At 35.4% G+C, this 72,089-nt stretch overlaps 1 long non-coding RNA gene across 4 annotated transcripts; it reads right to left on the reverse strand.

Moving 5' to 3' along the window:
* Positions 1-24,545: 24,545 nt before the first annotated feature.
* LOC141372504 (uncharacterized) lies at positions 24,546-56,901 on the reverse strand. 4 transcript variants are annotated; one of them, XR_012377770.1, is made up of 7 exons: positions 56,779-56,901; positions 53,685-53,858; positions 53,194-53,272; positions 42,901-42,934; positions 39,943-40,017; positions 29,262-29,359; positions 24,546-25,028 (listed from the first exon to the last, which is right to left on the reverse strand). It is a non-coding gene; the product is annotated as an uncharacterized lncRNA (long non-coding RNA). The 4 variants fall into 4 exon arrangements; XR_012377769.1 differs by having other exon boundaries at positions 53,175-53,272; XR_012377771.1 differs by lacking the exons at positions 24,546-25,028; positions 29,262-29,359; positions 39,943-40,017; positions 42,901-42,934 and having other exon boundaries at positions 52,960-53,272; positions 53,685-53,840.
* Positions 56,902-72,089: the final 15,188 nt, after the last annotated feature.

Raw genomic sequence — 72,089 nt, forward strand, 5'->3', positions numbered from 1 at the left:
TTTGCCTCAGAGGGAGAGATTATCTTTATTATCCTGGACAGCAGTCAGATCTGCTCTCTGCCCCACATGGAGAAACTATCCCTAATTCCAGCCTTGAAAATGTAGTTCGGAAAAATGTAGCAGAATAATGTCCCTGCTTACAAGATGTGAGGAAACACGACAGATTAATGGATATCATTTCCCAACAGATTTCCCAAGCTTTAATCTGATAAATGATTTTCAGAAACCATCATTCTCCAGATATGCTTTATTTTGATAGCATTTATAACCTTCCTTTTGTTTTCATTTGTTTGTTTTGAGCGGAATAATAATATGGTACATGGAAAAAAGAACAGAGCTATAACGTAAGTTTGGGTCCTCCAAAAACAGATACCAAGTCAGAATTAGACATGCCAGATATCTGTTGAGAAAAAAGGCTTTTGTAGACAAAGGGAAAAGGAAACAGGGTTAGGCAGAGAGAGCCTTCAGAAAACAACGTGCATCTGGCACCTGTGAAAGAGCAGCAGGGAAGAGGGCTGCATGGGAAGAGACGTAGATTGCAGTTGAAATCCTGAGAAACACTCATCCAATTCTAGGAGGAGCCTCAGAGCAAAGATGGTCGGCTCGAGGAGGCCAACTCTAGTACCCAGGCGAATTTGGACATTGACTGGGAGCAGTCTGCGGAGAGCATGGGCTTGGTTTATATGTTGTGTTGGCCCCTGAACCTGATAGTGTGTTAGCTAAAAATCCCCCTAGACAAGTTCTTTCTTGAGAGATGCCATCAGAGCATGCTGTAGCAAGGACAGTGAAACTCGCAAGGATAGTTAAATAGCCACAATTTACTTCTGTCTTGGAATAGCCTCTGTTTCACAAAGGTTTCAAAGGTTTCCATCCTGGGAAGACATTATTAAAGATAAATGATCTGGGGCACCTGGGTGGCTCAGTTGGTTAAGCGACTGCCTTCGGCTCAGGTCATGATCCTGCAGTCCCGGGATCGAGTCCCGCATCGGGCTCCCTGCTCAGCAGGCAGTCTGCTTCTCCCTCTGACCCTCTCCCCTCTCATGCTCTCTCTCTATCTCATTCTCTCAAATAAATAAAATCTTAAAAAAAAAAGAAAGATAAATGATCTGATGTTTTGCGATTGGAGAATAAGATACAAATCCACAGCTCCCTGTGATAAACCTAAAATTGAACATGTAGAAACAGAATGAATAAAAAACACTTCGCAGTTGTAGACATAGGTCAGGAAACTTTTTTTTAAGTCTGGATATTGAATATTTTGAGCTTTTATGCCACATAGTCTGTGTGGCAACGACCCAGCTCTGCTTTTGCTGTGTGAAAGCAGCCACAGACAATGTATAAACAAATGAGTGTGGTTGTGATCAAATAAAACTTTTTCCAAAAATAGTGCTAGGCCAGATTTGGTCCATAGATCATAGTTCGTCAACAACCAGTGTAGAATAATGTGCTATGTGCTCTGTACATGTTTGCCATCTCTGTACATGACCAGTAGTACAAATTGACCAGAGATGACAAGTCCCATCTAAGATGTACAGAAGCCATACATTGGAAGTGTATGTTTTCTTTGAAAAGTTATAATGTTGCCTATTGAAGAAAACATATTTAGAAAATCAGACACCTCTACCAGTGTATGGAGTTCTTCTGTGTTTTAGGGGTACAGAAGTTTCATCTAAAGGCCATGTAGCCATTTATGCTGCAATAAAACGAGAACCATATGAATGGCTGGCACAGGGGGAGAAATGAAGAAGTCACAGATGTATCCCAATGTTTTCTGTTTTTTCATGCCATGTATTAAAATAAAGATATTTAGTAGAAAAATAACTCATACGTATTTACTGGTATAAGAATTTGAGATAAAAACAAGAAAATAGAATAAGTGTCAATAAAGTATAAAGATTTTCATTTTATTCTTAGGCAAAAAAAAAAAAAGAGTCACTGCTTACTCAAGTGAATATACAATCCTCTGATTTAGTTTGTGTTCTCCTAAGGCAGCACCCAGCTCAAACGGAGGTATGGTAAGTGATCCCGAGAAGTACGAATAGAGTGAAACAAAAAAGGAGAAGAACTGCATACCTGTGTACAGTTGTCAATGTTGCCGTGGTAGGTAATTGTTCATCTTGTGGATTGTAATCACCTCTCTTTTCTCAGGGCTCAGGGCTCCCACATGAGATAATGGGATTCAGATATAGTGGGACTCTGAGTGGGACTCAGAAAAGTCTGACTGAGAACGTGAAAAGACCCACAACTGTAATGATGCTAGAAGCAGGATGCTAGCTCAGAGTGACACATCTGAATTCAGAGGACTTCGTCTGTAGTAGCTGAGCTATGAGAGATGCGCTGAGGGTACATAGTACAGGGCACCAAAGGCATTTGTCTACACCCTTGTATTTGACTACTGTGTATCCTGTCTCTTCAAAGAATCATATACGTTTTCTTTTAATTTGGGAAGTGTTTATACTGCTTTCATATATATAAAAGGGGTACCTGTGCTAGTAATCTTGGTTCACCTGAGATCATTAGGATAAGTTGAAATGGTATTCTTTTTTTTTTTAAGATTAAGGTTTATTCACTACTACAGAGAGCAGATCATACATTACTGTAATGTTACAGGATTGCTGAGCACCAATCTTTTCACAGATTTATTCCTATACTCCAAATACCAAATTTATGCTATTACATATGCTAATACAAGTACACTGTACTGTTTTTAGAGAATGGAGTTAAATAAGAAAAAACAGGATGTAAGAATTGTTTTTAATGGTATCCCTGACACTTTTACTACTATATCTGCAATTGTTCCTCACTCTAATTTTATAATATTAGACTTTTTTTGTTGTTACGTGTGGTCTTTTTTTTTCAAGTTTTCATTAAATTCCAGTCAGTTAACTTACAGGGTAATATTAGTTTCAGGTGTGGAATTTACTGATTCACCACTTACATCAAAAACCGGGGACTCATCACGACAAGTGCCCTCCTTAATCCCCATCACCTATTTCACTCATCCCCCTACCCAACTCCCTTCCAGTAACCATCAGTCTTTTATTTATAGTTAAGAGTCTGTTTCTTGGTTTTCTTCTCTTTCACCCCCCCATATGTTCATTTGTTTGGTTTCTTAAATTCCACATATGAGTGAAATCATGTGGTATTTGTCTTTCTCTGGCTGACTTATTTCGCTTAGCATAATACTCTCTAGCTCCATCCAAATCTTTGTAACTGGCAAGATTCCATTCTTTTTATTGGCAGAATAATATACCATTATATATACATATATAGACATATTATATGCATATATAATATTGATATATAATATATAATGGTATATATATAGTGGAATATATATATGTGTATATATATATATATAATGGAATCCCTGACATCTGGTGTGTGTATATATATATACATATATGTACATACACCATATCTTCTTTATCTAGTCATCAATCAATGGACACTTGGGCTGCTTCCATATCTTGACATTGTTGATAATGCTGCTGTAAACACCAGGATACAGGTACCCCTTCAGATCACTATGATTGTATCCTTCGGGTAAATACCTAGTAGTACAGTTGTTGAATCATAGGGTAGTTCTATTTTTAACTTTTTGAGGAAACTCCATACTGCTTTCCAGAGTGGTTGGACCAGTTTGCATTCCCACCAACAGTGTAAAAGGGTTTCCCTTTCTCTGCATCCTTGCCGACACCTGTTGTTTCTTGTGTTGTTGATTTTAGCCATTCTGACAGGTGTGAAGTGATATCTCATTGTAGTTTTGATTTGTATTTCCCTGATTATGAGTCATGTTGAGCATCTTTTCATGTTAATATAGACACTTTTTGATGGACTTACTTTGGTTTCCCCTTTGGTCTTCTAATTGTCTGAAAACAAGTCTCATTTTCTGGAAATAGACATCATTGACTTACTCAGGTTTTCCTCCAGTCCTTTTAACTAACAGAGATAATTCCATGAATAATCCATTGTTTTAAAATTATTTCAGTCTTTTTTTTTTTTCCCCACAAGAAACCTTCCTAACCCAAAAGTGATGGTGGGGTACATAAGCTCCACCTAAAAGCAAGGACTAGAAAGCATTAATTTAAAATATGGGAAGCACTGCTCCTGCTGTCCTTATCTGTAGCCAAATTGATTCTTTTATTACTTCACATGCAGTTTGATTATAAAATCCCACCTGAAACTAGACCAAATGCAGAGTATGAATGGGATTGGCTGGAGCTACTGGAGTTATACAATAGTGCTCGTTAACAGAATTAGATCCTTTTAGAGCCAGATGATAAACATTTTCCAGTTGAATACAAACTCTGATTAATTGTTAGTGGCTGCTTTCAAGTCTGTGCTGAGAAGACTTCCACTTGTGGGCTAAATGAATAAGCACTCCCTTGCTAATTATTGACATAGGCGAGGGCACACTGTAGGGTAGTGGCTGTTTCTGAGCTAAATATCCACACACCTTGCCCTGGAGAAACTTTAATGAGGGTATCAGGGAACCCAGTTCCACCAGGAACTAGCTGTGTAAACTTGGCCAATTAACTCCCTTGTGCCTTTTTCTTTATTTATTATATAGAACTAATACTAGTATCTCTCAAAGGATTTTTGTTTGTTTGTTTGTTTTTGAAGGGAAGGGGTGGTAAATCAATGAAAAAACTTGAGAAATTGCTTAACACAATACCTAACAAAAATAAGGAATTGTAATGCTAATTGTTATAACAACCATAGCCATGCAAGCCTGATGCTTTGCCTGTGCTAAGAACTTTACATCTTTTATGGGTTTTTTTGTTTTCTCTTTCCTTGCAACAATAACAGAAAATAGTTATTTTTACAAATAGATAAATGAAGACAACTATTGAGAGTGTTTTGTTGCCTTACATATGGTCAAAGAGTTAAATTTGGCAGGAGAAGTAAAACCAGATATGTGATTTACTGAGTATAGTTATATCTGTTATTCTGAGCATGTGTATATTCATTATTGTAATAATATGTTTCTGTGGCATAAATGCAATTGATACATGTTTGTTTGAACAAGATACTTCTTAAAGCTCTATTTGTAATTATCTGAACTTGAGATCAGTTAAATGAATATAGATATTGCCCTATGAGTGGAAATTTTCTTAGAAAAACTTTACAGATTATTTCTTTTAGGAAAAAAGGTAACAAAATCATTTTAACCATTGAGAAAGATAGATGTTAAGTATGTTCACATTAAAATTTGTTAGAATATTAGTCAGAAATATTTTTTACTGTAGCATAGGCAACAATAAAAATTACAACAATTAAGCAAATGTTTTCCTCCATAAAAGTAAGTAGATAGATAGATAGATAGATAGATAGATAGATAGATAGATAGATATCTCTCACCTATCTGAATGGGTCTTGGGAGTAAATAAGCTAATGATAAGGGACTCCTCCTAAAATTTCAACCTTTAGGGACACACAAAGTAAAATATACCAATAAAATGTAATGGCTATGCACTGTTAAAAATCCCCATACCCACATTCTACTTGAAGGTAGATGAGGACCCCTTTGCACCACCTTTGCAACAACATTGAAGGAATGTTCTTTCCCACAGCACTGTTACCTGGCTTGACCTGGTGGTTTGCTTTGGTCAATGATCTGCTGGCAGAAGTGGCAGTTTCTGTATTCTTGTGATATTAAAATAAATATGTTTTCTTTTTTTTTAATATTTTATTTATCCATTTCTTTGAGAGAGATAGATAGTGACAGAGATAGTGAGAGAGAGCACAAGTGGGGAGGAGAGGGAGCCTGACGTGGGGCTCTATCCCAGGACCCTGGGATCATGACCTGAACTGAAGCAGGCGCCTAACTGACTGAGCCACCCAGGTGTCCCACTATGTGTTTTCTCAAGGAAAAAAAATAAAAGCGGTCTCATGACAATGGAGATAATTAAAAAAGTGAAACTGTGTAATAATTTTAAGCCTAGAGAATATTTATAGTTAAGAGAACTGTAACTAGTGATGATTTTAAATAGTAAAGAGATGTCTATGAGGTCATGGTTACCCCAGCTATAGGGTTTGCCTGATTTGGAATTTATTCCCTTTGTTTTCTCAACCTGTTTCATTTGGGCTGTGTCCAGAGGTGGGAAGTTCCTCCCAGTTGTACTAATTTATTCCATTCTCTTTTTCTTTCTTTACCCAATGTCAAACATGTTCTGAAATTTCCTGTACATACCCCAAATATTTTTAAAGAGCTTGACTAAATTCTACCTATCTACTTATCATCATAAGAACTTTATTAGTAATACAAAAACGGCAGAAACTTTAAAATAAATGTCCTTCTCTTAGCAAATAGCAAGTTTGAAGACTTGCTTCTTTCCCTATCATTCTTTATAAGAATAAGAGAGCACTTTATAGATTGATTTTGCCTGTTACAAGCTACCCTTTTATTCCGTTTTTTGAAAGCAGAGGTGCCCACAGGAAGGTTTGGCTTATTTATTAATACTGAAATTTGCTTTTCTTTTCCTTTAATTTCAGGTTTGCAAGGGACCTTTGAGAGTGTCTAAAATAATGCCCTTCTCTCTTTCCCAAAACAACATTGCCAGGCCTTGCAGTGGATGATAAATTTCAGAACTTTGGACTGTTCAGTTATCTCACATTCTGACCTAACAATGTTTAACTATTATCCATTTTAATGGATGTTTTAATTATATTTTTGGATTTTAGTTATATGCATAAGTGGCCTTCATTTATGCTTCTAAAGCTAAAAACAAGAGTAAACTAAACACAACACAGCTTTATTTCAGAAGTTATAAAAATTTAATTTGAATCCTATAACTTTTTAGTAGAAAAGCAATAGTTATATATGTAGAGTAGGTGAAAATAATCAAGGGAGAGAAGAATGTGTATGTGTAGTGTAAAATTACAATGAACACTGATGAAGATATAAATAAATAAGCAGTATTCAGAAATGGTGTGAGTTGATTGGCAAAGATATATTATAGTAGGATTAGTCACAGATGCAAACAATTTACAGGATAATTAGAAATACTCTTTGGCATATTGACTGACCATTAAAAACTAAATTCATTTTAATAAAACTATAATTATGATTCTGTGTATGATGGATTTGTTTATGAGCCTCCTTCTCTTTCATCTCCATACTCGTGCATGCATGTCCTTCATAAATAGAAAAGCACAGAGATGCTTCAATTTTAGTGGTTTCTTGTTGTTGATGATGTTGCTATTGTGATGGTTGATGTTCTAATCATAATGAGAAAAACTGAGTGGTGATTCAAATTAACAAGTGTATTGACCAACATATTTTGGAAACAAGTAAAACTGCCTACATTTGTCCTTAGACCATTTAAAACTCACTTCCATTTAACATTTTTGCATAAGGCATGTTCCAATGATATAAAAGTCATGAAAAATTTGTCAAAAATTGTCTAATATGTAGAGGTTTTTGAAATCTTAATCTTATGATTTATTGGTTGACGTTTCTGGTCTCGTTACAGTGATATTTTTCTCTGCTTTAAGATCTAGCATTAGTATTACATTAGTGTTTACCAGAAGACAGTCTTTCTTCCATCTTTTGGTTACACTATACTTTATGAAATTCAAAAGAATTGGTTGACCAGTTGACTATGTGATGAATCTAGTATCAATTCAGCATAACATTCAATTGTATTCAATTTCTAACTCTTCATGACGTGTGAATTTGTTGGATTGGTATATCAGGGAAATTTTGAAACTTCATCTAAAAATGATTTGACACTGGCTTTAGAAAGCAGTATTAGTACTTTTTTTGAGAAATATTCTGATATGGAGACACATACTTGAAACTTAAGACAATTTACATTTTTAACTAGAAGTTTTAATTATTTTATCTAAATCTGATAAATCTGCTCTCTGAATATGAAATATCAACTAGTTATTATACATTCTTGGCACTCAGAAATATATATGTATATTTAAGTATTTATTTGACATATTTGAAAATAGAATTATACTTGGAGAGACATTGAGAAAATTACTAATTGATACTGATATAAAAATTCTAGCACATGCGGTGCCTGGGTGGCTCAGTTGGTTAAGTGTCTGTCTTTGGCTCAGGTCATGATCTCAGGGTCCTGGGAGAGAGAGCCCTGCATGGGGCTCTCTGCTCAGCAGGGAGCTTGCTTCTCCCTCTCCCTCTATTGCTCTCCCTGCTTATTCTCTCTCTCTCTGTCAAATAAATAAATAAAATCTTAAAAAAAAAAAAATCCAGCACATGCTTCAGTAAAGATTTCTTTCAGAAGTAAACACATTTTTATAAATCCCCTTAAGAGGAATTTTTTAGATACATATTGTATGTTTATATATCCTATGTATGGTAGTTTCTAATTAAATGCAATATTAACATAGATGATAATTTTTAAGTATATAATAAGTAACCTTATTTTTAATGACAAAATTTTGTATGTTGAAAAAGATGGCTGAATGATGAAAATATGAAAATTAGTAATAAAATTGGCTATCACTCAGAAATAAACACTATGTGTTTTGTGTGTATACTGTTTTCATTTCTAAATAATTTTTTCCAAAAAAAATTTTTCAAATATTAAAACACTGATGCCAAAATGCTATCCAGATGTAGTAAACAAAAATTTAGAGGACTTAATCAGTGTTAAATTAGATAAAAGAATACAAAAGAAATTGAAAAGAAGACAATTTTGTTTAAAGTGATTGCACTAAATTATAAGGTAACTGGTTTAGGAAATATTTTGGAAAAATACATTAATAAAACATTCTTGCTGGTAAGTTTTTTCTAAAAACGAAACAAAACAAACTCATTATTTGGTTGGAGGGACCTCTTATATCCACTGAAAATATTTTATCACAGTGATCTTAATTGTAAACTGCAAATGTTGGATATGAAAATTCTTAATTATAAGCATTTGATAGTTAAATTCAAAATGTTAAAATTTTGTAGCTGGAAGAAATCTTAGCAGTCTTTTAAAAAAAAACATGTACATTCACATCAGTATTACTAAACAGAAGCCTGAAGTAGGGCACATCTATTCAAGAGCTTCCTTTTCCTCCCCCTCTCTTCATAGCAATCCAACTGTGTTAAATCATGCAAAGAGAAAACGTAACAAATAATTCACTCCAAGGCTGGAAATCAATGTTGCAGAATACCTGAGAGATAGAGGCCACTCATCAGCAAGCCCAACCAGGCATTAAGAAATTAATGCTGAATAACCAAGAGGATAGGAACCCGCTGTGGTTGTTTGGTTCAACGCTTCATGGGGTTTGGCTCACACAGAGCACACATACTTCAGAAATGTGAGGTGGATGGTGCTTTCTTACTTAAGTCTTCGTTGTGTCTTTGAAGCAGTAATTGGTTGTTGAAATGAGTTGTTCACAATACACTTAGAATTTAATATCCCAAAGTGTAGGCTAGAGAGGACTGGCTATTATTTTTGCTTTAAAATTGGTGGTTTAGTTTCTGTTGTTGACATTTAAAGCACTCCTGGAAAAACAGAAAATTCTGGGACTGGAACAAAGAATTACAATTCCCCTAGAACATATTTGGGGTGGGGGAAAAGAGATCTAAAACTTGAAACTTGAAAAGGGTTAAAGCAGACAGCTTATCTGAAAAAGCTCAGAAGACTTCTTTTATTCTCTTTCCAAAACATCCCTTTCGTTTTGTTTGAGTTAACAGTCCCAGATGGAAAGAAGAACAGCATCAACTCAAAAGAAACCGCAGCTCTATTTATTTTTCAATCACTACGCAGATGCTTTTAGATTTCTTCTGAGTATGGGCATCTTTCCACAGAATTTAGAAATATTTTTAGTAAGATGCTACACAAGGTAAGTATCTAGAAAGAAATCCAAAACTATTAATATTTGCAAATTGTGTGTTCTTACTTATTTCAGTATACCTAAACTAATTCAACATTTGTTTATGCAACTTCATTGCACAGAGCGATAGATGAATATTATTAATCTGCAGAAAATTTGCTCTCAAATACCAAATGGAATAGGAATATATAAATGCCAGTCAATGTGCAGTATTTTTTTTCATCTATGTTTATTTTATCTAGCTATATCTGGTTTCAAAAATGGCAACCTTAGTGATGGCAAATGTTCGACTGTGACAGTGTTTGAGTTACGGAATACAGAAAAAAAATAAACAGAATAATTTCTTTTCTCGTGTTCTAGGATGTTAGAAATGCCAATTTGGATCAACACATAATCAACATAATTGATTGTGGGTGATATTTAAATTGCATCCAAATATTTATTGAATACCTTTTGGACACACGGATTTCTTTGATGATACACAAACATCTAAACATGCTTCTCTCTTAAAGAAGACATTTGTGTCCTCTGCCTAGAATTCTCTTTCCAGATATGTGCATGTCTTTCTCCCTGAACTCCTTCATATCTTTACCACAGCACTACTTATAGCTGCATAGCTTGTGGCCTGCACACTCAGAGGCATTGTTCACATAGATTACAGTGTGAATGATGCTCTCTGAAGAAGTTGATGCTGCAACTCTTATAACATGTATAGATATATAGCATCTTATGAAAGAGAAAGAGACCTACCCTAAGTACTATTTAAAACTGAGACTCCCCTCTCCAATATTCCCTTTCCCCTTCCCTTCTTAGGATAAATCTCCATAGTACATGCAACATATTTACCTTAATGCTTTTGCCTGTCTCCCCTTTTAGAATATAAACTCCATGAAGGTATGGGTTATTTCCTATTTTCCTACAGATACATTTTTAGCATCTATAACAGTGGTATTTATTGAATAAGCAAACTATTCGTGCCATATCTTATACTGAGTATTTAATTGATGGAGAAGTAGGGTAAGAGAGACAGAAATAGAGACAGAAGATAGAAGGAACGAGAGAATGAGATTTAACTTAAAAGACCTTATGGTGCAGATGAGAAAATAGACAAGAACAAACTTCAGGGGTTCCTGGGTGGTTCTGTTGGTTAAGCATCTGCCTTCGGCTCAGGTCATGATCCCAGGGTCCTAAGATCAAACCCCATGTTGGGCTCCCTGCTCAGTGGGCAGCCTGATTCTCCCTCTCCCCCCTGCTTGTGCTCTCTCTCCCTATCTCTCTCTCTCTTTCTCTCTCAAATAAATAAATAAAATATTTTTTTAAAAAAGTAGCAGAATGTCTTTCAAAGAAATATAGACTCAGAGAATAATCTGATACTTCAGTAAAAATGTTTATTAGCTCTAAAATGATGTTAGTATTTTAATTAATTCTTGATTTATATGCAGAGTATATAAAAATACTCTGTTATCAGAAAAAAATGGTCTTAGATGATTTCAATATGCCATTCTGGTTATTATTGTTTGTAATAGACCAAAACAGTAAAAAAAAAAAATGGTTTTTGTAAGACAAAGGATCAAAATAGGGTCTTATAAAAACTTCTGTTTACACAAAATGATTAGCAAGATTTTGTAATAATTTTCTGGAGTAATTAGCTCTATAATAAAAAGTTAACCTGACTATAATCATTTTACTTTTGCATTTTTCTGGCTACTAGGAGACTTAGCTAGGGACACATAATCGTGGTTACTACAGATGGTCCATAATAATTCTTTAAAGGACTCTAAAAATATAAAGCGATGGCTTGATATTGATGTTTACATGAGATTTCATTTCAAAAAATTTTAAGCATGTTTTTCCTACTTTTCTGTGCCTTTTCCTAATTGCTTCTTCTTTTAATTTTCTAATATTTTCCTTTAATATCAAAAGAAATCTGTGACTTCCAACTGAAGCACAGGATTTTGCCTAGAAAAATAGTACAATTGTACCAAGATGATTCTAAATAAATAATCTCCTTATGCATTTTAATATGGACACATTTTGCATGTTCTTATTTGATTGCAAAATTAATCTTCCTTTAATCACAAAAATTCCCATTGTGTAATTTTTTGAGTTTCATTTTGACAAAAGCTTCTTTCTACAAATGCATTCAAATGGAAACCATATCATATATTTGATTGTGGGTTAGTCTTTTGAATCTATTTAAATTATACAAAAGTCCCATTTACCTATTACCATTAATTACTTATTTAATGACCCATGTCAGACAGCCCACAAACATATCCACTTTTAAAATGTTTTTTTGAGGGGCGCCTGGGTAGCTCAGTCGGTTAAGCGTTTGCCTTCCGCTCAGGTCATGATACAAGGGCCCTGGAATCGAGCTCCACATCGGGCTCCCTGCTCAGCAGGAAGCCTGCTTCTCCCTCTCCCGCTCCCCCTGGTTATGTTCCCTCTCTCGCTGTCTCTCTGTCAAATAAATAAAATTTTTTAAAAAAAAGTGTTTTTTTTTAAGATTTTGTATGCATCTGATTCTCTGAGAGATATATTTTTTAAAGATTTTTATTTATTTATTTGACACAGAGAGAGACAGCGAGCAAGAGAGGGAACACAAGCAGGGGAGTGGGAGAGGGAGAAGCAGGCTCCTGGCTGAGCAGGGAGCCAGATGCAGAGCTCAATCCCAGGACCCTGGGATCTTGACCTGAGCCGAAGGCAGGCACTTAATGACTGAGCCACCCAAGTGCCCTTCTCTGAGAGATTTTATGAAGTGAAAATGTATGTGTGATGTGCCTGTAGATGTAATTGTAGGTGTTTGAAGCACAAAATCTAGGATCAGTCCCTAGATTGTGGATTTGGGTCATAAGCAGCAGATTGATTCTGTGGATTCTGAGGCTCACGGTTTAGGGACACATTTTGAGAAATACTGAATAACAGAATCATTATTGTCACCTGTTGGGTTATAGCATCAATACGTTCATAATCTATCAACTACACTTAGAGCATTTCTCCTTCTTTACCACCTTAATAAGACTTATGTATTCCTGGGGCGCCTGGGTGGCTCAATCATTAAGCGTCTGCCTTCAGCTCAGGTCATGATTCCAGCTCTGTCAAATAAATAAATAAAATCTTTAATAAAAAAAAGACTTATATATTCCTGGGGGCTTCAAAAGATGTTTGCTATCAGATTATTGATTTTGTACTTAATAAATATTTTAGTGCTGAATTAAGGCATTTTGTAGGCCTTCAACTTTTGAAAATGTTTAATATGAAAGAGCACAGGGAGAAAAAGAAACAAAATAGAAATAAACAGGTCTAATAAAACACAAAAGAAGTTTAAAGTAAGACGTAGTCAACACATTATTTGCAGTAGATATTTTTTCCAACAAATTTGAGACTTTATATATAATAGCTATGTCAGCGAAGATTCAAGGAAATCTATACTTTATAAAATTTTGGTGGAACTTAAACTTTATATTTTCTGCTGGACAGTAAACCAATATAAATTAAGGACTTTACAAATTCCAAACCCTTTATCAAAGTAATTTTATGCCTTGGTGTGACTCCTGAAGAAATAACACAATGTCGTCTACTGATATATTATTTAAAATAGTAATATTTCAGAAGTAACTTAATAAAAACATAGAGAATAATTATACAAATTTTAGTAAAGGTATATGATATAATGATTTAAATATTGTTTTCAAAGAATATTTAATATCAAGGGAAATAGTCTTAAAGAATTCCAAAGAAAAAATAAGAAAAATGTATAAAGTATGATTATCTTTTTAAAAACAGCAATATATACACACCTGTGTGTGTGCAATGTGCAGGAATACATTGTTTTTATAGGAGATATTGCTTAGAACTGTAATTTAAATGAGTGATTTTCAATATCTTTTTGTATTTCTCATTGTTTTGTGTGGTTTAGACATTCCAGAAATTATAAAAATAAGTGTTTAATAAATTGCCCCATTATTGCAAAACAGTAGTTTATTTCACTAAACATTCTCCTAAATCCCAGTAAGTATTTCTCTTAAGTAGGATTTAAGACTTTCAGTTAGAGAATTAAGTCACAAATGCTTCAGAATTAATGCTATGAAGAATTATAAACTAGAGCAAAATGTCTAAAATTGCAATATGAAAGCCACTTTTATCTCTAATTTCATATATTTCAAATTTATGCTAATTTTACATGCTTGAAATTATCAATCTCTTCATAATTTTAAATAATAATATTGATCAGTCAGTTAAAACTTAGTATATATTAGGCCACATCATAAGTGATTTACATATTTTAACTTATCTAAATTTTAGGACAATCTTAGGAGACAGATCCAGAATTAAAGTCAAACTAGTGAGGCCTCAAATTGGTGCTAAATGGTGACCAAAATAATCAGTAATTAAGTAACATTTTTGCAATATTAAAAAATAAAAATCAATGCAACAAAAGTCAAGATGAACAAATTATCAACATTTGAATAAAGGCAGGATCAATATTACTGATTTTTCCTTTTGCCTCGGACTCCAATATTACTCAACATGGCACTATTAAGTATGTACTTAAATTATTATTGGCATTTTTTTCTCATTTAAAGAAACAGAAATAGTAAAGATGAGGTGACTTGCTGTGATCATACATCCAAGTAAGAGTTGGATTGAGAGGGGTGCTTGGGTGGCTCAGTTATTAAGCATCTGCCTTTGGCTCAGGTCATGATCCCATGGTCTGGGGATTGAGCCCTGCATTGGGCTCCCTCTTCAGCCAGGAGCCAGCTTCTCCCTCTCTCGCTCCCCCTGCTTTTGTTCCCACTCTCTGTCTCTTTCTGTCAAATAAAGAAATAAAATCTTAAAAAAAAAAAAAGTTGGATTGAGGACAATAAACTCAGTTTAACCTGAGTCCTTGCACTTAATCACTACATTAAAGGTTACACCTTTTTAACTCTTTACTTTTAATGGACGTATTTTGCCTTACCCCTCTCCCCACCTCCCTGACTGTATTATTTCTTTCTTCATTTTATGGTGCTATTACCTTCTTTGTATTGGAAGGTGGTGGGTGACATAATCGAAGAGTATTATCTCCCACACAGGATTACATATTAAAGACCTTAAAAAAAAGTACAAACTTTTTATATGCCTATTCTCCTGGTAAACAAAAAGAAAAGAGAGATTGATCATTCCCTTACTTCTAGAAAGGAGATATAGAATTCACTCTAGGGGAATATAGCAAAATAGAAATAATGTGTCTCAAAGCATAGTCAATTAATAATATCAGAAGTTTAGACTTTAAAACTTTGAGCATATGCTAGATCTACAATTATAAATATCTTCATTATGTAAGTAAAACAACTTCAGTATGTATTTGTACATTATTTGCTAAGATCCAAAATAAGATACAAAAAATAATAGTTAAACTCGGTCAAATCATTATATATGTTTTGCAAAAATACAAATATCTTATTTTCACTGCTCTCAGAGTTATTTACATTTATCTATTTGACATACAAGATCAATATCAACTTTATATATGTTGGAGAAATGCATATAGAGAAAAGCATAAGTGACTAAAAATAATTACGATCAGTCCAGGTTTTCAGATATCTAGTTTTCCTTGTCGGTTAATTTATATGATACCTAACTAGATCCTTTCTAGTTAGTACATATATTTGAAGAATTATTTTATTATTTTAGCAGGTCAACTTAAAGCACTCAAAAATTCCCATCACTGTTGTAATATAATTAAGAAGAGAACCAAAATAAACTATAATTTTATTGTGTTGGGTCTAGTTATCCCAATGTTTCTTTTTCTTCCTCATTTCAGAAAAAGACCCAACCTTTGCGATGCAGCAAAGGAGCTCATAAGAAGGAAGTATATAGCAATACAGGCCTACCTCAAGAAGCAAGAAATGTCTTAAATATACATCCTAACCTTACACCTAAAGGGAATTAAAAAGAACAGCAAATAAAGTCCAAAGCCAATAGAAGAAGGAAAATAATAAAGATTAGAGCAGAAATAAATCATATAGAAACAAACAACAATAACAAAAACAGTAGAACAGATCCAATGAAATGAAGAACTGTTCTTTGAAAGAATTAATAAAATTGATAAACCCCTAGCCAGACTTACCAAAAAAAAAAAAAGAAAAGAAAGAAAAAGGGAGAGAGAGAGAGAGAAAAGAACCAAATAAATAAAATCATGAATGAAAGAGGAGAGATCACAACCAACACCACAGAAATACAAACAATTACAAGAGAATATTATGAAAAATTATATGCCAACAGATTGGGCAATCTGGAAGAAATGGATGAATTCAAAAAAACATATAAACCAAAACTGAAACAGGAAGAAATAGAAAACTTGAATAGACTTATAACCAGCAAAGAAATTGAATCAGTAATCAAAAACCTCCCAACAGACAAAAGTCCAGGGCCAGATTGTTTTCCAAGTGAATTCTAGCAGAAAGAAGAGTTAATACCTATTCTTCTGAAGCTGTCCCATAAAGTAAAAATGGAAAGACACTCCAAACTCATTCTATGAGGCCAACATTACCTTAATTCCAAAACCAAAGACCCCACTAGAAAAGAGAATTACAGGCCAATATTCGTAATGAACATGGATGTAAAAATTGTCAGTAATATACAACAAATCCAACAGTATATTAAAATAATTATTCACCATGATCAGGTAGGATTCATTCCTGGGCTTCAGGAGTGGTCCAATAACGGCAAATCGATCAACGTGTTACACCACATCAATAAGAGAAAGGATAAGAACCATATGATCCTCTCAATAGATACAGAAAAAGCATTTAACAAAATACAACAGCCATTCTTGAATAAAACTCCTCAACAATTAGGGATAGAGGGAACATACCTCAATATCATAAAGGCCAAATACAAAAGACCCACAACTAATATCATCTTCAATGGGGAAAAACTGAGAGCTTTTCCTCTATATTCAGGAACAAGACAGGGATGTTCACTCTCACCCTTATTACTTAACATAATATGGAAACTCTTAGCCTCAGGAATCAGACAACAAAAAGAAATAAAAAGTATTCAAATCATCAAGGAAGAAGTCTAAATTTCACTCTTCACAGACAACATGATACTCTACATAGAAAACCCAAAGGACTTCACCAAAAAACTGTAAAACTGATACAAAAATTCAGCAAAGTCACAGGATACAAAATGAACATACAGAAATCTGTTGCATTTCTATACACCAATAATGAAGCGGCTGAAAGAGAAATCAAGGAATTGATTCCATTTACATTTGTACCAAAAGCCATGAGATACCTAGGAATAAACCTAACCAAAGAAATAAAATATCTGTACTCTAAAAGCCTAAATAGAACACTTATGAAAGAACGTGAAGATGACATAAAAAATAGAAAAACAGGGGTATTGGGTACTCAGTTGTTTAAGCATCCAACTCTTGATCTCAGCTCAGATCTTGAGCTAGGGTTCCTGAATCCAAGCCCTGCATTGGACTCCATGTGGAGGCTACTTAAAGAAAAGAAAGAAGGAAAAAAAAAGAAAGAAGAAAAAGAAAGAAAGAAAGAAAGAAAGAAAGAAAGAAAGAAAGAAAGAAAGAAAGAAAGAAAGAAAGAAAGAAAGAAAGAAAAAGGAAAAGAAAAATATTTCATAAGTATGGATTGGAAGAAAAAATACTGTTGAAATGTTTATATTACCCCACGCAATCTTCACATTTAATGCAATTCCTATCAAAATATCATCAGCATTTTTTTCAGAGATAGCAAAAACAATCCTAAAATTTGTATGGAACCACAAAAGACCACGAATAACCAAAGCAATCTTGAAAAAGAAAAACAAAATGGGAAGCATCAAAATTCTGGACTTCAAGCTATATTACAAAGCTGTAGTCATCAAGACACCTATGGTACTGACAAAAATAGACACATAGATCAATAGAACAGAATAGAAAACCCAGAAATGGACCACAACTATATGGTCAACTAATCTTCAACAAAGCAGGAAAGAATATCCACTGGGAAAAAAGATAGTATCTTGAACAAATGTGTTGAGTAAACTGGACAGCAACAAGTAGAAGAATGACACTGTACCACTTTCTTATACCCTACACAAAAATAAAATCCCTCTTTCCCTCCATGCCCCCCAATAAATAAATAAATAAATAAATAAATAAATAAATTCAAAATGGATGAAAGACTTAATTATGAGAAAAGAAACCATCAAAATCCTAGAGGAGAACACAGGCAGTAACCTCTATAATGTTGGCCATAGCAACTTCTTACTAAACAGATCTCTGGAGGCAAGGGAAACAAAAGCAAAAATGAACTATTAGGACTTCATCAAGATAAAAACTTCTGCATAGTGAAGGAAACAATCAACAAAACTATAAAGTAGCTTATGGAATGGGAGAAGATATTTGCAAACTGCATATCTGATAAAGGGTTACTATCCAAAATCTATACAGAACTTATTTAATTCAACAACCCAAAAACCAAATAATCCAGTGGGCAGAAGTGGGCAGAAGACATGAATAGACATTTTTCCAAAGAAGACATCCAGATGGCCAGCAGACACATGGAAAGTTGCTCAACATCACTCATCATCAGGGAAAGACAAATCAAAACCTTGATGAGATATCACCTCACACCTGTCAGAATGGCTAAAATTAACAACACAGGAAACAACAGATATTGGTGATGTTGTGGAGAAAGGGAAATCTTTTACACTGTTGGTGGGAATGTGAACTGGTGTAGCCATTCTAGAAAACAGTACGGAGGTTCCCCAGAAAGTTAAAAATAGAACTACCCTATGACCTAGCAATTGCACTATTAGGTATTTACCCAAAGGGCACAAAAATACAGATTCAAAGGGATACATGCACCCTGATGTTTATAGCAGCATTATCAACAATAGCCAAACTACGGAGCGAGCCCAAATATCCATTTACTGACTAATGGATAAGGAGGAGGTGGTGTGTATATATATTATATACATTATATATTATACATTATATAATGGAATATTACTCAGCCATCAGAAAATTGAAATCTTGCCATTTGCAATGACATGAGTGGAGCTAGAGTGTATTATGCTAAGCAAAATAAACCAGTCAGAGAAAGACAAATATACCATATGATTTCACTCATATGTGGAATTTAAGAAACAAAACAGATGAACATAGGGAAGGGAAAAAAAGAGAGGCAAGCAAACCATAAGAGACTTTTAATTGCAGAGAACTAATCAGGGTTTGCTGGAGGGGAGATGGGCAGGGGAGGGGCTAAATGGGTGATAGGTATCAAGGAGAGCACTTGTAGTAATGAGAACTGGGTGTTATATGTAAATGATAAATCACTAAATTCTACTCCTAAGACTAACTAGGATTTAAATATAAATTTGAAAAAAAAGGACCTAAATATCATACTGTACAATTATATAATAAAAATGTGTAATTTCTTTATGTATGATTTTCATAAAGTTTACTTTTCTCTTATTTCAAGGTTAACACTGAAGATACTCTAATGTTCTTGGTGCAAGATTAAAACATTTTGGTGTAGTAATCTGAGATGTTCATTAGCAACAATGACAGTGATATTTTTCATATAAGAACAAAGAAATAAATTTGAATGGTAAATTCAATACGTGGTCTTATAATATAACTGATTATCAAGGGGATTTTCTCAAAATCTTACTTATTTCATACACTGCAAAAAAGAAAGTTATTTCCAATTAATATATCTATAAAAATGAATAGTTTAAAAATGAACTTAGAGAAGAACCATGAGAGACTATGGACCCCATGAAACAAACTGAGGGCTTCAGAGGGTAGGGGTGGGGGGATGGTGTAACAGAGTGAAGGGTATTAAGGAGGATATGTGTTGTGATGAGCACTGGGTGTTACAACTAATAAATCACTGAACACTACATCAAAAACTAATTATGTACTATACAGTGGCTAACTGGACATAATAAAAAAATAAAAAATTTAAAAAAACAAATAACAAATAAAAATGATCTAAGAGCCTCAGAAAATTAATTAATCAATTAAAATAAAACTGACCTTAGAGATTTGGCATGCTCTCTTAGATTAAGTCAACCTTGGGACGCCTGGGTGGCTCAGTCGGTTAAGCACCTGCCTTTGGCTCAGGTCATGATCCTATGGTCCTGGGATTGAGTCCTGCAATGGGCTCCTTGCTCAGTGGGGAGCCTGCTTCTCTGCCTGCAACTGTCCCTGCTTGTGAATTTGCTCTCTCTCTCTGACAAGTAAATAAATAAAATACTAAAAAAAAAAAAGATTAAGTCAACTTTGAGCACAGGGGTATTTCTCAGATGGAAATAGTACCATGGTCACAACTTTGAGCACAGGGGTATTTCTCAGATGGAAATAGTACCATGGTAACTGTTAGGTATGCTCTATTAAAAACATATTACTATTGGGGCACCTGGGTGGCTCAGTGGCTTAAGCATCTGCCTTCAGCTCAGGTCATGATCCCAGGGTCCTGGGATCGAGCTCTGTGGGAAGCCTGCTTCTCCCTCTCCCACTCCCCCCGCTTGTGTTTCCTCTCTCATTATATCTCTCTGTCAAATAAGTAAATAAAATCTTTAAAAATAAATAAATCAATAAATAAATGTATTACTATTGTGAGAAAGATGTGTTCAGAATATTGTAAAATAGACAATGATCATAAAGTAAGAGATATCACAGAAATCATAGGTTCTTTTTGGACTATACACATTTAAAAATAACATCTGAGAGATACCAAATATATATTCAACTTCTAAAATGTAGTAATATAACTAGGATAAAGTAGCACACAATTCAAAACTACAGGTGACAATGTAGAAGTCAAAATCTTATTAGATTAGAATGTACTAATTAGATGTAAGGTTCAAAATGTAAAATTCAGTTGAAAAAAAATTCTAGACTGAGAAGAATTATTATTAATTTTTTGGTACATGTTAAGTGCCAAACGTCTAAGTTGTGAGTTGACCCTTCCCCTTGACTGTCCTTTGGTATGAATGGTAAATAAAAAAATAACTGTTTATTTGCAGGAATTTGCAGGATTTTTTTTAATTTGAAGATATTGCAGTCATTGTATAAGAAGCTGCTTTACCTATATCTTACAGAGCCATGCTGTAATTTTTGACTTCCACTTTTCAATTTTACAGTAAAGGTTCTCTACATTTTTCCATTTTAAAGTTACACATTTATATGTACCTTGGAGGATTAATTGAGGGTCCAACTGTAGTTGAACCCACTCCTGATACCGAATGCTCTTCTTGTCATTAGGCACTAATGATTAACTTGGGAAAGGTAAAAGGACCTTTAACAATTAAAAAACAAGAAAAAAAAAAAAAACTTCTTTCCAACTAGCAACTTAACTATATTTGATTAAGTAAGAAATTATAGAACGTTATAGAATGTTTACTGTGTACTAAGTATTAAGCCAACTATTAAAAAATACATAGTTATACAACTCTTTTACATCACTGTAGTACCATTTACTAAAGCAATCTGAAGGAAAAAAAGTCATAGGCCAATGATGAGTACTAGATTAGTGTTCAGTTCAAAGACTAAATATGTGACACAGTCTAAGTGAATTTAAGTACATGGTTTATAGACTTTTACTACATACCCATAAAAAATGCCAATTTTTATTGTCTGATGACAAATAATGACATTTCCCTAATGCTTCATAAAGAACTGTCTTAGTTAAATAGGTGTGGCTGGACTATGTGATATATTTTTATGAATTCTAGGAAGACCATTGCCTAAAATATTAATCCAGCCACATATGTGATACTTACTTAAATTATATCAAAGTGGGACCCAGGCTTTAATTTGATAAAGAATGATGTAGCTAGAATTTTAAATATTCTTTGAAAACCAAAACATAATGACAACAATATATAAATAGAGTAAGGTAGAGAGTAGAGCCATATGGTTACCTGACGAATATGGATTTCTCTGTGAGTAAATCCATTTTGAAAAATTAAACTTTATCTTAAATTATATTTCTTTCTTGTTCAAGAATGCTCAAGATTTTTCTGAATATAAAATAGTAAAGTCCCAGGGCGCCTGGGTGTCTCAGTAGGTTAAGCGTCTGATTTCTGCTCAGGTCATGATCTCAGGGTCTTGAGATCAAGCTTCACATCAAGCTCTCCACTCAGTGGGGAGTCTCCTCCCTCTCTTCCTCTGCCTCTGCCCCTCCTCATGCTCATCCTTTCTCTCTCTCTCTCTAATGAATAAATAAAATCTTTAAAAAAATAAAATAAATAAAGTAAAACAAAATAGTAAAGTCCTGCCTTCTGGAGAATATATCTTCTTTCTCAGGCTCAACTACTCTGCTCAATGAGCCCTTTAGTTAAGACAGCAATATTACAGTTTAAAGGAATTAAAATGTATGCTAATCACAAGGACATACATATATGTTGGTTCATTTCCTGCACTCTATTAAGGGAGCACATAGGAAATCACTGAGGGCACATAATTTCTGCATGCATTTTCCATTGTGAAGTGTCAATCACCTGGTTTCATTATGGTTAAAATTATTTGTACACACATTTTATGAATTTAGCACTTTGCAAGCCACTTTCAATGAATCAACATGCTGTATTACAGTTTACAAACACTGATAGTGAGTCTCTACGTGAGTGTAAACTGTTTGTAAATTGATTAGCTTGTAGGCATGGTAATAGAACCTATCATTTTTAAGGAATTTAAATAATTCTAAATAGGGTGCCTGGGTGGCTCGGTTGGTTAAGCGACTGCCTTCAGCTCAGGTCATGATCCTGGGGTCCCGGAATCGAGTCCCGCATCAGGGTGCCTGCTCAGCAGGGAGTCTGCTTCTCCCTCTGACCCTCTTCCCTCTCGTGCTCTCTATCTCTCATTCTCTCTCTCTCAAATAAATAAATAAAATCTTTAAAAATAAATAAATAAATAAATAATTCTGAATAAAACTCGAAGGCAATGATGTTTACTATGGGAATAGAAGTCATTACCCATTTATTTTTCTTTCTTTTTTTTTCCAGGGTAAATTGAAGGTTATTTTTGGAAATTGGTTTTTATTAAAGTTTAATTTACTTGTTTGAAAAGTTAGAGGCAATTATTTCATATAATATTTGCTAATTTTGGAGAGATGCTAAAACTGTAGGGGAATTTACAGCAATGTGTGTGGTCATTAAATAAAATTAGAACTTTGTATTGAATATTTAGGAATCTTGGGCAGTATTTGCTTCAATGTACTCAGAAATTAAATGGAAGCAAGAATAAATATTTATCTTGAACAGTGTGTTTTTTCTTTTACTTTTTAAGTGTTTTTAAAAAAATACATTTAGAGTGATACACATTTTTTCCATTTTCAACATATTTTTCCTAATATTTTAAATAAGAATGTAAGTTTTTTAAACTCATTCTCACTTGAAAAAAACACCTGTCTCTAAACCTCTCAAAAAGCCTTTATTATAAAATTTATTTATTTTATTCAGTATTTATTTATTTGGGCACAATTTGAGGCTTCAGGATTTATTTAGGCACAATTCTGCAGATATACAGTTTTGTAACCAAAAAAATGTTTTCCCCTAGGAAATGCTCTTGACTCCATTCTATTCTGAATTCCTTTTTCTCTAGATTATATGAATTCTTTTTTCTTATTCCTTTCAATAAAACACAGCTTTTAATAGTTTTCAGTGAACTGGAGCATGGAGGACGGTCTATGGCTGAAAGTATCTTCATCTTACCCTCACATTTGCAAAATGTGCTACCTGGGTGAAGAATTTCTATTGGCAATAATTTTCACTCAAGTTTTGGCAGGAATTGCTTTACTATTTCTAGTGCCCATCATTGATAGCAATAGCTGTCAGCGTCATTCTTTGTACACTGCATGCTGCTGTTTTGTTTTTCTCATTTATAAAGTCTTAGAACATATTCTAAACTGTATTTGCTTTGAAATTTCATAATTAAGTAACTTGATGTTCAGCTTATTTCATCCATTATGTTGCACATTGTATGGACATTTTTCAACTGGGATATCAAGTCCTTCAGTCTGTAAAATTTTCTAGTAATGTATTTCTTTGATCATTTTTACCTGTAACAGTAAATTCACTTTCTGAATCTTTCACAAATCAGTTTAGAACATCTTAAATTTACACACACACACACACACACACATATGCTTAAATAGTTCCATTTTATTTTATTTATTGAAAGTAGCTTTCAAATATTATTGTGATTTTTTTTAAATTGAAGTACAGTTGACACACAATGTTACATTAGTTTCAAGGGGACAACATAGTGATTGGACAAGTCCATGTGCTATGCTGTGCTCACACAGCATACACTCCTATTACAATACCATTAACCATATTCCCTATGCCGTGCTTTTCATACCTGTGACTTATTCATTCCATAACTGGAATATTATGATTTTTAGTATCATATCATAATTAACTTTCAAGAATTATTTATTTCATGAAATGACTCCCTTTCCTTTTCATATGGCACTACTTTTTGGGGGGGAGGGTCAGAAGGGGAGTGAGAAAGAGAACCTGAGCATGGATTTCACAACCCTGAGATCGTGACCTGAGTCGGATGCTTAACCAACTGAACCCTATCTGACACTGTTTTTGTTCAATGGGAAGGAGCAGAGGGAGGAGAAGCAGATTCCCCACCGAGCAAGGAGCCCGATGTGAAGCAGGGCTCCATTCCAGGACTGGGATCATGACCTGAGCCAAAGGCAGATGCATACCTGACTGAGCCACCCAGGAGCCCCTATCATTCACTTTTCTTTTTTTTTTTCCAACTAACATCTTTTTTTTTTAAATGTATTTTTTCTTTGTTTTTTTTTTTAATTCAATTTGCCAACGTATAGTGCATCATTAGTTTCAGATGTAATGTTCAATAAATTACCAGTTGTGTATAACACCCAGTGCCCCATCATTCACTTTTAAAGTTACCTTGCACCTTCGCTTGAGCCTTGTTGGCGTTTTTTAACCAATTTTATGCAAGTCTTGCTGGCTTCTTCTTCTATAGTAGATGAAATCATATTTTAAATTCTGAAAAATTGCCATTGGTTCTTCCATTTCCAAGGCTTTTTGATATCGCTCATCTGTCATTTTCTCTTCCATTTTCATTATTTTTATGAGTTTTAAGTATTTTTATTTTTGACATGTTTTTAGTTGATTAATTAGGTAAGTGGAGATAACGAATTCTATTCCATGTCTTTTTCATGTTTCACTGGACTCTACAGAGGAAGTAGAGATTATCAAATATATTGTGTCCACATGACTTTTAATGTATTTCTTTGTATTATTTATTTTGCAATATGATCTTTCCTTTATTTTATACATTTGTACATTTGTGCATACAAGTGTGTGTGTCTGTGTGTGTGTGTGTTTCTCTTTGGAAAATTACAAGTTCGGTTTTTAGATAATCCAATGCTTAATTTTTTGCCTTTAAATTGATACCTTAAATCTTACCTTTTATTTATAATTTTGAAAGAATACCTATTAATGTCCTTTAATGAAAAAATGAGACAATCAGCTTATTTAAAATAACTTTCATGTCTCTTTCCCAGACTTGCACTTTGTTAATTTTATTCTTTTTTAAAAAATATTTTATTTATTTATTTATTTATTTATTTATTTATTTATTTATTTATTTAATTTGAGAGAGAGAGCACTGGGGAGAGGGGCAAGGGGAGAAGGAGGGAGAGAGAATCTCAAGCAGACTCCCTGCTGAGTGCGGAGCCCAACAGAAGGCTCAATCTCAAGACCCGGAGATCATGACCTGAGCCAACACCAAGAGTTGGAGGCTTAACTGACTGAGACACCCAGGCGCCCCTGTTAATTTTATTATTTTAACTAAAAGTTCAAACTCAATCTTTCTCTTCACTTTCTTGCTCTTTCTACATTGGTGATCGTCAACTATCTTTTTTATTTTTTTTTTATTTTATTTTATTTTTTTTTTAAAGATTTTATTTATTTATTTGAGAGAGAGAGAATGAGAGATAGAGAGCACGAGAAGGAAGGAGGTCAGAGGGAGAAGCAGACTTCCCGCTGAGCAGGGAGCCCGATGTGGGACTCGATCCCGGGACTCCAGGATCATGACCTGAGCCGAAGGCAGTCGCTTAACCAACTGAGCCACCCAGGCGCCCGTCAACTATCTTTTTTAAATTGTGGGTTATTTACCTGCCTTTGTAGGCAGAGTTTCTTTGTGATACATGCAGACAGTCTGAGCTCCAAATGATTAAAATTTAAAATCTGGAAAATTACTAATTTTTATACTTTTATACTTGTCATTCATACAGTTTCATAATTGTCCTAATCTGAGTGATTTTTCCATTTATTTGACAAGAATAACTTAGACGATATTGTGATTGATAAACTCATATGCATCATAAAGAGAAGGGGTCCCCAAAAAGAATGTGGTGTAGTTTCACAAATGTTATATATACTCACCGTGTTTAATAATGTACATTAATAAGAACATTTTCAAGATTTATAACATATGTAATCTATCAAGTAAACTACAGTGTGTCTGGGGTCCTCAAAACCAACTCAAAGGACTCAGCATATGGTCATACTTACACCTAAGATTCATTAGAATGAAATGGTAAAGAGCCAAATCAGCACAGGGAAAAGGTAGATGGGGCAAAGTGCAGAGGAAATTAAATGCTAGCTTCCAAGAGCCTTCTCCCAGTTGAGTCTGAAAAAAATGTGCTTATTTCTTCCAGCAAGAAGTAGTGACAATGTGTGTGAAATGTCCAGGGTTTTTACTTGGGACTGATCACATGGGCACTCTCTGTTTAGCACGTACCAAAAATCAAGACTCACAGAAGGAAAGCTCACATGCACCATACTCACCATAAAACCATATGATTTGCACAAACACTTCAAGCATATTTTAAGCATACTCTTATCTGTTCTACAAATAGTTGGAATCCTTCTGAAATCCTAGTTTCCATATGCCAGCCAAGGGCCAACTCAACAAGCAGGTCTTCCTAAGATTATCAGTCTTAAGGCTGCTTTGGTAATTTTTTTCAACACACAGTTTCACTAATTTGAATTTAATTCATTAGTGGATGAATTTTATCAAGATGTTTCATCAAAAGGAATAGGTATACCTGAAAACAAAACAAAACAAAAAAACAACAAAAAGGAATAGGTAAACCTGTACAGAACAATGCTTTGGAACACTGGCCCCAGAGTTCCAACTTCACAAGATAAAATCCATACTTTTTAGGTGATATTGGCCACCTAACCTAAACTCTGAGTTTCCTCACTTATGGAATGACGTTAATAATGGGCTCAATTGCTTTTTCTTTCATTTCTGTTTTTTTTCTTTTTTATTATATAAAATTATATATTATGTATATTATATATATTACGTAATATATATATATATATTTAATTTGAGTATAGTTGCCACAAATGTTACATTATTATCAGATGTACAACATAGTGATTCGACTTCTCTCTGTGTTATGCTGTGCTCACCATAAGTGTAGCTAACATTTATCACCATACAGTGCTCAGCACTACTATAATAGCATTGGTTATATTTCCTGTGCTGTACCTTTTATTCCCATGACTTTCTTTTTTGTTTGTTTGTTTTTACTGTACCTTGTCTATGAGCTAATAAAACCACAATATATCTGGGAATACCAAGAATATTTTTTTGTCTGAAGTACATTCTGCATTTTTAAGTCCACCTTGTATGTGTTTTAACCAACATTGTTTACTATATCTTTTTTTTTTAAAGATTTTATTTATTTATTTGAGAGAGAGAATGAGAGATAGAAAGCACGAGAGGGAAGAGGGTCAGAGGGAGAAGCAGACTCCCTGCTGAGCAGGAAGCCCGATGTGGGACTCGATCCCGGGACTCCAGGATCATGACCTGAGCCGAAGGCAGTCGCTTAACCAACTGAGCCACCCAGGCGCCCTACTATATCTTTTTTATAACTTTAATTTTCTTTTTGTAGTGTCTATGAACATGCTACTTCTCTATCTCTTATCCTTGTCTGAGGCCATGTCTCCCTAGACCTCTGACTGGCTCAGTATAATATAAGTTCAGGATGAGGAGAACAAGTGGGCTCCCCAGGCCTCCTTAATATAGATATTTTCCAAATTTCCCTATCACAACTGCCAAGACACCTATTCCAAGAGAATGTATCTGTGCTATTCTCAGTGTTTCTCCTGTTAATAATGATTACAACCTTCATCCCACCTTTCCAAACTACTGTGGCCTTAAAGTTCTCCTCAGCTGGACTAAACTGTAGGTAAGTTTCTGCTAGACTAGAGACACCTGACTTCCCTTTTCTTGGAGCATTTATTTTAGAAGACCTGCAATGGTAGGGGACCCTGGGTGGCTCAGTCAGTTCGGTGGCTGCCTTCGGCTCTGGTCATGATCCCGGAGTCCAGGGATCGAGTCCTGCACTGGGCTCCCTGCTCAGGGGGAGTCTGCTTCTCCCTCTGTTCCTCATCCCGTTCTTGTCCTCTCTCTCACTTCCTCTCTCTCTCAAATAAATAAAAAAATCTTAAAAAAAAAGAAAAGAAAACCTGCAATTATAAATTCTGTCTCTGCTCCTTTGATATGTAAATTTTCTCCCAGCCTCTTGCTAGTTTTACAACACAAAAATATCTTTTTCAAGGCACTGGGAGCTAGCCCTTTGAAATGTAATGATCAAGTCAGTGCCACCATCTACCAGTCTCTATGGGAGGGTAGGAACCTGACATCAGAGTACCAATTAATACTGATGTCATTGATCAACATCCCTCTTTAATATCCCCAGCACTTTTCTACTAGCTCACCCCAGCATTTGTTTCAATGCAGTTGAGTTCAATCACTCTCCTCTATTGGGGACATAATGTACAGCAAATGTCTAAAATAAAGTCTCCCTTGTCCATTTAACTCTGTCAGGTGCAATTTCTTTTTGATACCACTAGGAACTCTCCATCCGGTTTTGCCCTACAATAATTTCCCTCTGTTTTCTGTTTCACACCATTGGTCATTTTTGTATGTAACATATAATTCACTTAATCATAATGTTTATTGTTCATTGTTTGTTTACAACGTACTATATAATACAAGCTACTTTAAATGTTGGGATCTTTGCCTGTCTTTCTTTTTTTCCCCCTGATATATCCCAAGTGACAGAAGAGTACCTGGAACAAAGTAAGCAGTTAATATTTATTGTATTTAAAATATCCTTTTTAGTTTGAATTTTGGAATCTGAAATGCTTTCTAGTTTTGCTAAATCTAGCTTTACCTTTTTAAAATCATATTCATGTTTTCAGTTGGTTTCATAGAATTGAGTGGATAAGAAATGTCTTTAATACCAGTTATTAATACAAAGACTGTTATTATATTTTAAAACTAATTAACTTTTTAAATTAAAATGTACTTAAGATTTATCTAATTTACTTATTCATTCATTAAGCAACATTTATTACTTACTTTATGTAATAGTACTTACTCTAAATAAACATAGTTTCCATTGTTCCTTTAAAGTCTGTATAAAACGTGTGTAGAGAGTAAAGTCATTTATTCCTCTTCTTCTTTGAATCCATGTACCTAAATATTCAAAATAATCAGTAGGGTTATTCAAATTTGTTTAGGGTGATGATTTTTCATCCCCCCCTCATAACCGCCATTAACAAACCAATGCCCAGGTTGAGGGCCTACGGAATCCCAGCAGCTGAATACCCCTACAATTACACACTTCAGACAGGATGTCACCCCAGGAATGCTTCTCAGTTCCAGCCACAGGGGTGGTCATGCTTTAGTTCTACGTGGAAAACCATTATTTCTCTTAGTGATGTAGATACAGAATATCTACATTGTAATTAGTCTTTGTAGTACTAAAGTATGTTATGAATCAGAGAAATATTTTTTTATCATTAAATTTCATTTGAAGCTATTAAACTGATATAATCAGAGAGACTCTAGTATGCCTTGCTTTCTGGGTCACTTCAAAGGGTTAACAGGAGGTACCATGATGGATTTGGCATTTTCCTTGCAAAGCACATAAATGAGAATGGCACATCCCTGCTTATGGATCTATGTTGCCTCCCATGACTTACAGAAAAATTATTTAAATCCTTATATCTACTATCTATATCTATCTATCTATCTATCTATCTATCTATCTATCTATCTATCCCTTTAAAAACAAGGTTTTGCTTCTCAGTCTCATCCTCCCTAATTTTTGCAAAACACGATTCAAATAAAACTCCTTTTACTTCAGCCACACTCAGCTAGCTTCTTTATATTCCTCAAACATAACATATTACTTCTCCATATATTTGAAAACTGACTCTGTCGCCTAACATCTACTACTCCTTAAAGATATAATTCAAATATCAACTTATTAGTAGTCTTTTCTAGATCATTCTATTAATCCTGCCCACCTTTTCCAAAGTTCTTTAAAATACCATTTTTTAGCATCTGGTAAGTTTTATTATAATTGGAAGTGCATGTACATATTTTTTTAAGTCAAATCTTTAAGGGTAGATAGGATGACTATTATTTTAGAAATCTCTGAGGAGAGAAAGCTATATTTTTAGGATATAGAATAGTGCCTTGCCCATAGAAATCACTTTTAAAAAAGCATTTTTGGATGAAAAAAACAAATGAAGAGAACTATATTTATTCATTATTTGGTTTATAGTAAGTGATAATCAAGTAAATAGTTATGAATTACCCATTGAGATTTATTCCTACAAGTATAGTACATTAAGTTGTACTTGGACCTAAGTTACTGTAGTTGAACTTAGAGTTACCAATATTTGAAAAAAAGCCGAGAACAATATTAATGTATCTTCATCTCATTTTATTTTTTGAGCACTTTTGGCTATAAATGGTTGGGTATGCTATTTGCCAATATATCATTTGGAATGTGCTATAAATTGAATACAAATTGAATTTTGTCCCTACCCACTCCCTGCTCCCAATTTATATGTTGAAGGCTAATTCCCAGTGTGAGGGTATTTGGTGGCAGGACCTTTGGAAGGTGACTAGTTCATGTGGGTTGAACCCTCCTGAATGAGGTTAGTGCCCATGTAAAAGAGGACCCATAAAACTCCCTTATCCTTTCCACCATGTGAGGTGGCTCATTTGTCAGCTATCTGGCTGTATTGGAGGCAGATGCCAAAGCAACAATATAGGCACATGCAAGAGGAAACACAGTTTAAGACAATGATCCCCCAAATCAGTGACAATTTTTTCCACCAAGAGTCCTATGAGCCAAACCATTGATTTATTAAGTCTGCTAAGCTGGGGTTTGGATCATGTGGGCAAGGTATTCACTCGTGCCCTCATGTAATTTAATAAAGATGACACATTAGCAGATTCATCAGGTATGAACATACATTCTGTTTGGATAATATCACAGGTGCTGCTTGCAGGGCAGTAAATGTCCATGGCCATCCTATGTTGGAAGATAGCTTTCCTCACTGGAGACATTTCAGATCTCCAATCAGTCTTCAATCAGTCCAGTAAACACAGGTTTTGTTGGCTATTATTTAAGTCTTTCTGAGTGAACTAAGTAAGGTTTCTATGTGTGCTGTAATATCCTCCAGGCCTATAGAAGGGACAAAGATGGTGGCCAAATGATTGTGCCAGTGGATACAGAATGCGTCCCTCTGGCCTTCAGAAGAGGAAGGTTAGCAATTGTTGTTACCATGGGGTGGATTCTCCCCTGTGTCCAGGGAATACCCAGGGTATAGCAGCCTAATAACCCAGATGGAAGCCACAGTCAAAGATTTGTGCCACACAACCATTGGGTCCCATTGAGGAATGCTCAATAAATAGCTAGATGATGCAACACGTTGGTGCCAAACCAGTTGTTATTCTTTAATATGACAGAACAACAATGCAGTTCCGCTAATATCCATCCCATATTCCTAGTATAATTGGGTTGCTTTTGTTTACTATAATTTTTTGTTTCCAACTGCTCTAAACAAAAGATTCACAGCAGCCATACTTTCAGTTTTGAAGGGGAAAAACACTTTATTGATATTATAAAAGTCTAATAGAAACAGAAAGAAGAAAAGGGAAATCTGCACATAGACGAGGGCAATAGTAAGCAGTAAAGGAGAATAAGACAGAGTTACATCAAATCAGGTACCTGCAACATCCAACCTCATTAGCTGGGGAAGCCCTGTGGAGACAGCCAGGCTGGAGTTCGGATTGAGAGGCTTGGGAGGAGCGTCCTCCGCTCAGGTGAAACTTCCAACTGACCACCACCATAAGGACCATATTTATAGGGCAAATGACGGGGTCTGAATTTAAACAGTTGTTTGCCTATGTGCAGTTTGGAGCAGGCTGCCTTTCTATGTTATCATGTCTTTACATCTTCAAGGAGCCTGGGCTAGGTGTGCTTGCCTCCCCTCACAGATCCCATTCTGGGGGGCAGGCCCAGCCTGGAGCCAGAGGGGATGTAAGGCACGATTTGCAGCTCTTGGCATCCAGACCAGAAGGGCCAATTCTGACCTGGAGGCCAGCTAATGTCAACTAACCAGGCTCCCGAGGTCACTCATGTAGCACAAGTTTCACAAACAACATTTTTTAGCTTGCCTGAGTACATGCAGGTCAGGGTGGTCAGTCATGCAGGACAAATCACAGAAACCTCCATCCATACAATACACCAACATAGGGGTCCCTGGGTGCTCAAATGTCCACAACCCAGGGTAAGCCACATAAACCCATCCCAAGTCTGAACATAACCACCCATGGCTCTAATAGTGGTATTTTTAGGACCCTTCTGGTCAGCAGTCTGACAGACTGCCACTGTAGTCTGACTGACAGAAAAAGAATACCCATGCCCAGTGTCATTAATAGGGTGTGTCACACTGGAGCACCTCTTGATTCGACTCTTGATTTCAGCTCGGGTCATGACCTCATGGTCATGAGATGGAGCCCACACTCAGCATGGAGTCTGCTTGAGATTCTCTCTCTCTCTCTCTGTCCCTCCCCTCAGTCGGTCTCTCAAAATAAATATTGGCCATTCAGATGAATTAAGAGTGCTAATTCTACCTTGTTCTTCCCAAATGTACTGTTTTAGGACTTTCCAGTCCCCTCCATGGTTTGGCTATATACCCACCATGGCAATCTGATCAGCTGCCCATATGCCCAGAAATTGGATTGATTTCTTTGTCAGGCAACTGAGTGGACCCACTGTATAACAGTATTTCCATTGAGTGTCCATCCCATGTCTGAACACCACAAGAGCAGCAGAAGTCTAAGGCCGAAAAGACAAATATTTAGTAGGAACTTGTGTAGCAAGTTCTTCCGCTTTTAAAAGAATCATACTGTGTCCTGATCCTTAGATATTAATGTGGTTGCAGCTTTAGGAATTTGACGAGGTTGTACATACCATACATGTTTGCCAGGGGAGGGGGCTACTGAGAGCACTTCCAGACCAGGACCCTCATCTTCTACCCTCTTTCAGTGGTACTTGTTCCCATTTCAGATGTAATGCATTTCAATATGTCCAGCTTACAGCAGGACAAGGAGATCCTGGTGGAGATGAAGTAGTTTACCAGATGTATGAAGTAACTCACCCGTGCCAGTGGGACATCCCATTGCAATTTCCTTTCCCAGCTGTGATGGGGCTTGGTGTGCTCAGCAGCTTTCTCTTTACAGTCTTATGTGCCTCAGACGGGGGCCCCAGTCTGGCATATGGGGTGATAGGCCCTACTGGTTGATCATTCAAATGTATTAAATCCTGAGTCAGTACTTGAGTCCACCTGGCCAAGGTTTTACCTCTTAGTAATTTAATCTGCTTTAATATTCCATTTTTCCTTTATACCAATCCTGTTGCTTATGGGTTATAGAGGACAAGGAACCTCCATTCAGCGTCATGCTATTTTGCCCAGTCTTGTACATCATGACTTTTGAAATGTGACCTTCAATCACTATCTGTTTAATGAGGGTATCTATACATGGTACCACAGGCAGTGTCCACACAAACCAGGGAATATTTGGAACCCTCACTCAGTGGGAAAGGCCCCATATAATCAATAGGCCAATCCCTCACCAGTTGGAAACTCCAGGGGGTGGCCTCAGAATCCCTTGGCAGATGCCTTGGATATTGTTTAAAACACACAGGGCATGCTGTTATTCCATTAACCAAGTCACTGTATTTCAAGGGCAATCAAGCATTCTTGGCAATTTGCCATCTCACCCAAACACTGCAATGGCCACTCTTCCTATGCATTCAATTTGCCATGGCTACAGAAGGTCCCGTTGCTAGGGCTTGTACCCGAGCCAGGGCATCAGCTTCCTGATTATCAGGGGTTGTCAGTGCCTCATGAGCCAGGACATAGAAAACAGAGAGGACTACCTCACACTAGCCCCCAAATGTCTTTCACGTATCCTGACTCCACAAAGACCTACCAGTTCCAGTTGGCATTTTTCCTCAGCACTGGTTTGATTATTCTAACCCAGAGCTGAAATTCACTGATAAAAGTTTGCAATATGACCTTATGGGATATCAATATGATCTCTGTATTGAGATGATAAAAACCTCACATTCTCGATGGGGAGAATGCCATATAGGCAAGGTCTAAATGACTTTCCTCACCATAACTATTTGCCTTCCATAACCATCGATGATGCTGAGAGGGTCAGGAAACTTCTGAGGGTTACTGTATGTTAGAGTACATTTGACTCCAGTATCCACCAGAGCCATCACCTTTTGTTTGTTCCTGGAGGACCAGTAAATAGTGAGCTCAACATGAGACCTCCAGTCTTGGCTTGCATCCCATGGCTGCAGTGTGGGAGGCACCACCCTAAATAAGACTATGTCTGTAAGGCCCACGTAGAAGTAGGCAGGGCATCAGGGATGATAAGGGCAGATGGGACAGGGCTGAACTGTCCTTTGGGTATTAAGGTTTTCCATAGGCCAGCCAACTTAGTGTTGGCTTGTTGGTATATCCATTCAGGAGGAGTCCTGGCAGCAATTAGGTCAGACCACATTTGTCTCTGGGTTACTTTTACCAGACACTTTATAGCAGATTCGGATAGCTTCTTGGTTTTCCAAACCCCCTCTCTATCTCTCTCCCAGATCAGCAATGGATTGTCCAATACCATAAAAGTCTTATCCTACAACTGGGCTCAGCATGGATATCAGGGTACCATACCAAGTGCTGGAGTAGACTAGAGTATCTTAACTTTATTCCTGTAGTGAATGAACCAGGGCTTTCAAAGATACGGGTGCACGTAGCCTGTCTCATTCTCAGTTCCCTACGGATGTGTTGTACCTCTTCTATAATATGTGAGGGTCCGACATGCCCAGGGAGAATCTGACATTGGACCAAGCCTCCCTGCAGGCTAGAATAATCCATTCAATAGGGGAGAAAATACCTTGAAATCCTGAGAGCCATGCAGTCACTGCCAAAGGGCAGAGTGTGGGGTGATGTTGCTTATCTTCTCTGCCTCCTGCCTGGTCAGGGAAATGTCATTGCCCCCCGTAGCCCATAATCACACTAACTATGCTGGGATACTTTCCCTGGACTTTTGCTGTAACTTGGCAGCTCCATCAATAAGCTCAGCAGGAGTGTATTCTCTCTTCATGAATGCTTCCTGAATACACTGGCTGGGGTGGTTGTTGTTGTGCTTTTGCTTTCCTTTGTCTTAGGGTCATATGGCACAGTGTTTGGTCCATTTTCTAATCAATCACCATAACATTCTCCTCTTCATCCTCATCACTGGCCCAGAAATTCCACCTTTTAGCAACCTAATCAGGCTTTGTCACACATGTTTGAACCTTAACCTACCAACTGCAAGATAAGATCTCTAACTTATCCTGCTGTCCCACCTGAGAAGCTAGCTTCGAAGCCAAGACAAGTAGTAGTGGACAACTGCGTGTCCTTCTCTAACCTAAACTCTTCCAACTTTCTGAGTAGAGTTTCAACTTCTAGTTGGGCATCAGAATCTAGCTGAATTGCCTGCCCACCATAGACGCCAGCCCGCCGTGGCAGCCCTTCATTTCTTTTCTTTGCCATAGTGTGTTATGCACAGTTCCTCAAATATTAGACCAACGGGCGTTTTCAGAATGTCCCCATACTCACACAGTGGTCCACAAGCATCTAACACATGAGCCACCTTTCCCTGCACAGAGGTTGATGGCCAACTCAGGATGTCTCCCATGGATGCCCCTTTTCCAACACCATTCTTTGTCCAACACAGCCCAGATGCACTTAGAATGTAAACAATGAATGCAGCCTACAAGTTGCATCACAGTTTGATGACACAGTGAGGCTCACTGATGTAGAAACAATGAACAAGTAAATGCCATAAAAATTATAAAATAATTTGTCCTAACACAAATCACATTCTTATAATTTTTGGTCATCTATTTATTCTATAAATATTTATAAAGAAATAATACAACATTGTGGTTGAGAGAAAGGACTCTGGATAGTTTGCAGATAAAATACAGGACACCTTTATAATTTGGGAGACAAATATACCGAAAAGAAAAAAACAACTTATCTATCATTTTATATGCAATTAAAGTTATCTAACATCCTGAGTTTTTATTTGTTAAATCTGAAAACCTTAATCCCAGAACTAAGAGGCTTAGTTCAAATCTTAGCCCTACAACTGATAGTGTATATGAACTTAAGTATATTAGTTAAACTCTATGCCTCAAACTTCACATATGTAAAATTTAGCTGAGAGTAGTATCTACCTCATTAAATAGATCGAAGATGTTGTTTTCACTATAAATTATAAACATGTAGTATGAACAGTATCTGCTTATAGTAAGAATCATGTAAGTGTAAATTATGGTATTTCTCAGCCGTTGTCGTTCTGATGTTGTATAACTACCTCAAAATTCATTGACTTACAAAAACAAATATTTATTTCTTGTGCACTGGTCTACAGATCAGTTAAAACCTCTTTTAAAATGGTCCAGCCAACCATCTATTCATCTTCCTTTGGCCAAAGCAAATTATGTGATTAAACCCAATAACAAGAAGTTAGGAAATCTATGATTCTCCTACAGAGGGTGTGCTGAGAGAAGAGTAACTATGTATTGGGAACACTATCTACCACAATTACTACTTATATTATTGAGCAGATACTATTTCTAGGCATTGGGAATTCAGCAGTGAACAAAACAAAGCCCCCTGTTTCAGAGAGCTTACATTTCAATGTAGGACATAAAGACAGTAAGTAAGTAAGTAAGTAAGTAAATATAAATAAATAAATAAATAAATAAATAAATAAATAAATAAATAAATACAAAAAGATGATGTTATCAACTACAGGCAAAATTAACAGGCACAAATGGAGAGATAAAGCTTAGATGTGTAGGAAAAGATAGCATTCAAAAGGCAAACCCTACTATGAAGCTACTCACTGAATTTACTCAAATAGACTCTGCAATACCTATTCATAATTCCATCGAACAAAATTGCTGTTGCACTCAACTCTTTTCACTGTGCCTTTGGAAAAGTTCATCCTGTAAAAACTTTTAAAAGACATAAAAGCACTCTAAATTTAGCCAATTTTGCTGAAATGAAAGCATCACATATATAGCCTGGAAAAAAAAATCTTGATACTTATAACTTTGGAAATAAACACATTTTTCTATGAACTGCACTAAACCTTTCTGTAGATAATACATAAAGCTTTGCTTTTTTTAGCCGATGTGTTACTAAACAAATTGGATATTTACTGAATAATACCACTCAGTGAGTTGACTTTTTGGTGAATTGTTTTTTTGCAAATTGACTTTAAGCCACATGATTGAAAGACATACCTACAATTCTCCAAATGACACATGTGAACACACACATGCATGTATGTACACACACACAAACACAAACACACACAAATTACAGAGTTAAAACTGCCAGGAACACAGTAGGGCAAGAAGTGGAGAAAGATGTTGTTGATGGGGCATGCATTTTTGAAGCTGTAGTCCCAACATATAGAGCTCAATTAGGATACGTATTTACTAGTGGAGTGTCAAGAGGTCTCTGGTATGGAGCATTTCACATAATTTATTGTGAATCTTCTTTTTTATTATTCAATTTATTTAAACTAAAAAACAAAAACAGTTCACCTATTTCTCCCGTCCCCCAGCCCCAGCCTCTAGCAATCACCAACCTGTTTTCTGTATCTTTGAGCTTATTTTTTTTTCTCTCTCTCTTTTAAGATGCCACACATAAGAGATCATATGGAATTTGCCTTTTTCTGTCTTATTCATTTCACCTAGAATGGTGACCTCAAGGTCCATCCATTTTGTTGAAAAAATGGCAAGATTTCATCCTTTTGAATGGCTGAATAATATTCCATTTCATACTTATATCACAATTTCTTTTTTTAAATATTTGTTTATTTATTTTAGAGAGAGAGACAGCATCTGAGCAGAGGGAGGGCAGAGAGAGAGAATCCTCAAACAGACCCCATTGAACATGGAGCCCTACATGGGGATCAATCCCAGGACCCTGAGATCATGACCTGAAATAAAATCAAGAGTTGGACTTGAACACTCAACCCACTGAGCCACCCAGGTGCCCCTATGTCAAAGTTTTTTATGCAATCATCCATTGATGGAATATTTGGGTTGCTTCCGTATCTTGGCTATTGTAAATAATGTTGCAATTAACATAGGGGTGCATATATCTTTTTTGAATTAGTGTTTTCATTTTCTTGAATAAATACACAAAAGTACAATTGCTTCATCATATGAGAGTTCTATTTTTAGTTTTTCGCGGAACCTCCATACTGTTTTCCACAGTGGCTGCACCTACTTGCATTCCCACCAAGAGTTCACAAGGGTTCCCTTTTTTCCACATCCTCACCGACCATCTGTTGTTTCTAGTCTTTTTGATAACAGCCATTCTAACAGATGTGAGGTAATATTACATTGTAGTTTTGATTTGCATTTCCCTGATGATTAGCGATATTGAGCATTGTTTCATGTACTTATTGGCCATCTATATGTCTTCTTTAGAAAAATGTCTATTCCATACTTCTGGCCATTTTTAAGTCAGATTGTTTGGGAGTTCTTTTTGATATTGAGCTGTGTGAGTTCTTTATATATTTTGGATATTAGTCCCTTATCAGATATATGATTTGCAAATATTTTCACCTATTCAGTATATCGCTTTTTCATTTTGCTGATGGTTTCCTTTGTTGCCAGAAGCTTTTTATTTAGTTTGATGCAGTCCCACTTGTTTATTTTTGCTTCTAAATCTTTACACAAAGAGCTGAGGTATGGAAGAAGCATACATAGCAGTCCCAGATCAGATAAATACTTAATACTTAAAAAAACTACACTAGAAACAACTATAACCACAACCATGAAACTACAACAATGAAAAGGAAATTCAACCAGCATACATTGGCCAATGAACTCACAAGGAAAAACCCTTCATACTTTCTTCATAGATATGTATCATGGCAAATATGACTGAAGAAATAATTGTATGAAATAACAATTGAAAAGGATCGATAGGGATGCGTGTGTGGCTCACTCAGTTAGGTGTCCGCCTTCAGCTTGGGTCGTGATCTCAGGGTCCCGGGATCAAGTCCCGCATCAGGTTCCTTGCTCAGCAGGGTACCTGCTTCTCCCTCTGCCTGCCGCTCCCCCTGCTTACGCTTTCTCTCTCTCTCTCTGACAAATAAATAAATAAAATCTTTAAAAAAAATTGATAAACAGAGGAAACAAAGATTGCATTCTAAAGACAAGGAGAAAGAACAAACAAACATCTTTAACGTGATTTGTTGAGACAAAAACAAAACAAAATAAAACAAACAAATAAAGCAATGGTTGAGATTCTCAAAAGAATAAAAGAAACGCTTATCATGAATAGATAATAAATAACAATTGCAGGTTGTGGGAAAGAGGGCAAAATTACAGAGCAACAAGAAGAGATAAAGACAAGAAAAAAGGGGCAGAAGCTGGAAAGGGAGTATTGAAATGTATCTAAATGGATCAAGCTTAATTAAAACTAATACTATAGATACTAAATGTACACTTGTTATTTGAAGAAAAATCAAAGAACAAAAGGAGGCAATATTTAAAACTTGCCCAGAATATAGGGGAAGGGATAAAGAGATTAAAATAAGTGAGATAATGATGAACATGGGGACAGAAAATTACAACTAATTTTAAGATTTATAGATTTACTTACCACATCACTCAACATCCAGGCTCCATGGGATGTTTCCCTGGTTCCAAAGGATTCACTGGACCACAGTGGGGATTTCTGGGGAACACAGTGTGATGCTAAGGGTCAACCCACTGCAAAACAGGGAATCCTGTTCTGCAGGCAGATCTCACAGGAACTCTCTAGCGCTGCAATTCAGGACAGTTCCAGGATGATCATGGATGCAAGACACCTGGGAGAACTGACCCCTATGGAGACTCTGTGCATCTTCTTGGTACAGGGCTAGCTCAAAAGGATCTAGATCAAATGACCTTCCCAGCTCACATCAGGAGTGTCGTATGGGGGGAGCTGCTGGTCCCAGAAAATGACCTGCTGGGCTGGGGCAGTCCTTGTACACAAAAGTCTAAACTTTCTGGATTATTGAAAACAGATACAGAAGCTGCCCTGAATAGGCATCCGGCCTCCCTAGGATTGGTGTCAGGGTATGGGCCATGTATGGATAGTCCTGACCATATGTGGGGACTTGTGGGGGAACACAAACTTTTAAAGAAAAAATGGTTTTTAGATAAGTGTAAGGAAAGAACACAATTGAAGCAGAAATTATAATTGCATTCAAATTGATAGATTACTTCCCATCAATGAAATAATAGCTGATTATTCATATCCAAGTAAAATCTTTCTTATTACAGATATCAGTGTCCTCTAATTAAAGATCACTAAGAACACATACATAGTTAAAAAAAAAAAAGAGTTAACTATTAACTCACTGCAGTGAAAGGGAATGAACACCATGGAGAACTGTAGGGCTCCTCAATAAGATGACATTAGCAGATTTAGAGGAGATTTCAAGAAAGCAGTGTTTTGTTCTGGATTGGATGCTATACAGAAATAGTTATAATTCTATGATTGAGTAACTTAAAAAAGTCTAACCTAGAAAATGGTAGGAATGAAGGGTGGGTAATTATGTAAGGGAAACTAGTCAGATGGACCTTTAATTGATAAAGAAGCAGTGACCACTTATATTAGTCAGGATAGGTGGATGTTCACTCATTTTTGTGATTTATTTTTATGAGTTCAGATATGACTATGGAGTGGTCTTTTTTTGGTCTTCATTTATCAAGATCAAACACTGGTCTTGTCTGTTGTTTGTATTCTGAGAATTTTTATTTTCAATAAAACACAAAGACTAGCTGTAATTACCTAGCTGTGAATGGCAGGTTAGCTCCTGGCAACAACAGACCAGTTCCTCGCTGTTGGAACTATATATTTTATATCCTTCTCCCCTTTTCTAACCAAAGATAGATGAAGTCAGGCTGTAGGATATTAATCTATGATATAAAGATCTTCACTGTTGCTGAAATTTTGCTGACTAGAAGGCTATTTAGAAAATGTAGCTTATAGTTGTATTGATATTTGTCTCTCCTGCTCCTTCTGTGGCAAGCTGAGTCGATGAATGCTCAGATTTGACAATGGATGTGTAGTAGCATTTAATATTCTGGGAAGGATATATCAGCCAACTTCAACACAGGCAATTATCAGAAAGAGCAGTGTTGGCTCCAGGTAAGCAGATCCTGGTTGCTCTATCTCTCTGGGTATGCTTGATCTCTCCAAATATTGGGATGGCAGTTGGCCAGGAAACCTCAATTCTTGGACGTATCTAAGAAAAATCATTGATTTTGAGTTTGTCCAACATTTTCTAATGTCAGCTTCCAGACTCTACATCTTGGAACTGAAGTTGAAAGTCCGTTTAAGTATTAATGTTTAACCTTAGGTATCTACAGGTTTTCCAAGTACACAAGGCAATCTTGGAACCACAGGAAGAACCCAGTGCTTGATGTAATTTAAGATTTTGCAGCAAGATAATTACCAATAAATGCTGGTACTTCTACAAATATGTAAAATACAAAGATAATCTGTCCCAAATGCAAATGTTTATAATATAATTATTTGGATCAATTTTTTAACTTTATTATGTCAATTTCTGTAACTCATTCACTTCCTTCTCAATTTTATATGCTTTCATTTTGATTCTCATTCTCTATAGTTTCATTTTTGTTTCATTGTTTTGATTTTGTTGTTTCTGTTTTGAATGCCTCCATTTTTTTCTCTTAAAAGTATTTTAATCCCAATAGAACTTTGACAAATATAAAATTGAAAACTTATTTTATATTTTTTGGCTTTGAAGTTGGGATTAAGGTAAATTATTTGAGACTAATGATGTTCCAAACTTCAGAATCCCATGTTATGTGATAGAATATAAATAAGATAGAAATAAGAAAGACACAAGAAATAAGATAGAATTAATAAGTGTTAATTTATTATTTTGAAGAGTAACTCATATCTGCTTTTGTCTCAAAATATATTATTCATTTGTAAAGACTCAGTAATGATATGTTTCTTTCTCTTCTTGCAAGAATAGGGATTTAAAAAAAAAAAGTTCCATATAGTGAGTGAGTAAATCTATATAATATATTGCAAGAGAAAAATAAGTTATGAACAATGTTTGTAAACAAATTATCCAGTTCAATAAGAAATATCAGGGTTCCACTTGTCAGAGTAGTCTCTTTAGCTTTGTCAAAGAATGTATGTGTATATATAGTATTTTCCTCCAAACAATGGCAAAAGGTAAAAAACAAAAATACTTTGGTTATGTAATAAGGATAATTTAACACCTTAATTTTGATGTTTAAGCTATTCTTAATCTAAAATTTTTGTATTAATCAAAATTTAAAGATAGAATGATAGTCCATTAGATATTTGTTTTAAACCAAAGAAAGTTAATAAAACAAAGATATACATAACTTAAAAGGCCATATTTTACCATCATATATTGATATGATCAACACATTTTAAAATATCTTGACTAGGATTATAAATTACAGAAATTATCTCCATTATTTTTCCTCCATTACTATGTTCTATAAATTATCATGCAGATGGACATACCTTTATATGTCATTCACAGTCATTTTAAATATTTACCTTCAATCAGCAATGGAGTGGACCACTTTAATATCTGAAAATTAACACATGAGAGATGTGATTTAATTTTATCAAAAATTCCTGAAAACTGGTTTATTAAGCTAGTTTGTACAGGTGCCAAAAGCCAATAAGTCTAGATAAAAAGCTAAGTCACATTATTAAGTAAAGATTTTGCAATTAATTAGATTTTCTTATTTCTTAGGTAAACAGATCATAATATAAATAATAATTTATGATATATAAATAACATTACTCAAATTTTTATTAGAAACTAGCTATAAATATATGTAGTAGACACATCACATATGTTCACACATGTACATACATGGTTCCTTCAACTTGTGATTTAAGGTCTTTGATTCTGGGTATGTAGACCTTTCAGATCTTTATACTAGTTTAGTTCAAGTGTTATAGTGAAAATTGTAGATGTAGAACTGTTTGAAGATCCTATCATGGCAAGTTTTTTTCAAATTTGAATTAAATTACTAAGTTTATAATTTTGTATGTTTGTATGCATTTTGCATGTTGTTCTTCCAGAGGAAATTGCTTTCTGAGTCTGTGTACATGAGTTAAAGGAGCAACATTGAATAAGAGCAACTACTACAGGGTTCTGGTGACCAGGAACAGTTGAATGAGGTCTTATGCAAGAAAAGGCGCTGTGAATTGTGTAAGACTGATGAATCACAGACCTGTACCTCTGAAACAAATAAAACATTATATGTTAAAAAAAAAAAAGAAGATAGTAGGAAGGGAAAAATGAAGGGGGGGGAATCAGAGGGGGAGATGAAACACGAGAGACTATGGACTCTGAGAAACAAACAGAGGGTTTAGGGGGATGGGGGATGGGTTAGCCTGGTGATGGGTATTAAAGAGGGCATGTACTGCAAGGAGCACTGGGTGTTATACACAACAATGAATTGTGGAACACTACATCATAAACTAATGATGTAATGTATGGTGATTAACACAATATAATAAAATTTAAGAAAAAGAAGGCAGATGAGAAAAAATGCAAGGCAACAAAAAAAAAGAAAAGTTTGCCAGATTATAGTCCCTATTTATAAAGTAATGTTGGAATTAAAGAAAGTTAGATAAATGGAAAAGGTTTTAAAGATAATTTAGGTTAATTCCTTCCAGTTAAAAATGAGGAAGACAAAACAAAACAAAATGATGAATTAAATGGTCATAAGTGACCAAGTAACAGAGAGAAACCCAATCAAACTGAAGTCCAAATTTTTTATTCAATCTTATAAACTATCCTAGCCAGTAATGATGTCAACTAAAATATGTCTTCATATCGTATATCAGTATTCACAAGTAGATTGCAACAGCTCAGGGTTTAATCTCAGATACCACACTAAAAGGAGGGTTTGGGAGAGGGTAGTTGTGAATGATTTGGCAACTAGTATGTAGGGTATCAGAATGGAGGCTAAAATATCCAAGATAAAATTAGTAAGAAGGAAATTTGCTCATCTATTGATCAACACAAATTATTTTTGTTCCACCTAAAGCCACAGAAATCAATAAAATTCTATACCACATCTCCAGAATGCTTTTGGGGGAGGTGAGTATATAGTGTTATTTTTTTTCTTTCTTAATTTCCCAAATATTCTCTATTCTAGCACTTACACACATGAGAGCAGAATAAAAAATTCACATAAATAACCAGCCTACAAAACTCTTCATAAATATTCTGTAGAAGATACCTACATTTAAAGACACTTCACTAAATTACTGATACGAAAGATACAAATTGTTTTGAATAAATATGTGTGATAAGAATAAAGAAAAACTAGATTTAGAGGTACAGAAATGCCAAAAAGTAATGCATTATTAGAAAACAAAGAGAGGAATGGAAAGAATTAGGATTAGAATCAAGATGCAATTAACATTATTTCTAGGCATCATTTTCCCTAATTATTGGATAAATAGTAACTAAGAAGTAAACTAAAAGCCCATTTATAGCAATGTCTGTACATTGATTTAGACATTTGTATTACCACTGGTTTACTGTGTTGTTTAGAGTTCAGTCTGTAAGATGCACTCATTAGTCATTCACTCGAGAAATATGTGCCAGGTGCCTATTATGTGGAAGATATTCTTCTATGTCGAATACCTCAGTTAACAAAACTAAGTTACTTTACCTCAGGATGCATATATTCTGGGGGGTAGAAACAAACAGGCAATAATAGAAGTAATGCACAAATTATTTATTGAGAGGACACAATTATATAAGGGAAAGCATATTGTAAATATAAAATGAGAAGGAGAGTAGGGTAAAGCAATGGAAGGGATGGTGGGCAGGTTTCAGTGTTCTACAGGGAAGTCAACATAAAAATGCAGTATGAGCAAAGACTAAAGAAGAGTAAAATTGAGACAATAGATATGATTCCAGGCACAGGAAGAACCAGTTTAAAGCCGTAAGGTTGGAGTATATGCCTGGCATGTTTGAAGAACAGCAGGGAATTCAGTGTAGCTGGCATGGAGTGAGCAAGGAGGAGAATAACAGATAAGACCCTAACACCTGTCCTGACCCCAGTTCCTCATCCCAATATTCTTAAGTCCTCCTCACCTTAAGGCATGGTCATAGAAACTGCCACTTCTCCACAGTAAAAGTAACATATAGAAGCTTTGTTTTGATCCACTCTAGTATTGTTTCTGAATCCTGGAGCCCCTTTCTCTACTTAGGAATTTCTTCACAAGTTTTGAAATAATCGCTCCCTCAATACTTAAATTTAAGGTGTGAAAATTGTACTTACTTCTATAAAGAAGTATAAATAAAAATGCTTCATGGTTCAAACAAAACAATATTTCTAACTAAATAAATATTGTGTATATGAATTTTAAATACGTGTGAGGTTTGGGCTACCTTAAATTATAAACTATGATATCTAAATTGTTTTGAAAGTGAATTGATTTCGATGTTCCTGAGACCTCATTTTTCCATGTGTGATGTCTTTGTTATATGTTATTTGAATCAGTCTTATTATTCATGTATATTTTTAAATAAATTTTTCCTTCTAAATATACTATATTTTTAAAACTCCAAGTAATAGAGAATGGAGGCTAATATCTTATGTTTATTTCCTTGCCAGGGTCCTAATGATATCCCTGTGGGAACCCACTATAAATTATACATTTTTAAAAGTTTCAAAGATTAAACTCCTTATGAAAAATTTGTGTTTCCTTCACTCTTGTGTTTTTTTCTCCTTATCTGAAATATCAGCATACACACCAGAAAGTAGAAAGAATGTATTCTGAATTGTATTTTTCAAACATCACCTTATGTTTTCCTCAGCATCATTGGCTGTGTACTTCTGGCAGTGGGAAATATTTTGGCAATGTAGAAGCATGATTTCCTACTTGCTTTTAAATATGAGCCAAATGGGTAAACAGCTGGGAGCTCCTAGGCTTGGAGAAGTCTATTCACAAGAGATCAAATCACTGACATAATCATAGTATAATGTTAGTAGCTCCTTGACTTTTGCTGTGTGGCATAGATTAAAAGAAAAAGAAATTCAAATCCTAAAATTAAGAAAATAAAAATTAATGCTTTTCACAATTTCATAAAGTTTATATATCTCTTTATAAATCCTAAATCTACAATGAATAGGCAAAATAAAATAACTAAAAAGTATGTATGTGAGTCATATTCTCAGCCTAGGTATTTGATTATATTTTATGTTTTATTAAGATTTATATTGGCTTAAGTGGTTAAGAATAAAATAAAAAGTCCTTAAGGCATTCTGTAGCCTTAGGTAGAGAAATCGTTACAAAACCATGCACTAGGCACTTATTTTCTGCTTACTACATGTATCAAAACAGAATATTAAAGTCTCCCATGTAGATTATAGTTCTATTTCTACTTCTAAACAGTGTTAGTTTTCATATTTAAATATCCTGTGTGGGGCACCTGGGTGGCTCAGTTGGTTAATGGTCCACCTTCTGCTCAGTCATGATCCGGGTCCCAGAATCCAGTCCTGCATCAGGCTCCCTGCTCAACTCAACAGGAAGTCTGCTTCTTCCTCTCCCTCTGCCCTCCCCCACTGCTCATGCTCACTCTCTCACAAATAAATAAATAAAATCTTTAAAGAATAAATAAACAGACAGATAAATAAATAAATAAATAAATTTTCCGTGTGGACACAGGAATATATATAACAGGTCTTTCTTTATAACAGGTCTCTTAATTTTTTTATTATAACTTTATTTTTATAAATGCCTTATATGGTTTACTTCTTATTGCCTTAAGCTTCTTTAATATTGTTTTTATTGGCCACTTCCATTTTTGTTATACATTTCTGGGTTTACATATCATTTTTAGATTTATTTCTTATGTTGAGCAATTACATGTTAAGGACATATTTTTTTGTAAGTGGAAATCTATAATACTTTCATTAGGTTTTATTTTCTCTATTGTGCTGTAATATAACCTATTTCACTGTAACTCCTCAAGTTTCCAATAAAATTATACCCTGCATGACAAGCCTATGTAAGCAGGATTTGGTAGGAAAATCAAAGAAAATGGACATATCTTATATCTGAGTTCTTTGTAGAAGATGAGAAGAGGACATGTGAGTGACATCAAGTATTTAATGGCAACACATATGCAAGTAAAATGGGTAAGAAATTTGAAATAAAAATATTGGATATCTCATAAGACCTTGGATAGAATTTATGATGATTTTATGAAATCTCTAAGTAGTAATCTATGTTACCTTTCTGTCTTATTTATTTAAGCATTTGCATATGAACAGGCTTGAATTTATTATTGTAATTCTTTTCTTATTAGAGCATGTCTTTAAGTGTTATTTTATATAAAATATTTTATATAAAATATGGACTGAAAAGTCCATAAATGTAAAAGATCTGTGTGTTTTTAATGATAAATTGAAGGGTATAAGACTCTGTTCAAAAACTTATAAAGTAAAACTATTTTTGTATTTACTCCATTGTCTTCTACAGTTTAGTTTCAAACAAGTGCTTTATAGATAGCCCATTTGTTCTGCATTGATGCTTATAATCTCAGAGTCTTGGGATCAAGCCCTGCATTGGGCTCCCTGCTGAATGGGGAGTCTGCTTCTCCCTCTGCCCCTTCCCTTGCTCAAACTCTCTCTCTCTCTCAAATAAATAAAATCTTTAAAAAAAAATCCTGTGTCTTTTAAAGAAGCTAAGAGCAAAAAGAAAGGCAATATTTATAGAGTTTTGTATATCAACCTACATATTTTATCATTTCCAGGATTATAAATTTCTTTTAGATTTAAGTAACAACCTGGTGTCATTTCCTCACTCCAAATTACCCCATTCTTGCTTTGCCCTGTTAGTATGTATATATATCTTTAGAAGTCCAAGGATATAATTTTTTAAAGATTTTATTTATTTATTTGTTAGAAAGAGAGAGAGCACAAGCAGGGGGAGCAGCAGAGGGAGAAGCAGACTCCCAGCTGAGCAAGGAGCCTGATGAGAGACTAGATTCCAGGACCCCAGGATCATGACCCAAGCCAAAGACAGACGCTTAACTGACTGAGCCACCCAGGCATCCCATCAGGGATATAATTCTATAATTATTGATTTATGTAGGGTTTTTTTTTTAAGATTTTATTTATTTATTTGAGAGAGAGAGAGAGAACAAGCAGGGGGAGAGGCAGAGGGAGAAGCAGAATCCCTGCTGAGTGGGGAGTCCAATGCAGGGCTCAATCCCAGGACCCTGGGATCATGACCTGAGCCGAAGGCAGATGCTTAACTGACTGAGCCACTCAGGCACTCCCGCTTTATGTAGTTTTAAAAAGACAATTAAAAGGATGGAGAAAAATATATAATTATATTGTATTTCATAATTACCTACTCAATTACTTTTACCAATGCCCTTTATTTCTTCATGTAGATTTGAATCACTTCTTTTCCCAATTTTTTTCAACCTATATGACTTTTTGTTAATGATTTATTTATTTATTTGAGAGAGAGAGAGCATGTAATTTGGGGATAGGGGCAGAGACAGGGGGAGAATCAGCTCTCCACTGAGCAGAGACCCTGACCCTGGGATCATGACCTGCACCGAAGGCAGAGGCTTAACTGACTGAGCCACCCAGGAGCCCCAGGAACCTATATAACTTTAAAACATATATATTCTTACAAGCCTTCTCTGATAGCAATGAATTCTCTTAGTCTTTGTTACTAGTGAGTGTCTTTAATTCACCTTTATTTTTTGAAGGATAATTTTCCCAGATATAAGATTCTTCTTGGTTGACAGGATTTTTTGTTTTGTTTTTGTTTTTGTTTCTTTTTTTAGTGATTATTTTACTGGCAGCACTTTGAAAATGTCATCACACTGCCTTCCGGCCTTCATCATTTTTGATGAGAAGTCAGCTTTTATACTTCATGTGATTTACTTGTATGTGACACATCAATTTCTACTTGCTGCCTTGAAGATTTTCTTTTTGTCATTATATTTCAACTGCTTGACTCTGTGTGTCTAGATGGGAATATGTTTTACCCCACTTAGAGTTTGTTGAGATTCTTAGATAAATAGATTAATGTGTTTAAAATTCATCTTATTAAATTTGGAGAGATTTTGGCCATTATTTCTGCAAACTATTTTTTTTTCCCTGTCTTTTCTCTTTTCTTCCTTCTGGTACTCCCTTTACCTGTATGTTGATATACTTAATGGTACTTCATAGGTCTCTGAGTCACCATTTTTCTTTCTCCATTATTCTTTCTATTCCTCAGATTGGATACTCTCTACTGATCTATCTTCAAATCTTCTCATGCTTTCTTATGCCAATTAAGTCTGCTGATATCTTCTAGTATTTTTTTTTCCTTTTAGCTATTGTACTTGTCAACTCTAGAGTTTCCATGTGATTAAATTATATAATTTGTATCCTTTTATTGAGGTATTTTATTTGATGTGTCATCATCATCATATTTTTTTTAAAGAAAAAATAAGTCCCTTTAGTTTTTTGAACATATTTCAAGTACTTTGAAGTGTTTGTCTACTAAGTTGACTATTTTGGCCCAGCTTCCTAGGATTGTCCCAGATATGCCTAGCTTGGTGGTCACCCAGTGCTTGGTCAGAAATTATGCTTAAACCTTGAGACATAAGGCTTTGACCTTTTGAATAAGGTCTGTGTGTAACATTGGGCATCATTCCAATTTGAGGGAAGTTAAAGTCTGCCTTACATTCAGCTAGTGAGAATTGCTCCCACTTCTCTCTGGTGTCTCTTGAATAGACACAACCTTGCATAGGTGTACAGATTTCTGGACCAGAAGGGATGGAGTTTGACATTAGGAGAACCTTCTATGACTATATTTATTCCTAGTACTCCCTGTTAAATTTCTGACCAGTCTGCCATTATTTCTCCTTGCATCACAGTGATATTAGTCCCCTCTAACTGTTTTCCACTGTGATTTCTACAAATCATCTTTAGAAATGGATTTTTCCATGCTCTGCTTTACATGAAGTGAAACACCTCAGGTAAATCCATGAATAGAAGTTTCCCAACATAGTGTTTGGAGTGAGGATGATGTGAAATTCCTATCCTCATAGCCACCCAGAAGAGAATCTCTGTGTACTGGAGCTACAACTGGGTGCAGGAGGGAGTAGAAAGGGAACTGCCATTTTTCATGGCCTTCCTTACTTGTCTGAAATCAATTTACTGCACAATTCAGTCAGTTACAACATGAGGAAGGCAACTGGGAGCACCACACAGAACATAATATCCCCAACTTAGATACTGGTAGGTAGAAAGGAGCAGCCCCTGGCTTAATTGTCACAGACTCCATTTGTTTTTATTGAGAATTAGTACATTTTTTGAATAGATTATTTTTTTAAAGATTTTATTTATTTAGTTGAGATAGAGAGAATGAGAGATACAGAGCATGAGAGGGAAGAGGGTCAGAGGGAGAAGCAGACTTCCTGCTGAGCAGGGAGCCTGATGTGGGGCTCGATGTGGGGCTCAATCCTGGGACTCCAGGATCATGACCTGAGCCGAAGGCAGTCGCTTAACCATCTGAGCCACCCAGGCGCCCTGAATAGATTATTTTCAACTTGTATCCTCTCTAATCTCTAATCAACTTCCAGAAATGTTAAATGCTTATTTTTTACTATTTTGTCCACTGTTATTGCTGCTTTACTCTAGAGTGGGTATTTCAAGCTCCTTACACAGACATTTCAGAAGTCCACCATATATGCTTAACCGACTGAACCACCCAGGCACCCCAAAAGGCATAGGATTATATAAAATATTATAACAATCTTTGAACATACACAGATGTAGTATATAAATTCAACACAAAGAAAGGGAGAGAAAATGTAGTTATATTCATGAAAATGTTTATATTTTACTGGATCAGTGATTTCCAGGGGTGGGGCTGGGGGAGTGGGAAGAGATGGATAGGTGGAACACAGAGAATCTCTAGGGCAGTGAAACTACTCTGTATGATACTGTAATGATGGGTATATGACTGTTTCTTAAAATATTAAACAGAGATTTACCATATCAGCAAGTAATTCTACTTCTAGGTATATATTCAAGATAAAAACATTTGTATGCCCAAAAACTTATATATGAATGTTCATTGCCACATTATTTGTAATAGTCCAAAGATCAAAGACAAAATAGCAATGAATAGAATTATGCATTTGGGTATTTTTGCTTAGAGTATTTTTGCTTAGAGTTTGTAAGACTCTTTAGTGAGAAATAAAATTAGAAGCGTATGTAGGCCCCTTAATATACAAGTTCTAGAGCTGAATTGTCTCTTAACTCATTGTCCCTTAATGGAGTGGAACTTTAGGGAAAGATCACAAAGGGAAAAATAAAAACAGCTGTGCTTCAGGAAAATAAATTCGTAACTACATCCATAGTTCCTTTTCAGTAATATAGTAAAATGTACACCATAGCCAATTAATGCACAAAGCCTACTTTTTTTTCTTTATAGTTTCTTTTTTTAAGATTTTATTTATTTATTTGACAGAGAGAGACACAGTGAGAGAGGGAACACAAGCAGGGGGAGTGGGAGAGGAAGAAGCAGGCTTCCCGCGGAGCAGGGAGCCTGATGTGGGGCTCCATCCCAGGACCCTGAGATCATGACCTGAGCTGAAAGCAGACACTTAACGACTGAGCCACCCAGGTGCCCCTTTTTCTTTATAGTTGTCTTCCCTTGAGCTAACAGGGTAAGGAATTGGGCTGAACAATAGAGAAAAAAGGGCTGGGTATGTTAACCAGGAAAACTAATGAGAATGCTGATTTACTTTGGATGTCAGTGCTCAAAGGGCTAGGGATTTTTGCCACATATTTTATATACAACAAAACCACTGTTTTGCAGACCCAAATAAAGATTAAAATATTGGAATGTTTATGTGTCTAGTTTGACTGTAGCTTTTATTCTGAACTTAATAAAAATGTCAGACAGCAAAATAAATCTGATTTCAATGTTCATACTTTATGCATATAATAATGGAGGCTATTTGGAGAAGGAAATGTTACTAGAATTTATCAGGACTTCATTTACTGGAAAGAAATCACAGTAACCTGTGTTTACTGTAGCTTGGTGAGTGTCATGAGAATATGTACAGTAATTGGCCTGTGGCATATTTTCAAATCATTATGAGCCAAGGGGTCTTCATAAATCACCAGTTAGGAAGCACTCATTCAACACAATTTTTTAGTAACAAATGTGATAAAAGCATATATTTTAATTTTATTTGTAAGAGTAAAGTCCTCCAGTTTTTGAATACCCAATTTATTTAGCTAAATCCCAGGTTAGCTTTAAGTATTGCTCAAAGAGTTGAACATTATCTATGTTCACATTAACAGGCCAATAGGAAGAAAAATGAAAAGAAAATAAAGGGATTGAGGAATGAGAAAAAAGTGCATATAGTTTGATGAATTCCAAATTATAATTCTCTAGTTTATCAGTATGTAACTGGACTGAGAGAATATGCAGACCTAATCCAAAGTCAAAGTTAAAATTTATGAAATTATTAAGTGAAGGAAGCAAAGAAGTCATAAAGTAATTATTGAAATATTTTATTAGATAAAAAAATTAGAATATTTTTGGGTAAAAGGCAATGTAACTAAAGTTAAAAGCTAAAAAAGAAAACAAGAAAAGTATTTCAGCTTATGAGTCAAATGTTGCTATAGCTGTGATGGTAATTGTATGTGTCAACTTGACTGGGTCATGGGGAACCCAGATATTTGGTTAAACATTATTTTGGGGTGTGTCTGGATGAGAATAATATTTGATTAAATAACTTGAATTAACATTTGAATAATTACCATTTGAATAAGTAATTACCATCTGGATAAGTAATTTGAATACATAAAGCAGATTGTTCTCCCCATTGTGGGTGGGCCTCATCCAATCCGTTGAAGGTCTGAAAGGAATAAAAGTATAAGAAAGAATTATTTCTCTCTGCCTGATTCTCTTCTAGCTGAAACATTTGTCTTCTGCTTTCAAACTCAGACTTGCACTGCAGCTATACCATTAGCTCTCCTGGGATTCCAGTTTGCCAACTGCAGATCTTGAACATCTCAGCCTCCATAATCCAATGACCCAGGTCCTTATAGTATATAGTAATTATATATATCATATAGTTATCATATATTATCCCAAAACAGTGTGAAAGCAGTGAATCTAATCCAACAGAAAACTACATAAAGAGTTAAAGTAAAAAGGAAAAAGGAAAAGAAAGAAAGGAAGAAAAAAACATAAGGAAAGAATACACACAGGAAGTCACACACACAAAAAGCCAATAAATATTGAAAAAAGTAACAAATTAGGGGCACCTGGGTGGCTCAGTCCTTAAGCATCTGCCTTCGGCTCAGGTCATGATCCCGGGGTCCTGGGATCGAGCCCCGCATCTGGCTCTCTGCTCAGCGGGAAGCCTGCTTCTTCCTCTCCCACTCCCCCTGCTTGTGCTCCCTCTCTCACTGTGTATCTCTCTATCAAATAAATAAAATCTTTAAAAAAAAAGTAACAGATTAATGATCAAAAAACTAAATACTGAGGAATTTGTTGTCAGTTGCCAGATATATAGTATCCAGTGAGGGTAAGAGGAAGATCTCTCTCATGCCAGATAGGTATCTTTGAAATAGGAGAACAATATTCCAGGGAAACCACCCTCTCTCCAATCAAAGATCATCAGATATTAGGAGAGCCAGCAAAGTCCAGTTTCCTTAGGAACATGGGCCATCACCGCAGTGTGGATATGGATGTTAGAGCACAACCTGTCCAGGTGATACGTAGGGATTATATAACCAATTGGGGTTACTCATCTATATGGAAGAAGGATGTCACTCCCCATTATTTTTGCCACTGAGATAGACTTATGTGGGTTGTACATGGAATTTGCAATACATAAATCTGAAAGAAGGTAGAGATAAGAACACCTGAATGAGACATCTTTGAGTCTGTTTCCTTATAGAGAAGGAAAATACTTTTTATTGATTGATTGATTTAAATTTTAGGTAGTTAGCATACAGTGCAGGATGGGTTTCTGGAGTAGAATTCAGTGATTCAGCACTTACATAAAACATCCACTGCTCATCATAACAAATGTCCTCCTTAATACCCATCACCAATCTAGCCCATCCCCCAACCACCTCCCTTCATCAACCCTCAGTTTGTTCTCTACATTAAAGAGTCTCTTATGGCTTTTTTCCCTCTCGCCTTCTTCTTTTTTTTTTTTTTCTTTTCCTCCTTCCCATATGTTTACCTGTTTTCTTTCTTAAATTCTACATATGAATGAGATCATATGGTATTTGTCTTTCTCTGGCTGACTTCTTTCACTTAACATAATATGCTCTAGTTTGATCCATGTCATTGCAAATGACAAGATTTAATTTTTTTGATGGCTAAGTAATATTCATATATATGTGTGTGTGTGTGTGTATATATATATATATATATATATATATATATGCCACCTCTTCTTTATCCATTCATTAGTCGATGGATATTTGGGCTCTCACCATAGTTTGGCTATTGTTGATAATGCTGCTATAAACATCAGGGCGCATGTATCCCTTTGAATTTGTATTTTTGTGTCCTTTGGGTAAATACCTAGTAGTGCAATCGCTAGGTCATAGGATAGTCCTATTTTTAAATTTGAGGAACCTCCAAACTGTTCTACAGAGTAGCTGCACCAGTTTGCATCCCCACCAACAGGGTAAGAGGGTTCCTCTTTCTCCACATCCTCTCCAACACCTCTTTTTTCTTGTGTTGTTAATTTTAGCCATTCTGACAGCTGTGAGGTGGTAACTCATTGTAGTTTTGATTTGTATTTCCCTGATGATGAGTGATATTGAGCATCTTCTCATGTGTCTGTTATCTATCTGGATGTCTTCTTTGGAAAAGTGTCTATTCATGTCTTCTGCCCATTTTCTAACTGGGCTGTTTTTTGGGTGTTGAATTCGATAAGATCTTTGTAGATTTTGGATACTAACCCTTTATCAGTATGTGCTTGCCAATATCTTCTCCCATTCCATAGGATACCTTTAAGTTTTGTTGATTTTTTTCCTTCACTGTTCAGAAGATTTTTATTTTGATTAAGTTCCAAGAGTTCAGTTTTGCTTTTGTTTCCCTTGCCTGTGGCTATATGTCTAGTAAGAAATTGCTATGGCCGAAGTCAAAGAGGTTGCTGCCTGTGTTCTCCTCTAGGATTTTGATGGTTTCCTGTCTCACATTTAGGTCTTTCATCCATTTTGAATTTTGGGGGGGGGTATCGTGTAAGAAAGTGGTCCAGTTTCATTCTTCTGCATGTTGCTGTCCAGTCTTTCCGAACATCATTTGTTGAAAAGACTGTCTTTTTTATTGCATATTCTTTCCCACTTTGTCAAAGATTAGTTGATCATATAGTTGTGGATCCATTTCTGCATTCTCTATTTTGTTCCATTGATCTATGTTTCTGCTTTTGTGCCAGTACCATGCTGTCTTGATGATTACAGCTTTGTAATATATCTTGAAATCCAGAATTATGATGCCACCAGTTTTGTTTTTCTTTTTCAAAATTGCTTTGGCTATTTGTATGGAACCAGAGAAAGAAACCACTTTATACACATTAAACTAGCTGAAAAAATTCAAAATACGAGTATTCATGTCAAGGGCTGTGCCATTTCATTTTAACCTCTAGACAACCATGAAGGAAGGTTCTGGTGGGCATAATAGAGATAAAATACAGGATTTGCAAATAGGCAAACTTCTCCATGCAGAGTTCTCTTTTAGTATGCTAATAAAATTTCAAATAACACTAATGTTGCAATATAACCTATTGCAAGTACATATGCTTGCATAAATACTAAGTAGCACTCAACATCTTAAGCATACAGTATTTTATAAATAAAAACGATTATCTTTCATAACTTTAAATGCAGGTGCACACTGTCTTGCTTGACTCGCCTTCTCATTAAGGATACTACGTAGCTGAGAGAATATCAAGTGGCCAATTACGTTTATTCTCACTGGAGGAATTTTAGTAAACCAGCTTTCTAACTTGACATAAAAGGGAAGAGGAAAGGAAAGGAAAATAAAATCCCTCACATTGTTAAGTGTATTATACATATATTAAATCATATGAAAATTATCTGACAGGGGTGCCTGAGTGGCTCAGTCGTTAAGCGTCTGCCTTTGGCTCAGGACATGATCCCAGGGTCCTGGGATCGAGCCCCGCATCGGGCTCCCTGCTCAGCGGGAAGCCTGCTTCTCCCTCTCCTACTCCCCCTGCTTGCATTCTTGCTTTCACTGTGTCTATCTCTGTCAAATAAATAAATAAAAATCTTTAAATAAAAAAAAGAAAATTATCTGACCAATTTAAAGGAAAATCAAAAAAAAAAAAACTCCATAACCACAGCCCAATTAAAAAAAAAAAAAAAAAAGCCTTACCTTTGAAAGTCCCTCTTTATCTTTGAAGGTCTATCAAGAGATTCTTTAGGTTCTCTTCCTAAGAGGATAGTTATGGTTAAGTTACATTCAACTGCACTGATGAATGATATCAAAAACTAGACTCTGCACACTGAATAAAACAAAGGAGAAAGATGAGTTTATGGCAAGGGTTTCAATTTGCAAGCTGGGAAAATCAAGGCTATTGGAGCAATGAGTTCTGGATTACTCAAAGGCTAAGGGATTTTTTTGGGGAAAATGTGAAAGTTAATTTGTTTTCTTCAGCTGAAAGGTTGCCTAGTGGTCTTTTTATTTATTTGGATCAGAGTAGCTGAGTCAAGGGAATAAGGAAATACAGAGATGGTGTAAACAGACTTGGCATTTGGGAATTGGCTGGTATCCTCTGCTGATTTTCGAGAGCAGGTGTAAATTTCTGTAAGGTTAGGTTCAGTTTCCTTTATGTGCCTGCATCAACTGTATCCATTTTGTCCCTGACAAGACTCCATTTTAGTTTGTTTCTACAATGCCAAAATATCTTCCAAAATGGTTGCTCCCACTAACAGTGGATGAGAAATTCCATATCCCACAATACTCCCATCTTTGCTTTTACTTAATTTTTAATATTTTCCAATCTGGCGCATGTAAAATGGTTTCACACTACGGTTTCAATTTTCATTTCACTGATGATTGATCAAGTTAAAGGAGTGGAGAGCAAGTGATTCTTAGTTAAAAATTTAAATACATTTCTTCAAATGAAGGGTCAAATTTATGCTAGTAAACTGTATTTATCCTAAAACAGATAAGGCTTCTGGTTTTCAAATTAAACTGAAAATTTTTTTTAAAATTTCTTCAGAAATTTTTAAACTTTACTAACTGAAACCTTTTTTTTATTGTTCTTTTGGAAATTTTGTAGAACGTTTCAGAAGCAAATTTACTTAAGAATAGCAATCAAGACATTTTGTAGGACAATAAAGACATTAATAATACTTTATTATTGCACATGATATTATTCACTCTCAAGTTTAATGGCTTACAATGCATTTTTTTTTTTTTGGCAGTATAAGGAAATTAGCTCTGTTTCCTGGCACAATTAGTTGTAAGTCCTTCATTTTCATTCTGTTGAAGACTGAAGGACAAATCAGTGATAACAGAATCAAGCACTTGGGTAGTCAGCTAAGATTCTTGTCTAGGAGTAATTTATCATGTAAATGGTGCCTGCTTTTTTTTTTTTTTAATGGATTTGAAAACAGCTTCCTGCATGATTGAAGCCTTTGTCAGTAGCCCACCCAAGCCCAACATTTGACAAATGTTACTTTTCTCTACAAGAATGTAAGAAGATCAGTGTTATAAACTTTTGAAATGGCATAATTAGCTTATATATATTTTTCCAAATCCTCTCTTGCTCATTTAGAATTTTATGTGAGTTATATTTGGACTCTAAATAAAGCTTAAAAAATTATAAAATGCATATTTTTTCTATGAAAAAGTAATAGTTTGGAAGCCAAATCTATAAAGCATATGTGTGTATATTTTCTTTCCTTTCAATCTATGGCTTCTTCAAGATATTAAAATACTATTAATATATTAAGACAGTGTATGCATTGAAAAAATATATCTATTGAAAATAACAGAAAATGTCTAGGTGATTAATTGTATGACACCAGATAACTAAATATTTTTAAATGTATAGAACACAGATTTTTAAAATTTTTCTTGGGGCATTTGGCACTGTATAAAGAACCTAAAATGCTTTCATCTAAATATATATTACATGAATATTGATATTGCAACCAACACCCAAAAATATGGGTATGCTCAAGTATATGAAGTTCATCCTTAAGGAAAAAAAATATGCCGGGCGCCTGGGTGGCTCAGTTGGTTAAGCAACTGCCTTCGGCTCAAGTCATGATCCTGGAGTCCCGGGATCGAGTCCCACATTGGGCTCCCTACTCAGCGGGGAGTCTGCTTCTCCCTCTGACCCTCCTCCCTCTCATGCTCTCTGTCTCTCATTCTCTCTCTCGCAAATAAATAAAAAATCTTAAATAAAAAAAATATGCCATGCCAAAGGATTTATATCTGTCAAAGGAAAATAGTAATTTTTAAAGTAATTTTCAAGCCATTCTGGAGGAAACTATTTTAAAATTAACGTAGTTATTCTTTATTAAAGTCAACTACTATATTCAATTGACCATATTGAGCTTTATACTATGAAATTATAATTTATGGAATGGTTTATTTATTATATGTTATTTTATTTGTTGTCAAATTACTTAAGTTCTCCATTTTAGTTGACCTAAATATAGGGCCTATTTTATCATATAATACATTATTTTTCATTTTAATATGTTTATACTTTCAGTTTTAAGATAATTCTCAAATATTTATAAAAGAATGCTAATATACTATTTTAACTAAAAAGTTCTGGAAACACATGTATGCTAACAATGTCATCTTCTGACTTTGTGTCCACTTCATGGTGATCCTCTTTGGCCACCACAATTGGCCCCAGTAGTCTTTTCTCAGTATGTCTCTTTCTTTCGGCCTCCCCTGTGTATTTGTGTATTCCTGCTCATCCATTTGCGTGGTTTACAACCTCAGGATGCCATTGTCATGGCCATGCTTCCCTGAAGTTATTGTTGTTTCCATGTCACTGCAATGCCAACCTCTTGGAATTGATTTCCCAGCTAGGAAGCCCTTGAAGGTGTCACAAACACTTCCTTCAAGAGAATTAAATGCAGAACTGTAGCAGTGAGTGCTATTGTGGGGCCTAACAACTCCCCAGTTCCAGGATTCAATGAGACCTCACTACCTTCCATTGTTTTAAAGTGATGAGACTATGCAAAGGAGGTAAAATGCTTTTTGCTATGTGTCTATCCAAAAATTTAAAGCATTTTAGAATTATAAAATATTTAGTCCTATTCCTCATTAACAGGTAGGTAGAGCTAAGTATCTCCCTTAATTTACTGAATGGGAAAAGATGACATTTTGAGGGGCGCCTGGGTGGCTCAGTCGTTAAGTATCTGCCTTCCGCTCAGGTCCTGAATCAAACCGCGCCTCAGGCTCTCTGCTCCGCGGGAAGGTTGCTTCTCCCTCTCCCACTACCCCTGCTTGTGTTCCTGCTCTCGCTATCTTTCTCTCTGTCAAATAAATAAATAATATCTTAAAAAAAAAGATGACATTTTGTACAGCAAACCTATTGTATGATCCATCCTCTTTTCTCTTGAAATTTTTAATTCAGTGTTATTTCTTCCACAATTATGATATTCAAGATATTCTGCTTACACTGCTGACATGGATATTATAAGTGCATTTCAGTAAAAAGCAATGTCCATGACTCCAAAGAAATATGGTTCATATATTTGCTATACATTCATAGACAGAATATCCCAATATGTAGAAATGGGAATGTAAATAAACTATGTTGGGCATTGTGACTCACTGATAACATGGATACATTTAAAGACTTTGGAACTGTGTAATTGAAGTATGAGAAGATAAAACCAGTCATTCCTGAAAAAAACTCACGAGTGACGTATGTTTGTCTGTCTTCTATGAACAGATGTGTAGGAGACAGATAAGACATTTAAACAATTCCCTTTGGTCTGGAGCCAATGATAGATACAATATTTTGCATTTAGAATAAAACTGATTTCAGAGACATTACTGAGAAGGTAAGTTGAAGATGTGAAAAGGCTTGGGGCAGGAAAGCGATATAGGTGCTTTAAGACATTCATCAATTAGTTTATCTACCCAAATCCCAGAATGTAATTTACTCTCCATCAGAATATGGCTGATTCCTCAGTTTAACTGCTGAGCCTCAGCAACTTGTTTTCCACCTTTCTTCTAGGAAAGACTGCTAAGCAGGGAAACTGACTACTGTGGACATTTTAATATTCAGTTCACCTCTTTCACCCTTTGCCTCACGGGCAGCTAGCACACTTTGCACAACCTGAACTTTAGCAGGATTTGGAGGAATTCACCTTAGGGAAATTAAAACTGCAGATACAGTCAAGGGACCTATGATTACAAATAATCCACAAACCTCCATTATTTGGCAATACTGAGCTAAATTGTTACAAACTCAGAGGTTTGATTTTTCAGTGTTTCTTGGGTAACGCATGTACTGCAATAACTTTTACTTTTAAGTGTGTCATCTTTTCAGCCTAAACAAACTTGAATATGACAACAAAAGTAGTTTGGATTTGTTTGTTTTTTTTAATAATGAACAGGACTCTAATAGATAAAATTAAATGTCTATATAACCCCTTTCCACACAGACGTATACACACTCACAGCTGGCAGTTCCGCATTGTTGTAGATACTTAGGTAGACCTCACAGATCCCCTTTCAGAACTCATTTCCGCAGGGCAGGAGTGTTGCCTGCTGATAGCTCAAGGCTGAGACATTCCCTAAACCTATCCTCTGTGGAAGGAAGCTGCCTTGTTCAAAATTACCTCCCCATCTTCTCCCACATGGCCATCACCCAGTGATTGGTCCATTCAGGTGTTCAGGCCCACCAGCTACGTGTTTCTATATTCTCTGGAGGGGCATCCTAGCTGACATTCAACTTCGCCATCCATACAGTCTTCCTTTCTTTGCTCCCTCACTAGTGTGTTTTCCCAAATCCCTCGCCAAGAAACATCCCTAATGCAAATATTAGTTTCAAAGTCTGCTTCCAATAACATGACCCTATGTATGATGATCAAATAAGTAAGACTAGTTCTTGACAGAGGAAGGAGCAAAGGACAAATCCCATTTCTACTCCTCTACTCAGCTTGCTTTTTGGATGCTGAGCCATTTCAAAGCACTTACTGCTCCATTTCCAGAAAGAGAGCTAAGATCTAGAATGAGAGGTTAAAAGATTTCTTTAAGACTGGTCTTCAGCAAACTTGGGGTGGATTGTAGCTTTCTAGCTGACATTTCATCTTAGTTGGGAAAAGATTGCAGGACTCTGGCTTTTACCTGACAATAACCTGATAGTAAAACTATAAATGACATTTTTGTTTTTGTTTTCTTCAGAACGCTTCTATTTGCATTTTTTTCCAGTTGAGAAACTACACTTTTTGTGATGTCTTACAGAAAAGCATGACCTCTGCTAAAAATATTTGGACTTTCTCCCTAAGAAGTAGTCCCTGTCTCTTGAAATGTAGAACACCAGAATCTAAGAGCTTCATCCACATAGCCCAATGCAGAACTATCCATATTTGGCTTCCGAAAGTCTAGCAACCAATACGTGACTTGGGATTTACTGAAGAATCAATATGCTAATTATACTTCATGTTCCTCAGAAGAATATTTAGTGACCAGATTCTCATCACTTTTGTTACTCAATGAAGTTTATGTAGAGGTTTTAAATTGTCCCTTTTTATAAACTTTTCCAAATTTTCTATCTAAATTTCATATACAACTACTCTGAAAAAGTGCGTGATTATACAGTAGTGAAGTGCATAAACTTTGAAACCAGCCATGCCTAGGCTCATTACTGCTATGCCATTTACTAAACAATAATCTAATGTAACTTTTCTGAGAACTCGAAGGGCCAGGTTGTTTATCTGTACAGTAGAAATAGTAATATGACTTATAGCCAGGAATAACATAAGGATTTAATGACATAATTTATTCAAAACACAAAGCATAGTATTGGCATGTTAGCACTAAAAAAAATTAAAAAGAAAAAGAAAAAAAAACCTACAATAATAATAAAATGATTGTTTACAGTTCACTGAAAGATGTCATTTTTATTATTTCTCTAAACTCTAAACTACATTATTTCCTCTACCAAAGGTAACATTTTTAAATTGGCATAATAGATCTCTAACAAATTCAATGCCTTTGAAGCTGAGCTCTTCTTTTCATGGGTCTTCTCTCCTCTGTCCTTCAGGCCTCTCATGCTCTCTCACATCTCCCTTCTCTGTTATCACTACTAATAAGCTCTTAAACACATCTGATATATCATTTACACCTAGTTATGCATGTTCAGTGTATTATCTATTCCTAAAATATTTAGATTAGAAACATCTTTATGAAGACTGAAGACAGTTTTCCTTTGTTAAAAATTTTTAGGCACCAAAAAGCAGATAAGATAGAGTGGTAAGTGCCTGACCATTAACTTTTTTTTTATTGTAAGGTAAGTGCCTGACCTTAAGCTTTTGACTGCAGAGACATCCATTTCAAAGTCATCCTTCTCAAATAAACACATTGACAGCTAGGCAACTCAATGAAGAACAAGGCCATCCCACCCATGAAGTTCCCCTTTTTAGAAAACCATGGATGACACAGTTAACTAACCTCTTGAGTGACCCTGTGTTTCCCTTCCAGTGCTTTAATTCTGGCTCTTATGTTTTAAATTCACTGATAAAGAGTGAAGTCTCCAAACCCTAGGTACTTCACCCTCTATCTCAATAAAGGAAGAATCCCAGGTCCACACACACACACTCTCTCTCTCTACATGGGACCTGGCTGTATGGCCCCAGGTGTGCCCCCGCATCCCCCAGGAATTGTGAGTTATAAACATTTTTGTAAAGTCCCTTGATGGTTGTTGCTGAGGTGCATCATGCAGTCATAAGAACCACAGGGCAGGTCTAGCCAAGACATTGGCTCCAGCAGAGGAAATGTCTTTGGGAATTCACAAGTTGTAACAAGCAATCCTTAGTGAGTGCGCCCAAGCACCTGTAGCTAATGCCATCACACTCAGTAGGCTGTGACCCACACAAAACATAGGGTTATACATCTGTTTGAAATCTTTAAATCACAGCAGAAAATAGTTATTCAGTCTACGTCTATATCAATGATACCATGGAAAGGTAAATGTTTGAGAAAACACATCCATCCTTTAGGAGAGTGCACTCATTTAGGGTTGTTATTATAAACATGCACTAAATGTACTCCAGTGACCTAACGGATGCTTCCCAAGCGCTTATTTCCAAAAAATAACATTCATTCTTGGAAGCGACTGGTTCACTATGTATGGTTAAAACTATTATTTACAAAACTTTGTAAACACAGAAACCAACTTCATTTGTACCTATTCGAGTCTGAATCTTTTTATCCTGCTCACCCCTCAAACTGCAGATGCACAAATATTTTGTTTGGGATTAAATGGAAACTGAGGTATGTATACATATCCCCAGGATGTAGTTGTCAAAGGCAGCTCAATTAAATCACATCATATATTTAGACAAAACCAAAGCAAACAAAAAACTCCTATGAAGGCTTCACAGTGATTTCTAATTCTAGGTCACACAATCCCTAGAAATTGCACAAATGATAGATTTATGAACGACATGCCCTATTTTATTGACCTTAATAGATATGTATCAAATCAAACTGATGCAGCTAAATGTCGAATTATTTTGCTCTGGTCTAAATTTACATTGATTCAGAGTGATAACAATACTAATATAAGGAAAACTTAATCCATTTCTTAAAAATCTAGCCTGATTGAGATAATATTTTAAAACATGAAGTCATTTGGGAGAAAAAGAGCAAAAGGTACCAGGAATGATTAAAAATAATTCCTGTGGCTATTTTTTATATTCCATACTGAATATATGTTATCACCATAACATAGGTAATACAAATCTATTCTATTGACATATTTACCCAATTTGGGGTATATAAATCAAGATTTTCGCGAACTCTTTAGCCTTATATAATCTTGATAAATAACATACAATTATAAAAAAAGAAAAAGAATGAAAAAATCACCTAGAATTTTAAGGCCGTAGTTTTGGGCCGCCTGCGTAGCCCAGATGGTTAAGCGTCTGCCTTCAGGTCAGGTCGTGATCTCCAGGCCCTGGGATTGAACTGCTTGGGCTCCCAGCTCAGCAGGGAGTCTGCTTCTCCTCCCTCTGTCTCTCCCTCTGCTTGTGCTCTCTCTGTCTCTCTATGTCTCTCTCTCAAATTAACAAATAAAATCTTTTTTAAAAAGTCAGTAGTTTATTGCAACCAATAGTTTTGTGTGTGTGTGTGTGTTTCAGATGCTCTCCATAAAAGTCCTTTCAAATTACTCTCCCAATCATCAAGCTAGGCATCTACCACTTACTTAGCTCTGTCAGGTAGCCTTAGGATTAGAGAGGGAATCAGAGACACAATCCCTGTCATTAAAATTCCTCTTCGATAGTTGGAAATACAAGGCTAAGTACATGAAACAATGGGAAAATTTTAAAAGCTGAATATAGTTACTATGCATTATGAGCCAATGTACTTAGGAATCAAGAGGACAGAGAGTTAATAAGTGCTGAAACAGACAAGGACATTGGGAGATGAAAATAAGCTAGATCCTTCAAGTTGTAAAGAAGTGTTGAGATGAGAGATTGAGAAGAAATTATTTTGATCAGTAGAGTGAAATTGAGACCCACTTTTAATTTGAAATGTAATAGCAAAATTTGGGTCATAATTAAGCCTTTGTCAAAAATGGTCTCTGTAAACAAGAATTATGTTGTTTACATGAGAACTATCTGTTGAATCTTGCCTAATTTTTTAACTGATATTTCATTTCCCCCCTGAGGTTATTATAAATGAAGAAATGATTGAAAGATAGGGTTTCAAGTCAGCAATGTCAGGTTTTTCCCTGGAATTGAAAATAATGGTGGACAAAAGCTGCTCAGGTAATTTAATGTTTGTGCCTGAAACTTTACTCTGATCATCTTTTAATTTCAAAGCATCTCCAGCTACAGGTTCTTAATAAACCATTTTCATAATTTTAGATCTTATATGCACTCTGAAGTGACATTTGAATAAATGAAATCTTTTTCATTAGCCTTGTTCCTCTTTAAAAAAATAATCTAATGTATCAGACATTAAACATGCTTTAGAATAAGTAAACCTTAACATATTCCTTAAAAGATACAGTAAATATGCAATATGCTCCTTAAAACAACTTTTATCTAGAAACACATAGAAGAAAGCAATCGCTAGCTTCACAGCTTCTCATCCTTAATTGGATTTGAAAGCTGAAAAATATTAATTTCATTTGATTTATATGTAAATCAAATTTCAAAATACAAACAGCAAAATCTTAATCTTTATTTTTTATTTAATCATTTGGGGGCTTTATTTCGAATATTATTTATATGATAGATGCTCTAGGGGGAAAATAAAGACATATGCGGTTGTAATCTTGAGCATACATTGTGGCAACATTTCTTATTTCAAATGCACTTTTCAGCATGAGCAGATAAACCAAAAGAAGATGCCTGGAGGAGAACAAAATCACATTAAAATATTCCCAGTTTTAAGACATGAAAACTGAACCCCAAAGCTTGATTTATTCCAATATCACCATAAACTTTTCAACATGGTTATCAATCAATGCATATTTAAATATGCTAAATCTTAAAAGAAACTATATTTACATGCAAGTTATATTTTTTGCTTTGTTGGTTTATCTCTGAAGTATATATATTAACATATTTTTGTATATTATATAAAACAGGTAAATTTACTTCATTTTGTGACTACTTGTTAAATTAGGAGTGACCACTGTAAAAGAAAAAGAGTATTTCATTCAAGAAACTGAAAGAAGCCACTTATTATTGAAGTCCTGAATTTGGTGAAGGGAAGGACAGAATAGGAAGTTAGGGAAAGAGCTACTCATAAAATTGTGGAAGACTATGGTAAGCAGGTTAGTCTTCAAACATAAGTGAGTGTCAATCAGGGAAATCACGTTTGCATTTTAGAAACAACATACTAAAATGAAATGGTAGGGAAAAATTCTATGATCAATAGTAAGATTAAAATTAATTATTATTTTTATCTATATAAAAAACACTTGAAAAAATCTGTTTTCTATCTTTCATGAACAAAGGTATCTGATTTGTTAATATATGATTATTGATTTAGAATTTTATGTTGAAAAGAATGATTATTAAAATTCATGTAAAAATTATTGTGAATTAGTTATATATTCCCATTAACTACTGGTTAAAATATATTTAATTAAAATAAAGAAAATTATTTCCAAGTACATTTGTCTGGACGTCTTAACATTATTATCTGTGGAGCTTAAAAAAATATTATTGGGCCTAAACTCAGATATTCTGATTTAGTAGTTCTTTAGAGGAGATGAAAAAAAACAAAAACCCAAAAAAACAAAAATCCCCCACAATTTTAAAAGGTAACCTAGGTAATTATAAAGCATAAGAAATTTAGAAAGCATAATAGTAGATAATATATGCAGGTCAATGAAAGAAAAAAAAGAAACTATTGGAGTGACGTATTTAATAGGATTCACTTTTTTTTGCTGAGTAACTCCAATGTGTATATTTCAAGATTTAGGTGTACAAATAAAATAAATGTGGGTAAATGCCTAGCTTGGAGTAAAGACCCAGTGGAGACCACAAATGATTTCCCTTTAAGCAAAGAAAAATACAAAAAGGAAAAATAGGAAAGGAAAACTCCCATTTCCAAATACTCAAATAACAGTAAGTAGAATTTTGTTCCATGTTGAATGATGAAGACACAGTAGACTGAGATACACCTTTTAGAGCAAACAAGAAAGTCTCCTACCCATCTAAGTAACCAACTGTGACCATATGCTCTGGATCTAAAAATGGTTGGTGTTTTAAAGATTTTCAACTGTAGTATCAGAATGATTTCTTCCATAAATGAAAGATAAATTAAAACCTGACTTTTTTTCCCCCTTAGGTACAACATTCTTGAAATTTGGATTTGAGGAAATAAGGGAAAGAAGAATTTACCAACTTCCTATACAAATGACTGGTTAATATTTTGTTATATAAATTAATTATATTTTTATTTTCTCTGAACACTTTTCTCCTCTTTGCAGCTATTTTAAAGATTGCTGAGGAAAGCCTATCACATGTTATGAGAGTAATTATCTCAAGAATGCCCAGGCTTGGATGTTCCTTGTTAGAACTGTATTAGAATTCACAATGTTTGACCTCACATCCAACCTCTTCACTTTCTTCTGATGATTATCACAATTTATTAAAAATATAGTGCAACCAAATATTTATGTCTTAGAATCTTTCAAAAGAACTCTAATTTTAGAACCTAGGCTTCTATCTTCTCATCAGGAAATTTATTTCACTACCAAAATTCGGCAGTACTTTACACAAAAATCTTCTATGTAGAATTGAAATAAAGTTTAGAAATAAAGAAGTTATACCAAACTCTTTGCTTTCCCTTTTAATATAATGGCCCTGGATGTTACACATAATTTTGGTTACTCATTTTCCTCTTCCCTGCAATGAATGCAATCACTATATCCTTTTTACATACTTTTTTTTTTTTTTTAAGATTGTATTTATTTCTTTAACAGAGTGAGACACAGCGAGAGAAGGAACACAAGCAGGGGGAGCGGCGGGGAGCCTGAGGCGGGGCTCGATCCCAGGACCCAGGATCCCAGGGATCATGACCTGAGCCAAAGGCAGATGCTTAACAACTGAGTCACCCTGGCACCCCTACATAATGTTTCTCAAGCATAACAGATTATGTGTATTAAATATTTTATAAACAAAAAAGACTATTGAAATAAAGCAGAAAAAGAACTGAAAGCATATATCCTTTCTAAATTTTTTGGACTTATTAATAAGATATCTTAGAAATTAACCTGAGTTTTTAAACCAAGTTAGAAAAATGCAGCTTTTATGTGAAAATGTAAAGTTGACCTGAAAATATTTAATACTAATAATTGTAATTATTTGTTATTGTTTGTATTGACAAAGTGCTTAAAATTTTATGTTTATCATAAAATTTTAAAACCATAGACATTTTAAGAAAGTGGGCAAATAGGGTATATTTAATAAATATCAGTGCAATCTAAATATAATTAAATTAGAACTTTTCTAATTTTCTATTAATGTTTCTAGAACAAACATTTCAAAGTTCAAAACATATGCTGAGAAGGTATCTGGCTGACTCAGTTGGCAGAGCATTCAAACCTTGATCTTCTGATCTTGGGGTCATGAGTTCGAGCCCCACATTGGGCATAGAGATTACTAAAAAAAACAAAAAACAAAAACAAAAAAAGTATGCTGGCACTTTGCCAACCAAAACCAAGTTCTCAATGTTAAAACTGTTATTGAAAATTAAATATTGGATTGATTTTATTCTTGAAATAATACTTGGATTGAATATATGTAGACTTATAGATATACATATATATGTGTGTATTATGAAGCAAATATAAGGTAATTATATTCCCCTGATTGAAGTATTTCTGTGCAGTATCTTCTTTCTGAAACTTTTATTTTGGTGCAGTATCTTCTTTCTTATTTTTTTAATTATTATGTTATATTAATCACCATACATCATTAGTTTTTGATGTAGTGTTCATTGATTCATTGTTTGTGCATAACACCTGGTGCTCCATGCAGTACGTGCCCTCCTTAATACCCATCACCAGGCTAACCCATCTCCCACCCCCCTCCCTCTAGAACCCTTAGTTTGTTTTTCAGAGTCCATAGTATCTCGTGGTTCGTCTCCCCCTCCGATCCCCCCCCCTTCATTCTTCCCCTCCTGCTATCTTCTTCTTCTTTTTTTTTTTACATATAATGTATTATTTGTTTAAGAGGTACAGGTCTGTGATTAACAGTCTGGCACAATTCACAGCGCTCACCATAGCACATACCCTCCCCAATGTCTATCACCCAGGCACCCCATCACTTCCACCCTCCACCACTCCAGCAACCCTCAGGTTGTTTTCTGAGATTAAGAATTCCTCATATCAGTGAGGATACATGTCTTTCTCTGATTGACTTATTTTGCTTAGCATAATACCCTCCAGTTCCATCCACATCATTGCAAATGGCAAGATTTCATTATTTTGATGGCTGTATAATATTCCATTGTATATATATATACCACTTCTTCTTTACCCATTCATCTGTCGATGGACATTTTGGCTCTTTCCACAGTTTGGTTATTGTGGACATTGCTACTATAAACATCGGGGTGCACATACCCCTTCGGATCCTTACATTTTTATCTTTGAGGTAAATATCCAGTAGTGCAGTTGCTGGGTCGTGGGGTAGCTCTATTTTCAACTTTTTGAGGAACCTCCATACTGTTTTCCAGAGTGGCTGCACCAGCTTGCATTCCCACCAACAATGTAGGAGGGTTCCCCTCTCTCTGCATTCCCACCAACATCTGTTGTTTCCTGACTAGTTAATTTTAGCCATTCTGACTGGTGTGAGGTGGTATCTCATTGAGGTTTTGATTTGGATTTCACTGATGCTGAGCAATCCTGAGCACTTTTTCATGTCTCTGTTGGCCATTTGGATGTCTTCTTTGGAAAAATGTCTGTTCATGTCTTCTGCTCATTTCTTGATTGGATCATTTGTTCTTTGGGTGTTGAGTTTAAGAAGTTCTTTATAGATTTTGTATACTAGCCCTTTATCCGATATGTCATTTGTAAATATCTTCTCCCATTCTGTCAGTTGTCTTTTGGTTTTGTGGACTGTTTCTTTTGCTGTGCAAAAGCTTTTTATCTTGATGAAGTCCCAATAGTTCATTTTGCCCTTGCTTCCCTTGCATTTGGCCATGTTTCTAGGAAGAAGTTGCTGCGGCTGAGGTCGAAGAGGTTGCTACCTGTATTCTCCTTTAGGATTTTGATGGACTCCTGTCTCACGTTTAGGTCTTTCAACCATTTGGAGTCTATTTTTGTGTGTGGTGTAAGGAAATGGTCCAGTTTCATTCTTCTGCATGTGGTTGTCCTATTTTCCCAACACCATCTGTTGAAGAGACTGTCTTCTTTCCATTGGACATTCTTTCCTGCTTTGTCGAAGACTAGTTGATCATAAAGTTGAGGGTCCATTTCTGGGCTCTCTATTCTTATGTGTCTGTTTTTGTGCCAGTACCATACTGTTTTGATGACAACTTTGTAATAAAGCTTGAAGTCCGGAACTATGATGCCGCCAGCTTTGCTTTTCTTTTTCGACATTCCTCTGGCTATTCGGGGTCTTTTCTGGTTCCATACAAATTTTAGGATTATTTGTTCCATTTCTTTGAAAAAAGTGATTGGTATTTTGATGGGGATTTCATTGAATGTGTAGATGACTCTAGGTAGCATTGACTTCTTCACAATATTTGTTCTTCCAATCCATGAGTATGGAACATTTTTCCATTTCTTTGTGTCTTCCTCAATTTCTTTCATGAGTATTTTATAGTTTTCTGAGTACAGATTCTTGGCCTCTTTGGTTAGATTTATTCCTAGGTATCTTATGGTTTTGGGTGCAATTATAAATGGGATTGACTCCTTAATTTCTCTTTCTTCAGTCTTGTTGTTGGTGTATAGGAATGCCACTGATTTCTGTGCACTGATTTTATATCCTGCCACTTTACTGAATTCCTGTATGAGTTCTAGCAGTTTTGGGGTGGAGTCTTTGGGATTCCACATAAAATATCATATCATCTGCAAAGAGTGATGAGAGTTTGACTTCTTTGCTGATTTGAATGCCTTTTATTTCTTTTTGTTGTCTGACTGCTGCGGCTAGGACTTCTAATACTATGTTGAATAACAGTGGTATTAGTGGACATCCCTGCCGTGTTCCTGACCTGAGGGGGAAAGCTCTCAGTTTTTCCCCATTGAGAATGATATTCACTGTGGGTTTTTCATAGATGGCTTTTATGATATTGAGGTATGTGCCCTCTATCCCTATACTCTGAAGAGTTTTGATAAAGAAAGAATGCTATACTTTGTCATGCTTTTTCTGCATCTATTGAGAGGATCATATGGTTCTTGTTCCTTCTTTTATTAATGTATTGTATCACATTGATTGATTTGCAGATGTTGAACCAACCTTGCAGCCCAGGGATAAATCCCACTTGGTCGTGGTGGGAGGAGCAAGATGGCGGAGGAGTAGGAGACCTGGATTTCGTCTGGTCCCAGGAATTCAGCTGGATAGGGATCAAATCATTCTGAACACCTACGAACTCAAATGGAGATCGAAGAAAAGAATAGCAACAACTCTGTGAACAGAAAAGCGAGCACTTTCTGGAAGGTAGGACGTGCGGAGAAGTGAATCCGAGGCAATATTCGGGAGGATAGATGGCAGTGGAGGGGACCTCTGTCAGCTGCTACCGGCAAGTGATAGAGCAGCAGAGCACGAAATCGGAACTTTTAGAAGTCGGCTCCGCTGAGGGACATCACTCCGGTGGCTAAGCGGGGGGTGGAACCGTCGTGGGACAGTGTGGTCTCAGGACCCTCCGGGGCACAGAAAGACCGGGGGTGCCTGAGTGCGGCAGAGCTCCCAGGTATTGGAGCGGGGAAGCCGGCTGCAGAGACGGAGCCGAGGCGCGGGCTCTCAGCTCGGGGTTGCCATAAACTGTGATCTGTGGCACAGTTGGGC

This window comes from Callorhinus ursinus, unplaced genomic scaffold (genome assembly GCF_003265705.2).
Source record: "Callorhinus ursinus isolate GAN/ISIS: 27379988/994484 unplaced genomic scaffold, GSC_fseal_2.0 scaffold4, whole genome shotgun sequence".
Lineage (NCBI taxonomy): Eukaryota > Metazoa > Chordata > Mammalia > Carnivora > Otariidae > Callorhinus > Callorhinus ursinus.